Genomic DNA, 72,089 nt, shown 5'->3' on the forward strand with positions numbered 1-72,089 from the left:
CTATCTGTATAAACATGGAAATATCTACACTGCTACCTGTATAAACATGGAAATATCTGCACCGCTATCTGTATGAACATGGAAATATCTACACAGCCATCTGGATAAACATGGAATTATCTACACCGCTATCTGTATGAACATGGAAATAGCTACACCGCTATCTGTTTGAACTTGGAAATATCTACACCGCTATCTGTATGAACATGGATATATCTATACAGCCCTCTGGATAAACATGGATATATCTACACAGCTATCTGTATGAACATGAAAATATCTTCACCGCCATCTGTATGAACATGGACATATCTACACAGCCATCTGGATGAACATGGATATATCTACACCGCTATCTGTATGAACATGGAAATATCTACAACGCTATCTGTGTAAACATGCATACATCTTCACCGCTATCTGTATAAACATGGAAATATCTACACCGCTATCTGTATGAACATGGAAATATCTACACCGCTATCTCTATGAACATGGAAATATCTACACCGATATCTGTATGAACATGGAAATATCTTCACCGCCATCTGTATGAAAATGGATATATCTACACACCCATCTGGATCAACATGGAAATATCAGCACCGCTGTCTGTATGAACATGTAAATATCTACACCGCTATCGGTATGAACATGGATATATCAACACAGCGATCTGGATGAACATGGAAATATCTACACCGCTATCTGTATGAACATGGAAATATCTACACCGCTATCTGTGTAAACATACATACATCTTCACCGCTATCTGTATAAACATGGAAATATCTAAACTGCTATCTGTATGAACAAGGAAATATCTACACCGCTATCAGTTTGAACATGGAAATATCTACACCGCTATCTGCATGAAAATGGAAATATCTACACAGCTATCTGCATATATATGGAAATATCTACAAAGCTATTTCTTTACACATGGAAATAACTACACCGCTATCTCTATAAACATGGAAATATCTACACCGCCATCTGTATGAACATGGAAATATCTGCACCGCCATCTCTATGAACATATAAATATCTACACCGCCATCTGTATTAAGATGGAGATATCTACACCGCTATCTGTATAAACATGGAAATATCTACACCGCTATCTGTATAAACATGGAAATATCTACACCGCTATCTGTATAAACATGGAAATATCTACAACGCTACCTGTATAAACATGGAAATATCAGCACCGCTATCTGTATGAACATGGAAATATCTTCACCGCTATCTCTATGAACATGGAAATGTCTACACCGATCTCTGTATGAACATGGACATATCTTCACCGCCATCTGTATGAACATGGATATATCTACACAGCCATCTGGATGAACATGGAAATATCAGCACCGCTGTCTGTATGAACATGGAAATATCTACACCGCTATCTGTATGAACATGGAAAGATCTACACCGCTATCTGTATGAACCTGGAAAGATCTACACTGCTATCTGTATCAACCTGGATATATCTTCACCGCCATCTGTGTGAACATGGATATATCTACACAGCCATCTGGATGAACATGGATATATCTACACCGCTATCTGTATGAACATGGAAATATCTACTCCGCTATCTGTGTAAACATGCATACATCTTCACCGCTATCTCTATAAACATGGAAATATCTACACCGCTATCTGTATGAACATGGAAATATCTACACCGCTATCTGTTTGAACATGGAAATATCTACACCGCTATCTGCATGAAAATGAAAATATCTACAGAGCTATCTGCATATACTTGGAAATATCTACAAAGCTATTTCTTTACACATGGAAATAACTACACCGCTATCTCTATAAACATGGAAATATCTACACCGCCATCTGTATGAACATGGAAATATCTGCACCCCCATCTGTATGAACATAAAAATATCTACAACACCATCTGTATTAAGATGGAGATATCTACACCGCTATCTGTATAAACATGGAAATATCTACACTGCTATCTGTATAAACATGGAAATATCTACACCGCTATCTGTATAAACATGGAAATATCTACAACGCTACCTCTATAAACATGGAAATATCAGCATCACTATCTCTGTGAACATGGAAATATCTACACAGCCATCTGGATGAACATGGAAGTATCTACACCGCTATCTGTATGAACATGGAAATAGCTACACCGCTATCTGTTTGAACATGGAAATATCTACACCACTAACTGTACGAACATGGAAATATCTACAGCGCTATCTGTATGAAAATGGAAATATCTTCACCGCCATCTGTATGAACATGGATATATCTACACAGCCATCTGGATGAACATGGAAATATCTACACCGCTATATGTATGAACATGGAAATAGCTACACCGCTATCTGTGTGAACATGGAAATATCTACACCGCTATCTGTATGAACATGGAAATATCAACACCGCTATCTGTATGAACATGGAAATATCTTCACCGCCATCTGTATGAACATGGATATCTAAACAGCCATCTGGATGAACATGGAAATATCTACACCGCTATCTGTATGAACATGGAAATATCTACACCGCTATCTGTGTAAACATGCATACATCTTCACCGCTATCTGTATAAACATGGAAATATCTACACCGCTATCTGTATGGACAAGGAGATATCTACACCGCTATCTGTTTGAACATGGAAATACCTACACCGCTATCTGAATGAAAATGGAAATATCTACACAGCTATCTGCATATACATGGAAATATCTACAAAGCTATCTCTTTACACATGGAAATAACTACACCGCTATCCCTATAAATATGGAAATGTCTATACCGCCGTCTGTATAAACATGGAAATATCTGCACCGCCATCTGTATTAACATACAAATATCTACACCGCCATCTGTTTTAAAATGGAGATATCTACACCGCTATCTGTATAAACTTGGAAATATCTATACCGCTATCTGTATAAACATGGAAATATCTACACCGCTATCTGTATAAACATGGAAATATCTACACCGCTACCTGTATAAACTTGGAAATATCAGCACCGCTATCTGTATGAACATGGAAATAACTACACAGCCATCTGGATGAACATGGAAATATTTACAACCCTATCTGTATGAACATGGAAATAGCTACACCCCTATCTGTATGAACATGGAAATATCTACTCCACTATCTGTATGAACATGGAAATATCTACACCGCAATCTGTATGAACATGGAAATATCTTCACCGCCATCTGTATGAACATGGATATATCTACACAGCCATCTGGATGAACATAGAATTATCTACTCCGCTATCTGTATGAACATGGAAATACATACACCGCTATCTGTATGAACATGGAAATATCTACACCGCTATCTGTTTGAACATGGAAATATCTACACCGCTATCTGTATGGACATGGAAATATCTTCACCGCCATCTGTATGAACATGGATATATCTACACAGCCGTCTGGATGAACATGGAAATATCTACACCGCTATCTGTATGAACATGGAAATATCTACACCGCTATCTGTATGAACATGGAAATATCTACACAGCTATCTGTTTGAACATGGAAATATCTACTCCGCTATCTGCATGAAAATTGAAATATCTACAGAGCTATCTGCATATACATGGAAATATCTACAAAGCTATCTCTTTACACATGGAAATAACTACACCGCTATCTCTATAAACATGGAAATATCTATACCGACATCTGTATGAACATGGAAATATCTGCACCGCCATCTGTATTAACATACAAATATCTACACCGCCATCTGTATTAAGATGGAGATATCTACACCGCTATCTGTATAAACTTGGAAATATCTACACCGCTATCTGTATAAACATGGGAATATCTACACCGCTATCTGTATAAACCTGGAAATATCTACACCGTTACCAGTATAAGCATGGAAATATCAGCACCGCTATCTCTATGAACATGGAAATATCTACACAGCCATCTAGATGAACATGGAAATATCTACACCGCTATCGGTTTGAACATGGAAATATCTTCACCGCCATCTGTATGAACATGGATATATCTACACCGCTATCTGTATGAACATGGAAATATCTACACCGCTATCTGTATAAACATGGAAATAGCTACACCTCTATCTGTATGAACATGGAAATATCTACACCGCTATCTGTTTGAACATGGAAATATCTACACCACTAACTGTATGAACATGGAAATATCTACACCGCTATCTGTATGAAAATGGAAATATCTTCACCGCCATCTGTATGAACATGGATATATCTACACAGCCATCTGGATGAACATGGAAATATCTACACCGCTATATGTATGAACATGGAAATAGCTACACCGCTATCTGTATGAACATGGAAATATCTACACCGCTATCTGTATGAACATGGAAATATCTACACCGCTATCTGTATGAACATGGAAATATCTTCACCGCCATCTGTATGAACATGGATATATCTACACAGCCATCTGGATGAACATGGAAATATCTACACCGCTATATGTATGAACATGGAAATAGCTACACCGCTATCTGTATGAACATGGAAATATCTACACTGCTATCTGTATGAACATGGAAATATCTTCACCGCCATCTGTATGAACATGGATATCTAAACAGCCATCTGGATGAACATGGAAATATCTACACCGCTTTCTGTATGAACATGGAAATATCTACACCGCTATCTGTGTAAACATGCATACATCTTCACCGCTATCTGTATAAACATGGAAATATCTACACCGCTATCTTTATGGACAAGGAAATATCTACACCGCTATCTGTGTAATCATGCATACATCTTCACCGCTATCTGTATAAACATGGAAATATCTACACCGCTATCTGTATAAACATGGAAATATCTACACCGCTACCTGTATAAACTTGGAAATATCAGCACCGCTATCTGTATGAACATGGAAATATCTACACAGCCATCTGGATGAACATGGAAATATTCACAACGCTATCTGTATGAACATGGAAATAGCTACACCCCTATCTGTATGAACATGGAAATATCTACTCCACTATCTGTATGAACACGGAAATATCTACACCGCAATCTGTATGAACATGGAAATATCTTCACCGCCATCTGTATGAACATGGATATATCTACAAAGCCATCTGGAAGAACATGGAATTATCTACACCGCTATCTGTATGAACATGGAAATACCTACACCGCTATCTGTATGAACATGGAAATATCTACACCGCTATCTGTTTGAACATGGAAATATCTACACCGCTATCTGTATGGACATGGAAATATCTTCACCGCCATCTGTATGAACATGGATATATCTACACAGCCGCCTGGATGAACATGGAAATATCTACACCGCTATCTGTATGAACATGGGAATATCTACACCGCTTTCTGTATGAACATGGAAATATCTACACAGCTATCTGTTTGAACATGGAAATATCTACTCCGCTATCTGCATGGAAATGGAAATATCTACAGAGCTATCTGCATATACATGGAAATATCTACAAAGCTATTTCTTTACACATGGAAATATCTACACCGCAATCTCTATAAACATGGAAATATCTACTCCGCCATCTGTATGCACATGGAAATATCTGCACCGCCATCTGTATGAACATATAAATATCTACACCGCCATCTGTATTAAGATGGAGATATCTACTCCGCTATCGGTATAAACATGGAAATATCTACACCGCTATCTGTATAAACATGGAAATATCTACACCGCTATCTGTATAAACATGGAAATATCTACACCACTACCTGTATAAACATGGAAGTATCAGCACCGCTATCTGTATGAACATGGAAATATCTACACCGCTATCTCTATGAACATGGAAATATCTACAGCGATATCTGTATGAACATGGAAATATCTTCACCGCCATCTGTATGAACATGGATATATCTACACAGCCATCTGGATGAACATGGAAATATCAGCACCGCTGTCTGTATGAACATGGAAATATCTACACCGCTATCTGTATGAACATGGAATTATCTACACCGCTATCTGTATGAACATGGAAATATCTTCACCACCATCTGTATGAACATGGATATATCTACACAGCCTTTTGGATGAACATTGAAATATCTACACCGCTATCTGTATGAACATGGAAATATCTACACCGCTATCTGTGTAAACATGCATACATCTTCACCGCTATCTGTATAAACATGGAAATATCTACACAGCCATCTGGATGAACATGGAAATATCTACACCGCTATCTGTATGTACATGGAAATAGCTACACCGCTATCTGTATGAACATGGAAATATCTACACCGCTATCTGTATGAACATGGAAATATCTACACCGCTATCTGTATGAACATGGAAATATCTTCACCGCCATCTGTATGAACATGGATATATCTACACAGCCATCTGGATGAACATGGAAATATCTACACCGCTATATGTATGAACATGGAAATATCTACACCGCTATCTGTATGAACATGGTAATATCTACACCGCTATCTGTATGAACATGGAAATATCTTCACCGCCATGTGTATGAGCATGGATATATCTACACAGCCATCTGGATGAACATGGAAATATCTACACCGCTATCTCTATGAACATGGAAATATCTACACCACTATCTGTGTAAACATGCATACATCTTCAACGCTATCTGTATAAACATGGAAATATCTACACCGCTATCTGTATGAACATGGAAATATCTACACCGCTACCTTTGTAAACATGGAAATATCAGCACCGCAATCTGTATGAACATGGAAATATCTACACCGCTATCTGTATGAACATGGAAATATCTACACCACTATATGTATGAACTAGGAAATAGCTACACAGCCATCTGGATGAACATGGAAATATCTACACCGCTATCTGTATGAACATGGAAATATCTACACAGCCTTCTGGATGAACATGGAAATATCTACACCGCTAACTGCATGAACATGGAAATAAATACACTGCTATCTGTATGAATATGGAAATATCTATACCGCTATCTGTATGAACATGGAAATATCTACACCGCTATCTGTATGAACATGGAAATATCTACACCGCCATCTGTATGAACATGAATATATCTACACAGCCATCTGGATGAGCATGGAAATATCTGCACCGCTAGCTGTATGAGCATGGAAATATCTACACAGCTATCTGTATGAACATGGAAATATCTACTCCGCTATCTGTTTGAACATGGAAATATCTACTCCGCTATCTGCATGAAAATGGAAATATCTACACAGCTATCTGCATATACATGGAAATAACTACAAAGCTATCTCTTTACACATGGAAATAACTACACCGCTATCTCTATAAACATGGAAATATCTGCACCGCCATCTGTATGAACATATAAATATCTACACCGCCATCTGTATTAAGATGCAGATATCTACACCGCTATCTGTATAAACTTGGAAATATCTACACCGCTATCTGTATAAACATGGAAATATCAGTACCGCTATCTGTATGAACATATAAATATCTACACCGCCATCTGTATGAACATGGAAATATCTGCACCGCCATCTGCATGAACATATAAATATCTACACCGCCATCTGTATTAAGAAGGAAATATCTACACCGCTATCTTTATAAACCTGGAAATATCTACACCGCTATCTGTATAAACATGGAAATATCTACACCGCTATCTGTGTAAACATGGAAATATCTACACCGCTATCTGTATAAACATGGAAATATCTACATCGCTATCTGTATAAACCTGGAAATATCTACACCGCTACCTGTATAAACATGGAAATATGAGCACCGCAATCTGTATGAACGTGGAAATATCTACACTACAATCTGTATGAACGTGGAAATAGCTACACTGCCGTCTGGATGAACATGGAAATATCTACACCGCTATCTGTATGAACATGGATATATCTACACATCCATCTGGATGAACATGGAAATATCTACACCGCTATCTGTATGAACATGGAAATACATACACCGCTATCTGTATGAACATGGAAATATCTACACCGCTATCTGTATGAACATGGAAATAGCAACACCGCTATCTGTATGAACATGGAAATATCTACACCGCTATCTGTATGAACATGGAAATATCTACACCGCTAACTGTGTAAACATGCATACATCTTCACCGCTATCTGTATAAACATGGAAATATCTACAGCGCTATCTGTATGAACATGGAAATATCTACACCGCTATCTGTTTGAACATGGAAATATCTACACCGCTATCTGCATGAAAATGGAAATATCTACACAGCTATCTGCATATACATGGAAATATCTACAAAGATATCTCTTTACACATGGAAATAACTACACCGCTATCTCTATAAACATGGAAATATCTATACCGACATCTGTATGAACATGGAAATATCTGCACCGCCATCTGTATTAACATACAAATATCTACACCGCCATCTGTATTAAGATGGAGATATCTACACCGCTATCTGTATAAACTTGGAAATATCTACACCGCTATCTGTATAAACATGGGAATATCTACACCGCTATCTGTATAAACCTGGAAATATCTACACCGTTACCTGTATAAGCATGGAAATATCAGCACCGCTATCTGTATGAACATGGAAATATCTACACAGCAATCTAGATGAACATGGAAATATCTACACCGCTATCGGTTTGAACATGGAAATAACTTCACCGCCATCTGTATGAACATGGATATATCTACACAGCCATCTGGATGAACATGGAAATATCTACACCGCTATCTGTATGAACATGGAAATAGCTACACCTCTATCTGTATGAACATGGAAATATCTACACCGCTATCTGTATGAACATGGAAATATCTTCACCGCTATCTGTATGAACCTGGAAAGATCTACACCGCTATCTGTATGAACCTGGATACGTCTTCACCGCCACCTGTGTGAACATGGATATATCTACACAGCCATCTGGATGAACATGGATATATATACACCGCTATCTGTATGAACATGGAAATATCTACACCGCTATCTGTGTAAACATGCATACATCTTCACCGCTATCTCTATAAACATGGAAATATCTACACCGCTATCTGTATGAACATGGAAATATCTACACCGTTATCTGTTTGAACATGGAAATATCTACACCGCTATCTGCACGCAAATGGAAATATCTACACAGCTATCTGCATATACATGGAAATATCTACAAAGCTATTTCTTTACACATGGAAATAACTACTCCGCTATCTCTATAAACATGGAAATATCTACACCGCCATCTGTATGAACATGGAAATATCTGCACCGCCATCTCTATGAACATATAAATATCTACACCGCCATCTGTATTAAGATGGAGATATCTACACCGCTATCTGTATAAACATGAAAATATCTACACCGCTATCTGTATAAACATGGAAATATCTAAACCGCTATCTGTATAAACATGGAAATATCTACACCGATCTCTGTATGAACATATCTTCACCGCCATCTGTATGAACATGGATATATCTACACAGCCATCTGTATGAACATGGAAATATCTACACCGCTATCTGTATGAACATGGAAAGATTTACACCGCTATCTGTATGAACCTGGAAAGATCTACACTGCTATCTGTATGAACCTGGATATATCTTCACCACCATCTGTGTGAACATGGATATATCTACACAGCCATCTGGATGAACATGGATATATCTACACCGCTATCTGTATGAACATGGAAATATCTACTCCGCTATCTGTGTAAACATGCATACATCTTCACCGCTATCTCTATAAAGATGGAAATATCTACACCACTATCTGTATGAACATGGAAATATCTACACCGCTATCTGTTTGAACATGGAAATATCTACACCGCTATCTGCATGAAAATGAAAATATCTACAGAGCTATCTGCATATACATAGAAATATCTACAAAGCTATTTCTTTACACATGGAAATAACTACACCGCTATCTCTATAAACATGGAAATATCTACACCGCCATCTGTATGAACATGGAAATATCTGCACCCCCATCTGTATGAACATATAAATATATACAACGCCATCTGTATTAAGATGGATATATCTACACCGCTATCTGTATAAACATGGAAATATCTACACTGCTATCTGTATAAACATGGAAATATCTACAACGCTATCTCTATAAACATGGAAATATCAGCATCACTATCTCTATGAACATGGAAATATCTACACAGCCATCTGGATGAACATGGAAATATCTACACCGCTATCTGTATGAACATGGAAATAGCTACACCGCTATCTGTTTGAACATGGAAATATCTACACCACTAACTGTATGAACATGGAAATATCTACACCGCTATCTGTATGAAAATGGAAATATCTTCACCGCCATCTGTATGAACATGGATATATCTACACAGCCATCTGGATGAACATGGAAATATCTACACCGCTATATGTATGAACATGGAAATAGCTACACCGCTATCTGTATGAACATGGAAATATCTACACCGCTATCTGTATGAACATGGAAATATCAACACCGCTATCTGTATGAACATGGAAATATCTTCACCGCCATCTGTATGAACATGGATATATCTACTCAGCCATCTGGATGAACATGGAAATATCTACACCGCTATATGTATGAACATGGAAATAGCTACACCGCTATCAGTATGAACATGGAAATATCTACACTGCTGTCTGTATGAACATGGAAATATCTTCACCGCCATCTGTATGAACATGGATATCTACACAGCCATCTGGATGAACATGGAAATATCTACCCCGCTATCTGTATGAACATGGAAATATCTATACCGCTATCTGTGTAAACATGCATACATCTTCACCGCTATCTGTATAAACATGGAAATATCTACACCGCTATCTGTATGGACAAGGAGATATTTACACCGCTATCTGTTTGAACATGGAAATACCTACACCGCTATCTGAATGAAAATGGAAATATCTACACAGCTAGCTGCATATACATGGAAATATCTACAAAGCTATCTCTTTACACATGGAAATAACTACACCGCTATCTCTATAAACATGGAAATGTCTATACCACCGTCTGTATAAACATGGAAATATCAGCACCGCCATCTGTATTAACATACAAATATCTACACCGCCATCTGTATTAAAATGGAGATATCTACACCGCTATCTGTATAAACTTGGAAATATCTATACCGCTATCTGGATAAACATGGAAATATCTACACCGCTATCTGTATAAACATGGAAATATCTACACCGCTACCTGTATAAACTTGGAAATATCAGCACCGCTATCTGTATGAACATGGAAATACCTACACAGCCATCTGGATGAACATGGAAATATTTACAAAGCTATCTGTATGAACATGGAAATAGCTACACCCCTATCTGTATGAACATGGAAATATCTACTCCACTATCTGTATGAACATGGAAATATCTACACCGCAATCTGTATGAACATGGAAATATCTTCACCGCCATCTGTATGAGCATGGATATATCTACACAGCCATCTGGATGAACATGGAATTATCTACACCGCTATCTGTATGAACATGGAAATACCTACACCGCTATCTGTATGAACATGGAAATATCTACACCGCTATCTGTTTGAACATGGAAATATCTACACCACTATCTGTATGGACATGGAAATATCTTCACCGCCATCTGTATGAACATGGATATATCTACAAAGCCATCTGGATGAACATGGAATTATCTACACCGCTATCTGTATGAACATGGAAATACCTACACCGCTATCTGTATGAACATGGAAATATCTACACCGCTATCTGTTTGAACATGGAAATATCTACACCACTATCTGTATGGACATGGAAATATCTTCACCGCCATCTGTATGAACATGGATATATCTACACAGCCGTCTGGATGAACATGGATATATCTACACCGCTATCTGTATGAACATGGAAATATCTACACCGCTATCTGTATGAACATGGAAATATCTACACAGCTATCTGTTTGAACATAGAAATATCTACTCCGCTATCTGCATGAAAATTGAAATATCTACAGAGCTATCTGCATATACATGGAAATATCTACAAAGCTATTTCTTTACACATGGAAATATCTACACCGCAATCTCTATAAACATGGAAATATCTACTCCGCCATCAGTATGAACATGGAAATATCTGCACCGCCATCTGTATGAACATATAAATATCTACACCGCCATCTGTATTAAGATGGAGATATCTACTCCGCTATCTGTATAAACATGGAAATATCTACACCGCTATCTGTATAAACATGGAAATATCTACACCGCTATCTGTATAAACATGGAAATATCTACACCGCTACCTGTATAAACATGGAAATATCAGCACCGCTATCTGTATGAACATGGAAATATGTACACCGCTATCTCTATGAACATGGAAATATCTACAGCGATATCTGTATGAACATGGAAATATCTTCACCGCCATCTGTATGAACATGGATATATCTACACAGCCATCTGGATGAACATGGAAATATCAGCACCGCTGTCTGTATGAACATGGAAATATCTACACCGCTATCTGTATGAACATGGAAGTATCTACACCGCTATCTGTATGAACATGGAAATATCTTCACCGCCATCTGTATGAACATGGATATATCTACACAGCCATTTGGATGAACATGGAAATATGTACACCGCTATCTGTATGAACATGGAAATATCTACACCGCTATCTGTGTAAACATGCATACATCTTCACCGCTATCTGTATAAACATGGAAATATCTTCACCGCCATCTGTATGAACATGGATATATCTACACAGCCATCTGGATGAACATGGAAATATCTACACCGCTATATGTATGAACATGGAAATATCTACACCAATATCTCTATGAACATGGAAATATCTACACCGCTATCTGTATGAACATGGTAATATCTACACCGCTATCTGTATGAACATGGAAATATCTTCACCGCCATGTGTATGAACATGGATATATCTACACAGCCATCTGGATGAACATGGAAATATCTACACCGCTATCTCTATGAACATGGAAATACCTACAACACTATCTGTGTAAACATGCATACACCTTCAACACTATCTGTATAAACATGGAAATATCTACACCGCTATCTGTATGAACATGGAAATATCTAAACCGCTACCTGTATAAACATGGAAATATGAGCACCGCAATCTGTATGAACATGGAAATATCTACACCGCTATCTGTATGAACATGGAAATATCTACACCACTATATGTATGAACTTGGAAATAGCTACACAGCCATCTGGATGAACATGGAAATATCTACACCGCTATCTGTATGAAGATGGATATATCTACACAGCCATCTGGATGAACATGGAAATATCTACACCGCTAACTGCATGAACATGGAAATATATACACCGCTATCTGTATGAATATGGAAATATCTACACCGCTATCTGTATGAACATGGAAATATCTACACCGCTATCTGGATGAACATGGAAATATCTGCACCGCCATCTGTATGAACATGGATATATCTACACACCCATCTGGATGAGCATGGAAATATCTGCACCACTATCTGTATGAGCATGGAAATATGTACACCGCTATCTGTATGAACATGGAAATATCTACACAGCCATCTGTATGAACATGGAAATATCTACACAGCCATTTGGATGAACATGGAAATATCTACACCGCTATCTGTATGAACATGGAAATAACTACAAAGCTATCTCTTCACACATGGAAATAACTACACCGCTATCTCTATAAACATGGAAATATCTGCACCGCCATCTGTATGAACATATAAATATCTACACAGCCATCTGTATTAAGATGCAGATATCTACACCGCTATCTGTATAAACTTGGAAATATCTACACCGCTATCTGTTTGAACATGGAAATATCTACTCCGCTATCTGCATGAAAATGGAAATATCTACACAGCTATCTGCATATACATGGAAATATCTACAAAGCTATCTCTTTACACATGGGAATAACTACACCGCTATCTCTATAAACATGGAAATGTCTATACCGCCGTCTGTATAAACATGGAAATATCTGCACCGCCATATCTATTAACATACAAATATCTACACCGCCATCTGTATTAAAATGGAGATATCTACACCGCTATCTATATAAACTTGGAAATATCTATACCGCTATCTGTATAAACATGGAAATATCTACACCGCTATCTGTATAAACATGGAAATATCTACACCGCTATCTGTATAAACATGGAAATATCTACACCGCTACCTGTATAAACTTGGAAATATCAGCACCGCTATCTGTAGGAACATGGATACATCTACACAGCCATCTGGATGAACATGGAAATATTTACAACGCTATCTGTATGAACATGGAAATAGCTACACCCCTATCTGTATGAACATGGAAATATCTACTCCACTATCTGTATGAACATGGAAATATCTACACCGCAATCTGTATGAACATGGAAATATCTTCACCGCCATCTGTATGAACATGGATATATCTACACAGCCATCTGGATGAAGATGGAATTATCTACACCGCTATCTGTATGAACATGGAAATACCTACACCGCTATCTGTATAAACATGGAAATATCTACACCGCTATCTGTTTGAACATGGAAATATCTACACCGCTATCTGTATGGACATGGAAATATCTTCACCGCCATCTGTATGAACATGGACATATCTACACAGCCGTCTGGATGAACATGGAAATATCTACACCGCTATCTGTATGAACATGGAAATATCTACACCGCTATCTGTATGAACATGGAAATATATACACAGCTATCTGTTTGAACATGGAAATATCTACTCCGCTATCTGCATGAAAATTGAAATATCTACAGAGCTATCTGCATATACATGGAAATATCTACAAAGCTATTTCTTTACACATGGAAATATCTACACCGCAATCTCTATAAACATGGAAATATCTACTCTGCCATCTGTATGAACATGGAAATATCTGCACCGCCATCTGTATGAACATATAAATATCTACACCGCCATCTGTATTAAGATGGAGATATCTACTCCGCTATCTGTATAAACATGGAAATATCTACACCGCTATCTGTATAAACATGGAAATATCTACACCGCTATCTGTATAAACATGGAAATATCTACACCGCTACCTGTATAAACATGGAAATATCAGCACCGCTATCTGTATGAACATGGAAATATGTACACCGCTATCTCTATGAACATGGAAATATCTACAGCGATATCTGTATGAACATGGAAATATCTTCACCGCCATCTGTATGAACATGGATATATCTACACAGCCATCTGGATGAACATGGAAATATCAGCACCGCTGTCTGTATGAACATGGAAATATCTACACCGCTATCTGTATGAACATGGAAGTATCTACACCGCTATCTGTATGAACATGGAAATATCTTCACCGCCATCTGTATGAACATGGATATATCTACACAGCCATTTGGATGAACATGGAAATATGTACACCGCTATCTGTATGAACATGGAAATATCTACACCGCTATCTGTGTAAACATGCATACATCTTCACCGCTATCTGTATAAACATGGAAATATCTTCACCGCCATCTGTATGAACATGGATATATCTACACAGCCATCTGGATGAACATGGAAATATCTACACCGCTATATGTATGAACATGGAAATATCTACACCAATATCTCTATGAACATGGAAATATCTACACCGCTATCTGTATGAACATGGTAATATCTACACCGCTATCTGTATGAACATGGAAATATCTTCACCGCCATGTGTATGAACATGGATATATCTACACAGCCATCTGGATGAACATGGAAATATCTACACCGCTATCTCTATGAACATGGAAATACCTACAACACTATCTGTGTAAACATGCATACACCTTCAACACTATCTGTATAAACATGGAAATATCTACACCGCTATCTGTATGAACATGGAAATATCTAAACCGCTACCTGTATAAACATGGAAATATGAGCACCGCAATCTGTATGAACATGGAAATATCTACACCGCTATCTGTATGAACATGGAAATATCTACACCACTATATGTATGAACTTGGAAATAGCTACACAGCCATCTGGATGAACATGGAAATATCTACACCGCTATCTGTATGAAGATGGATATATCTACACAGCCATCTGGATGAACATGGAAATATCTACACCGCTAACTGCATGAACATGGAAATATATACACCGCTATCTGTATGAATATGGAAATATCTACACCGCTATCTGTATGAACATGGAAATATCTACACCGCTATCTGGATGAACATGGAAATATCTGCACCGCCATCTGTATGAACATGGATATATCTACACACCCATCTGGATGAGCATGGAAATATCTGCACCACTATCTGTATGAGCATGGAAATATGTACACCGCTATCTGTATGAACATGGAAATATCTACACAGCCATCTGTATGAACATGGAAATATCTACACAGCCATTTGGATGAACATGGAAATATCTACACCGCTATCTGTATGAACATGGAAATAACTACAAAGCTATCTCTTCACACATGGAAATAACTACACCGCTATCTCTATAAACATGGAAATATCTGCACCGCCATCTGTATGAACATATAAATATCTACACAGCCATCTGTATTAAGATGCAGATATCTACACCGCTATCTGTATAAACTTGGAAATATCTACACCGCTATCTGTTTGAACATGGAAATATCTACTCCGCTATCTGCATGAAAATGGAAATATCTACACAGCTATCTGCATATACATGGAAATATCTACAAAGCTATCTCTTTACACATGGGAATAACTACACCGCTATCTCTATAAACATGGAAATGTCTATACCGCCGTCTGTATAAACATGGAAATATCTGCACCGCCATATCTATTAACATACAAATATCTACACCGCCATCTGTATTAAAATGGAGATATCTACACCGCTATCTATATAAACTTGGAAATATCTATACCGCTATCTGTATAAACATGGAAATATCTACACCGCTATCTGTATAAACATGGAAATATCTACACCGCTATCTGTATAAACATGGAAATATCTACACCGCTACCTGTATAAACTTGGAAATATCAGCACCGCTATCTGTAGGAACATGGATACATCTACACAGCCATCTGGATGAACATGGAAATATTTACAACGCTATCTGTATGAACATGGAAATAGCTACACCCCTATCTGTATGAACATGGAAATATCTACTCCACTATCTGTATGAACATGGAAATATCTACACCGCAATCTGTATGAACATGGAAATATCTTCACCGCCATCTGTATGAACATGGATATATCTACACAGCCATCTGGATGAAGATGGAATTATCTACACCGCTATCTGTATGAACATGGAAATACCTACACCGCTATCTGTATAAACATGGAAATATCTACACCGCTATCTGTTTGAACATGGAAATATCTACACCGCTATCTGTATGGACATGGAAATATCTTCACCGCCATCTGTATGAACATGGACATATCTACACAGCCGTCTGGATGAACATGGAAATATCTACACCGCTATCTGTATGAACATGGAAATATCTACACCGCTATCTGTATGAACATGGAAATATATACACAGCTATCTGTTTGAACATGGAAATATCTACTCCGCTATCTGCATGAAAATTGAAATATCTACAGAGCTATCTGCATATACATGGAAATATCTACAAAGCTATTTCTTTACACATGGAAATATCTACACCGCAATCTCTATAAACATGGAAATATCTACTCTGCCATCTGTATGAACATGGAAATATCTGCACCGCCATCTGTATGAACATATAAATATCTACACCGCCATCTGTATTAAGATGGAGATATCTACTCCGCTATCTGTATAAACATGGAAATATCTACACCGATATCTGTATAAACATGGAAATATCTACACCGCTATCTGTATAAACATGGAAATATCTACACCGCTACCTGTATAAACATGGAAATATCAGCACCGCTATCTCTATGAACATGGAAATATCTACACCGCTATCTCTATGAACATGGAAATATCTACAGCGATATCTGTATGAACATGGAAATATCTTCACCGCCATCTGTATGAACATGGATATATCTACACAGCCATCTGGATTAACATGGAAATATCAGCACCGCTGTCTGAATGAACATGGAAATATCTACACCGCTATCTGTATGAACATGGAAGTATCTACACCGCTATCTGTATGAACATGGAAATATCTTCACCGCCATCTGTATGAACATGGATATATCTACACAGCCATTTGGATGAACATGGAAATATCTACACCGCTATCTGTATGAACATGGAAATATCTACACAGCTATCTGTGTAAACATGCATACATCTTCACCGCTATCTGTATAAACATGGAAATATCTACACAGCCATCTGGATGAACATGCAAATATCTACACCGCTATCTGTATGTACATGGAAATAGCTACACCGCTATCTGTATGAACATGGAAATAGCTTCACCGCCATCTGTATGAACATGGATATATCTACACAGCCATCTGGATGAACATGGAAATATCTACACCGCTATATGTATGAACATGGAATTATCTACACCGCTATCTCTATGAACATGGAAATATCTACACCGCTATCTGTATGAACATGGTAATATCTACACCGCTATCTGTATGAACATGGAAATATCTTCACCGCCATGTGTATGAACATGGATATATCTACACAGCCATCTGGATGTACATGGAAATATCTATACCTCTATCTCTATGAACATGGAAATATCTACACCACTATCTGTGTAAACATGCATAAACCTTCAACGCTATCTGTATAAACATGGAAATATCTACACCGCTATCTGTATGAACATGGAAATATCTACACCGCTACCTGTATAAACATGGAAATATCAGCACCGCAATCTGTATGAACATGGAAATATGTACAACGCTATCTGTATGAACATGGAAATATCTACACCACTATATGTATGAATTTGGAAATAGCTACACAGCCATCTGGATGAACATGGAAATATCTACACCGCTATCTGTATGAACATGGATATATCTACACAGCCATCTGGATGAACATGGAAATATCTACACCGCTAACTGCATGAACATGGAAATATATACACCGCTATCTGTATGAATATGGAAATATCTACACCGCTATCTGTATGAACATGGAAATATCTACACCGCTATCTGTATGAACATGGAAATATCTACACCGCCATCTGTATGAACATGGATATATCTACACAGCCATCTGGATGAGCATGGAAATATCTGCACCGCTATCTGTATGAGCATGGAAATATCTACACTGCTATCTGTATGAACATGGAAATATCTACACAGCTATCTGTATGAACATGGAAATATCTACACCACTATCTGTTTGAGCATGGAAATATCTACTCCGCTATCTGCACGAAAATGGAAATATCTACACAGCTATCTGCATATACATGGAAATAACTACAAAGCTATCTCTTTACACATGGAAATAACTACACCGCTATCTCTATAAACATGGAAATATCTGCACCGCCATCTGTATGAACATATAAATATCTACACAGCCATCTGTATTAAGATGCAGATATCTACACCACTATCTGTATAAACTTGGAAATATCTACACCGCTATCTGTTTGAACATGGAAATATCTACTCCGCTATCTGCATGAAAATGGAAATATCTACACAGCTATCTGCATATACATGGAAATATCTACAAAGCTATCTCTTTACACATGGAAATAACTACACCGCTATCTCTATAAACATGGAAATGTCTATACCGCCGTCTGTATAAACATGGAAATATCTGCACCGCCATCTCTATTAACATACAAATATCTACACCGCCATCTGTATTAAAATGGAGATATCTACACCGCTATCTGTATAAACTTGGAAATATCTATACCGCTATCTGTATAAACATGGAAATATCTACACCGCTATCTGTATAAACATGGAAATATCTACACCGCTATCTGTATAAACATGGAAATATCTACACCGCTACCTGTATAAACTTGGAAATATCAGCACCGCTATCTGTATGAACATGGATATATCTACACAGCCATCTGGATGAACATGGAAATATTTACAACGCTATCTGTATGAACATGGAGATAGCTACACCCCTATCTGTATGAACATGGAAATATCTACTCCACTATCTGTATGAACATGGAAATATCTACACCGCAATCTGTATGAACATGGAAATATCTTCACCGCCATCTGTATGAACATGGATATATCTACACAGCCATCTGGATGAACATGGAATTATCTACACCGCTATCTGTATGAACATGGAAATACCTACACCGCTATCTGTATAAACATGGAAATATCTACACCGCTATCTGTTTGAACACGGAAATATCTACACCGCTATCTGTATGGACATGGAAATATCTTCACCGCCATCTGTATGAACATGGATATATCTACACAGCCGTCTGGATGAACATGGAAATATCTACACCGCTATCTGTATGAACATGGAAATATCTACACCGCTATCTGTATGAACATGGAAATATATACACAGCTATCTGTTTGAACATGGAAATATCTACTCCGCTATCTGCATGAAAATTGAAATATCTACAGAGCTATCTGCATATACATGGAAATATCTACAAAGCTATTTCTTTACACATGGAAATATCTACACCGCAATCTCTATAAACACGGAAATATCTACTCCGCCATCTGTATGAACATGGAAATATCTGCACCGCCATCTGTATGAACATATAAATATCTACACCGCCATCTGTATTAAGATGGAGATATCTACTCCGCTATCTGTATAAACATGGAAATATCTACACCGCTATCTGTATAAAGATGGAAATATCTACACCGCTATCTGTATAAACATGGAAATATCTACACCGCTACCTGTATAAACATGGAAATATCAGCACCGCTATCTGTATGAACATGGAAATATCTACACCGCTATCTCTATGAACATGGAAATATCTACAGCGATATCTGTATGAACATGGAAATATCTACACCGCCATCTGTATGAACATGGATATATCTACACAGCCATCTGGATTAACATGGAAATATCAGCACCGCTGTCTGTATGAACATGGAAATATCTACACCGCTATCTGTATGAACATGGAAGTATATACACCGCTATCTGTATGAACATGGAAATATCTTCACCGCCATCTGTATGAACATGGATATATCTACACAGCCATTTGGATGAACATGGAAATATCTACACCGCTATCTGTATGAACATGGAAATATCTACACAGCTATCTGTGTAAACATGCATACATCTTCACCGCTATCTGTATAAACATGGAAATATCTACACAGCCATCTGGATGAACATGCAAATATCTACACCGCTATCTGTATGTACATGGAAATAGCTACACCGCTATCTGTATGAACATGGAAATATCTTCACCGCCATCTGTATGAACATGGATATATCTACACAGCCATCTGGATGAACATGGAAATATCTACACCGCTATATGTATGAACATGGAAATATCTACACCGCTATCTCTATGAACATGGAAATATCTACACCGCTATCTGTATGAACATGGTAATATCTACACCGCTATCTGTATGAACATGGAAATATCTTCACCGCCATGTGTATGAACATGGATATATCTACACAGCCATCTGGATGTACATGGAAATATCTACACCGCTATCTCTGTGAACATGGAAATATCTACACCACTATCTGTGTAAACATGCATAAACCTTCAACGCTATCTGTATAAACATGGAAATATCTACACCGCTATCTGTATGAACATGGAAATATCTACACCGCTACCTGTATAAACATGGAAATATCAGCACCGCAATCTGTATGAACATGGAAATATGTACAACGCTATCTGTATGAACATGGAAATATCTACACCACTATATGTATGAATTTGGAAATAGCTACACAGCCATCTGGATGAACATGGAAATATCTACACCGCTATCTGTATGAACATGGATATATCTACACAGCCATCTGGATGAACATGGAAATATCTACACCGCTAACTGCATGAACATGGAAATATATACACCGCTATCTGTATGAATATGGAAATATCTACACCGCTATCTGTATGAACATGGAAATATCTACACCGCTATCTGTATGAACATGGAAATATCTACACCGCCATCTGTATGAACATGGATATATCTACACAGCCATCTGGATGAGCATGGAAATATCTGCACCGCTATCTGTATGAGCATGGAAATATCTACACCGCTATCTGTATGAACATGGAAATATCTACACAGCTATCTGTATGAACATGGAAATATCTACACCACTATCTGTTTGAGCATGGAAATATCTACTTCGCTATCTGCATGAAAATGGAAATATCTACACAGCTATCTGCATATACATGGAAATAACTACAAAGCTATCTCTTTACACATGGAAATAACTACACCGCTATCTCTATAAACATGGAAATATCTGCACCGCCATCTGTATGAACATATAAATATCTACACAGCCATCTGTATTAAGATGCAGATACCTACACCGCTATCTGTATAAACTTGGAAATATCTACACCGCTATCTGTATAAACATGGAAATATCAGTACCGCTATCTGTATGAACATATAAATATCTACACCGCCATCTGTATGAACATGGAAATATCTGCACCGCCATCTGCATGAACATATAAATATCTACACCGCCATCTGTATTAAGAAGGAAATATCTACACCGCTATCTTTATAAACATGGAAATATCTACAACGCTATCTGTATGAACATGGAAATATCTACACCGCTATCTGTATAAACATTTAAATATGTACACCGCTACCTGTATAAACATGGAAGTATCAGCACCGCTATCGGTATGAACATGGCAATATCTACACGGCTATCTGGATGAACATGGAAATACCTACACCGCTATCTGAATGAACATGGAAATATCTACAGCGCTATCTGTGTAAACATGCATACATCTTCACCGCTATCTGCATGAAAATGGAAATATCTTCAAAGCTATCTGCATATACATAGAAATATCTACAAAGCTACCTCTTTACACATGGAAATAAATACACTGCTATCGCTATAAAGATGGAAATATCTACACCGCCATCTGTATGAACATGGAAATATCTGCACACCATCTGTATGAACACACAAATATCTACACCGCCATCTGTATTAAGATGGAGATATCTACACCGCTATCTGTATAAACCTGGAAATATCTACACCGCTATCTGTATAAACATGGAAATATCTACACCGCTATCTGTGTAAACATGGAAATATCTACACCGCTATCTGTATAAACATGGAAATATCTACATCGCTATCTGTATAAACCTGGAAATATCTACACCGCTACCTGTATAAACATGGAAATATCAGCACCAAAATCTGTATGAACATGGAAATATCTACACCGATATCTGTATGAACATGGAAATATCTACACCACTATCTGTATGAACATGGAAATAGCTACACTGCCGTCTGGATGAACATGGAAATATCTACACCGCTATCTGTATGAACATGGATATATCTACACAGCCATCTGGATGAACATGGAAATATCTACACCGCTATCTGTATGAACATGGAAATACATACACCGCTATCTGTATGAACATGGAAATATCTACACCGCTATCTGTATGAACATGGAAATAGCAACACCGCTATCTGTATGAACATGGAAATATCTACACCGCTATCTGTATGAACATGGAAATATCTACACCGCTAACAGTGTAAACATGCATACATCTTCACCGCTATCTGTATAAACATGGAAATATCTACAGCGCTATCTGTATGAACATGGAAATATCAACACCGCTATCTGTTTGAACATGGAAATATCTACACCGCTATCTGCATGAAAATGGAAATATCTACACAGCTATCTGCATATACATGGAAATATCTACAAAGCTACCTCTTTACACATGGAAATAACTACACCGCTATCTCTATAAACATGGAAATATCTATACCGACATCTGTATGAACATGGAAATATCTGCACCGCCATCTGTATTAACATACAAATATCTACACCGCCATCTGTATTAAGATGGAGATATCTACACCGCTATCTGTATAAACATGGAAATATCTACACCGCTATCTGTATAAACATGGGAATATCTACACCGCTATCTGTATAAACCTGGAAATATCTACACCGTTACCTGTAAAAGCATGGAAATATCAGCACCGCTATCTGTATGAACATGGAAATATCTACACAGCCATCTAGATGAACATGGAAATATCTACACCGCTATCTGTATGAACATGGAAATATCTTCACCGCCATCTGTATGAACATGGATAAATCTACACAGCCATCTGGATGAACATGGAAATATCTACACCGCTATCTGTATGAACATGGAAATAGCTACACCTCTATCTGTATGAACATGGAAATATCTTCACCGCTATCTGTATGAACATGGAAATATCTTCACCGCTATCTGTATGAACCTGGAAAGATCTACACCGCTATCTGTATGAACCTGGATATATCTACACCGCCATCTGTGTGAACATGGATATATCTACACAGCCATCTGGATGAACATGGATATATATACACCGCTATCTGTATGAACATGGAAATATCTACACCGCTATCTGTGTAAACATGCATACATCTTCACCGCTATCTCTATAAACATGGAAATATCTACACCGCTATCTGTATGAACATCGAAATATCTACACCGCTATCTGTTTGAACATGGAAATATCTAAACCGCTATCTGCATGCAAATGGAAATATCTACACAGCTGTCTGCATATACATGGAAATATCTACGAAGCTATTTCTTTACACATGGAAATAACTACACCGCTATCTCTATGAACATGGAAATATCTACACCGCCATCTGTATGAACATGGACATACCTTCACCGCCATCTGTATGAACATGGATATATCTACACAGCCATCTGGATGAACATGGAAATATCAGCACCGCTGTCTGTATGAACATGGAAATATCTACACCGCTATCTTTATGAACCTGGAAAGATCTACACCGCTATCTGTATGAACCTGGAAAGATCTACACCGCTATCTGTATGAAGCTGGATATATCTTCACCGCCATCTGTGTGAAAATGGATATATCTACACAGCCATCTGGATGAACATGGATATATCTACACCGCTATCTGTATGAACATGGAAATATCTACTCCGCTCTCTGTGTAAACATGCATACATCTTCACCGCTATCTCTATAAACATGGAAATATCTACACCGCTATCTGTATGAACATGGAAATATCTACACCGCTACCTGTATAAACATGGAAATATCAGCACCGCAATCTGTATGAACATGGAAATATCTACACCGCTATCTGTATGAATATGGAAATATCTACACCACTATATGTATGAACTTGGAAATAGCTACACAGCCATCTGGATGAACATGGAAATATCTACACCGCTATGTGTATGAACATGGATATATCTACACAGCCATCTGGATGAACATGGAAATATCTACACCGCTAACTGCATGAACATGGAAATATATACACCGCTATCTGTATGAATATGGAAATATCTACACCGCTATCTGTATGAACATGGAAATATCTACACCGCTATCTGTATGAACATGGAAATATCTACACCGCCATCTGTATGAACATGGATATATCTACACAGCCATCTGGATGAGCATGGAAATATCTGCACGGCTAGCTGTATGAGCATGGAAATATCTACACCGCTATCTGTATGAACATGGAAATATCTACACAGCTATCTGTATGAACATGGAAATATCTACTCCGCTATCTGTTTGAACATGGAAATATCTACTCCGCTATCTGCATGAAAATGGAAATATCTACACAGCTATCTGCATATACATGGAAATAACTACAAAGCTATCTCTTTACACAAGGAAATAACTACACCGCTATCTCTATAAACATGGAAATATCTGCACCGCCATCTGTATGAACATATAAATATCTACACCGCCATCTGTATTAAGATGCAGATATCTACACCGCTATCTGTATAAACTTGGAAATATCTACACCGCTATCTTTATAAACCTGGAAATATCTACACCGATATCTGTATAAACATGGAAATATCTACACCGCTATCTGTGTAAACATGGAAATATCTACACCGCTATCTGTATAAACATGGAAATATCTACATCGCTATCTGTATAAACCTGGAAATATCTACACCGCTACCTGTATAAACATGGAAATATGAGCACCGCAATCTGTATGAACATGGAAATATCTACACCGATATCTGTATGAACGTGGAAATATCTACACCACTATCTGTATGAACATGGAAATAGCTACACTGCCGTCTGGATGAACATGGAAATTTCTACACCGCTATCTGTATGAACATGGATATATCTACACATCCATCTGGATGAACATGGAAATATCTACACCGCTATCTGTATGAACATGGAAATACATACACCGCTATCTGTATGAACATGGAAATATCTACACCGCTATCTGTATGGACATGGAAATAGCAACACCGCTATCTGTATGAACATGGAAATATCTACACCGCTATCTGTATGAACATGAAAATATCTACACCGCTAACTGTGTAAACATGCATACATCTTCACCGCTATCTGTATAAACATGGAAATATCTACAGCGCTATCTGTATGAACATGGAAATATCTACACCGCTATCTGTTTGAACATGGAAATATCTACACCGCTATCTGCATGAAAATGGAAATATCTACACAGCTATCTGCATATACATGGAAATATCTACAAAGCTATCTCTTTACACATGGAAATAACTACACCGCTATCTCTATAAACATGGAAATATCTATACCGACATCTGTATGAACATGGAAATATCTGCACCGCCATCTGTATTAACATACAAATATCTACACCGCCATCTGTATTAAGATGGAGATATCTACACCGCTATCTGTATAAACTTGGAAATATCTACACCGCTATCTGTATAAACATGGGAATATCTACACCGCTATCTGTATAAACCTGGAAATATCTACACCGTTACCTGTATAAGCATGGAAATATCAGCACCGCTATCTGTATGTACATGAAAATATCTACACAGCAATCTAGATGAACATGGAAATATCTACACCGCTATCGGTTTGAACATGGAAATATCTTCACCGCCATCTGTATGAACATGGATATATCTACACAGCCATCTGGATGAACATGGAAATATCTACACCGCTATCTGTATGAACATGGAAATAGCTACACCTCTATCTGTATGAACATGGAAATATCTACACCGCTATCTGTATGAACATGGAAATATCTTCACCGCTATCTGTATGAACCTGGAAAGATCTACACCGCTATCTGTATGAACCTGGATACGTCTTCACCGCCATCTGTGTGAACATGGATATATCTACACAGCCATCTGGATGAACATGGATATATATACACCGCTATCTGTATGAACATGGAAATATCTACACCGCTATCTGTGTAAACATGCATACATCTTCACCGCTATCTCTATAAACATGGAAATATCTACACCGCTATCTGTATGAACATGGAAATATCTACACCGTTATCTGTTTGAACATGGAAATATCTACACCGCTATCTGCACGCAAATGGAAATATCTACACAGCTATCTGCATATACATGGAAATATCTAAAAAGGTATTTCTTTACACATGGAAATAACTACACCGCTATCTCTATAAACATGGAAATATCTACACCGCCATCTGTATGAACATGGAAATATCTGCACCGCCATCTCTATGAACATATAAATATCTACACCGCCATCTGTATTAAGATGGAGATATCTTCACCGCTATCTGTATAAACATGGAAATATCTACACCGCTATCTGTATAAACATGGAAATATCTACATCGCTATCTGTATAAACATGGAAATATCTACACCGCTACCTGTATAAACATGGAAATATCAGCACCGCTATCTGTATGAACATGGAAATATCTTCACCGCTATCTCTATGAACATGGAAATATCTACACCGATCTCTGTATGAACATGGACATATCTTCACCGCCATCTGTATGAACATGGATATATCTACACAGCCATCTGGATGAACATGGAAATATCAGCACCGCTGTCTGTATGAACATGGAAATATCTACACCGCTATCTGTATGAACATGGAAAGATCTACACCGCTATCTGTATGAACCTGGAAAGGTCTACACTGCTATCTGTATGAACCTGGATATATCTTCACCACCATCTGTGTGAACATGGATATATCTACACAGCCATCTGGATGAACATGGATATATCTACACCGCTATCTGTATGAACATGGAAATATCTACTCCGCTATCTGTGTAAACATGCATACATCTTCACCGCTATCTCTATAAACATGGAAATATCTACACCGCTATCTGTATGAACATGGAAATATCTACACCGCTATCTGTTTGAACATGGAAATATCTACACCGCTATCTGCATGAAAATGAAAATATCTACAGAGCTATCTGTATATACATAGAAATATCTACAAAGCTATTTCTTTACACATGGAAATAACTACACCGCTATCTCTATAAACATGGAAATATCTACACCGCCATCTGTATGAACATGGAAATATCTGGACCCCCATCTGTATGAACATATAAATATCTACAACGCCATCTGTATTAAGATGGATATATCTACACCGCTATCTGTATAAACATGGAAAAATCTACACTGCTATCTGTATAAACATGGAAATATCTACAACGCTACCTCTATAAACATGGAAATATCAGCATCACTATCTCTATGAACATGGAAATATCTACACAGCCATCTGGATGAACATGGAAATATCTACACCGCTATCTGTATGAACGTGGAAATAGCTACACCGCTATCTGTTTGAACATGGAAATATCTACACCACTAACTGTATGAACATGGAAATATCTACACCGCTATCTGTATGAAAATGGAAATATCTTCACCGCCATCTGTATGAACATGGATATATCTACACAGCCATCTGGATGAACATGGAAATATCTACACCGCTATATGTATGAACATGGAAATAGCTACACCGCTATCTGTATGAACATGGAAATATCTACACCGCTATCTGTATGAACATGGAAATATCAACACCGCTATCTGTATGAACATGGAAATATCTTCACCGCCATCTGTATGAACATGGATATATCTACTCAGCCATCTGGATGAACATGGAAATATCTACACCGCTATATGTATGAACATGGAAATAGCTACACCGCTATCTGTGTAAACATGCATACATCTTCACCGCTATCTGTATAAACATGGAAATATCTACACCGCTATCTGTATGGACAAGGAGATATCTACACCGCTATCTGTTTGAACATGGAAATACTTACACCGCTATCTGAATGAAAATGGAAATATCTACACAGCTATCTGCATATACATGGAAATATCTACAAAGCTATCTCTTTACACATGGAAATAACTACACCGCTATCTCTATAAACATGGAAATGTCTATACCGCCGTCTGTATAAACATGGAAATATCTGCACCGCCATCTGTATTAACATACAAATATCTACACCGCCATCTGTATTAACATGGAGATATCTACACCGCTATCTGTATAAACTTGGAAATATCTATACCGCTATCTGTATAAACATGGAAATATCTACACCGCTATCTGTATAAACATGGAAATATCTACACCGCTACCTGTATAAACTTGGAAATATCAGCACCGCTATCTGTATGAACATGGAAATACCTACACAGCCATCTGGATGAACATGGAAATATTTACAAAGCTATCTGTATGAACATGGAAATAGCTACACCCCTATCTGTATGAACATGGAAATATCTACTCCACTATCTGTATGAACATGGAAATATCTACACCGCAATCTGTATGAACATGGAAATATCTTCACCGCCATCTGTATGAACATGGATATATCTACACAGCCATCTGGATGAACATGGAATTATCTACACCGCTATCTGTATGAACATGGAAATACCTACACCGCTATCTGTATGGACATGGAAATATCTTCACCGCCATCTGTATGAACATGGATATATCTACACAGCCGTCTGGATGAACATGGAAATATCTACACCGCTATCTGTATGAACATGGAAATATCTACACAGCTATCTGTATGAACATGGAAATATCTACACAGCTATCTGTTTGAACATGGAAATATCTACTCCGCTATCTGCATGAAAATTGAAATATCTACAGAGCTATCTGCATATACATGGAAATATCTACAAAGCTATTTCTTTACACATGGAAATATCTACACCGCAATCTCTATAAACATGGAAATATCTACTCCGCCATCTGCATGAGCATGGAAATATCTGCACCGCCATCTGTATGAACTTATAAATATCTACACCGCCATCTGTATTAAGATGGAGATATCTACTCCGCTGTCTGTATAAACATGGAAATATCTACACCGCTATCTGTATAAACATGGAAATATCTTCACCGCCATCTGTATGAACATGGAAATAGCTACACCTCTATCTGTATGAACATGGAAATATCTACACCGCTATCTGTATGAACATGGAAATATCTTCACCGCTATCTGTATGAACCTGGAAAGATCTACACCGCTATCTGTATGAACCTGGATACGTCTTCACCGCCATCTGTGTGAACATGGATATATCTACACAGCCATCTGGATGAACATGGATATATATACTCCGCTATCTGTATGAACATGGAAATATCTACACCGCTATCTGTGTAAACATGCATACATCTTCACCGCTATCTCTATAAACATGGAAATATCTACACCGCTATCTGTATGAACATGGAAATATCTACACCGTTATCTGTTTGAACATGGAAATATCTACACCGCTATCTGCACGCAAATGGAAATATCTACACAGCTATCTGCATATACATGGAAATATCTACAAAGCTATTTCTTTACACATGGAAATAACTACACCGCTATCTCTATAAACATGGAAATATCTACACCGCCATCTGTATGAACATGGAAATATCTGCACTGCCATCTCTATGAACATATAAATATCTACACCGCCATCTGTATTAAGATGGAGATATCTACACCGCTATCTGTATAAACATGGAAATATCTACACCGCTATCTGTATAAACATGGAAATATCTACACCGCTATCTGTATAAACATGGAAATATCTACACCGCTACCTGTATAAACATGGAAATATCAGCACCGCTATCTGTATGAACATGGAAATATCTTCACCGCTATCTCTATGAACATGGAAATATCTACACCGATCTCTGTATGAACATGGACATATCTTCACCGCCATCTGTATGAACATGGATATATCTACACAGCCATCTGGATGAACATGGAAATATCAGCACCGCTGTCTGTATGAACATGGAAATATCTACACCGCTATCTGTATGAACATGGAAAGATCTACACCACTATCTGTATGAACCTGGAAAGATCTACACTGCTATCTGTATGAACCTGGATATATCTTCACCACCATCTGTGTGAACATGGATATATCTACACAGCCATCTGGATGAACATGGATATATCTACACCGCTATCTGTATGAACATGGAAATATCTACTCCGCTATCTGTGTAAACATGCATACATCTTCACCGCTATCTCTATAAACATGGAAATATCTACACCGCTATCTGTATGAACATGGAAATATCTACACCGCTATCTGTTTGAACATGGAAATATCTACACCGCTATCTGCATGAAAATGAAAATATCTACAGAGCTATCTGCATATACATAGAAATATCTACAAAGCTATTTCTTTACACATGGAAATAACTACACCGCTATCTCTATAAACATGGAAATATCTACACCGCCATCTGTATGAACATGGAAATATCTGCACCCCCATCTGTATGAACATATAAATATCTACAACGCCATCTGTATTAAGATGGATATATCTACACCGCTATCTGTATAAACATGGAAATATCTACACTGCTATCTGTATAAACATGGAAATATCTACAATGCTACCTCTATAAACATGGAAATATCAGCATCACTATCTCTATGAACATGGAAATATCTACACAGCCATCTGGATGAACATGGAAATATCTACACCGCTATCTGTATGAACATGGAAATAGCTACACCGCTATCTGTTTGAACATGGAAATATCTACACCACTAACTGTATGAACATGGAAATATCTACACCGCTATCTGTATGAAAATGGAAATATCTTCACCGCCATCTGTATGAACATGGATATATCTACACAGCCATCTGGATGAACATGGAAATATCTACACCGCTATATGTATGAACATGGAAATAGCTACACCGCTATCTGTATGAACATGGAAATATCTACACCGCTATCTGTATGAACATGGAAATATCAACACCGCTATCTGTATGAACATGGAAATATCTTCACCGCCATCTGTATGAACATGGATATATCTACTCAGCCATCTGGATGAACATGGAAATATCTACACCGCTATATGTATGAACATGGAAATAGCTACACCGCTATCAGTATGAACATGGAAATATCTACACTGCTGTCTGTATGAACATGGAAATATCTTCACCGCCATCTGTATGAACATGGATATCTAAACAGCCATCTGGATGAACATGGAAATATCTACCCCGCTATCTGTATGAACATGGATATATCTACACCGCTATCTGTGTAAACATGCATACATCTTCACCGCTATCTGTATAAACATGGAAATATCTACACCGCTATCTGTATGGACAAGGAGATATCTACACCGCTATCTGTTTGAAGATGGAAATACCTACACCGCTATCTGAATGAAAATGGAAATATCTACACAGCTATCTGCATATACATGGAAATATCTACAAAGCTATCTCTTTACACATGGAAATAACTCCACCGCTATCTCTATAAACATGGAAATGTCTATACCGCCGTCTGTATAAACATGGAAATATCTGCACCGCCATCCGTATTAACATACAAATATCTACACCGCCATCTGTATTAAAATGGAGATATCTACACCGCTATCTGTATAAACTTGGAAATATCTATACCGCTATCTGTATAAACATGGAAATATCTACACCGCTATCTGTATAAACATGGAAATATCTACACCGCTACCTGTATAAACTTGGAAATATCAGCACCGCTATCTGTATGAACATGGAAATACCTACACAGCCATCTGGATGAACATGGAATTATTTACAAAGCTATCTGTATGAACATGGAAATAGCTACACCCCTATCTGTATGAACATGGAAATATCTACTCCACTATCTGTATGAACATGGAAATATCTACACCGCAATCTGTATGAACATGGAAATATCTTCACCGCCATCTGTATGAACATGGATATATCTACACAGCCATCTGGATGAACATGGAATTATCTACACCGCTATCTGTATGAACATGGAAATACCTACACCGCTATCTGTATGAACATGGAAATATCTACACCGCTATCTGTTTGAACATGGAAATATCTACACCGCTATCTGTATGAACATGGAAATATCTACACAGCTATCTGTTTGAACATGGAAATATCTACTCCGCTATCTGCATGAAAATTGAAATATCTACAGAGCTATCTGCATATACATGGAAATATCTACAAAGCTATTTCTTTACACATGGAAATATCTACACCGCAATCTCTATAAACATGGTTATATCTACTCCGCCATCTGTATGAACATGGAAATATCTGCACCGCCATCTGTATGAACATATAAATATCTACACCGCCATCTGTATTAAGATGGAGATATCTACTCCGCTATCTGTATAAACATGGAAATATCTACACCGCTATCTGTATAAACATGGAAATATCTACACCGCTATCTGTATAAACATGGAAATATCTACACCGCTACCTGTATAAACATGGAAATATCAGCACCGCTATCTGTATGAACATAGAAATATCTACACCGCTATCTCTATGAACATGGAAATATCTACAGCGATATCTGAATGAACATGGAAATATCTTCACCGCCATCTGTATGAACATGGATATATCTATACAGCCCTCTGGATGAACATGGAAATATCAGCACCGCTGTCTGTATGAACATGGAAATATCTACACCGCTATCTGTATGAACATGGAAATATCTAAACCGCTACCTGTATAAACATGGAAATATCAGCACCGCAATCTGTATGAACATGGAAATATCTACACCACTATCTGTATGAACATGGAAATATCTAAACCGCTACCTGTATAAACATGGAAATATCAGCACCGCAATCTGTATGAACATGGAAATATCTTCACCGCCATCTGTATGAACATGGATATCTAAACAGCCATCTGGATGAACATGGAAATATCTACACCGCTATCTGTATGAACATGGAAATATCTACACCGCTATCTGTGTAAACATGCATACATCTTCACCGCTATCTGTATAAACATGGAAATATCTACACCGCTATCTGTATGGACAAGGAGATATCTACACCGCTATCTGTTTGAACATGGAAATACCTACACCGCTATCTGAATGAAAATGGAAATATCTACACAGCTATCTGCATATACATGGAAATATATACAAAGCTATCTCTTTACACATGGAAATAACTACACCGCTATCTCTATAAACATGGAAATGTCTATACCGCCGTCTGTATAAACATGGAAATATCTGCACCGCCATCTGTATTAAGATACAAATATCTACACCGCCACCTGTATTAAAATGGAGATATCTACACCGCTATCTGTATAAACTTGGAAATATCTATACCGCTATCTGTATAAACATGGAGATATCTACACCGCTATCTGTATAAACATGGAAATATCTACACCGCTACCTGTATAAACTTGGAAATATCAGCACCGCTATCTGTATGAACATGGAAATACCTACACAGCCATCTGGATGAACATGGAAATATTTACAACGCTATCTGTATGAACATGGAAATAGCTACACCCCTATCTGTATGAACATGGAAATATCTACTCCACTATCTGTATGAACATGGAAATATCTACACCGCAATCTGTATGAACATGGAAATATCTTCACCGCCATCTGTATGAACATGGATATATCTACACAGCCATCTGGATGAACATGGAATTATCTACACCGCTATCTGTATGAACATGGAAATACCTACACCGCTATCTGTATGAACATGGAAATATCTACACCACTATCTGTTTGAACATGGAAATATCTACACCGCTATCTGTATGGACATGGAAATATCTTCACCGCCATCTGTATGAACATGGATATATCTACACAGCTATCTGTTTGAACATGGAAATATCTACTCCGCTATCTGCATGAAAATTGAAATATCTACAGAGCTATCTGCAAATACATGGAAATATCTACAAAGCTATTTCTTTACACATGGAAATATCTACACCGCAATCTCTATAAACATGGAAATATCTACTCCGCCATCTGTATGAACATGGAAATATCTGCACCGCCATCTGTATGAACATATAAATATCTACACCGCCATCTGTATTAAGATGGAGATATCTACTCCGCTATCTGTATAAACATGGAAATATCTACACCGCTATCTGTATAAACATGGAAATATCTTCACCGCCATCTGTATGAACATGGAAATAGCTACACCTCTATCTGTATGAACATGGAAATATCTACACCGCTATCTGTATGAACATGGAAATATCTTCACCGCTATCTGTATGAACCTGGAAAGATCTACACCGCTATCTGTATGAACCTGGATACGTCTCCACCGCCATCTGTGTGAACATGGATATATCTACACAGCCATCTGGATGAACATGGATATATATACACCGCTATCTGTATGAACATGGAAATATCTACACCTCTATCTGTGTAAACATGCATACATCTTCACCGCTATCTCTATAAACATGGAAATATCTACACCGCTATCTGTATGAACATGGAAATATCTACACCGTTATCTGTTTGAACATGGAAATATCTACACCGCTATCTGCACGCAAATGGAAATATCTACACAGCTATCTGCATATACATGGAAATATCTACAAAGCTATTTCTTTACACATGGAAATAACTAAACCGCTATCTCTATAAACATGGAAATATGTACACCGCCATCTGTATGAACATGGAAATATCTGCACCGCCATCTCTATGAACATATAAATATCTACACCGCCATCTGTATTAAGATGGAGATATCTACACCGCTATCTGTATAAACATGGAAATATCTACACCACTATCTGTATAAACATGGAAATATCTACACCGCTATCTGTATAAACATGGAAATATCTACACCGCTACCTGTATAAACATGGAAATATCAGCACCGCTATCTGTATGAACATGGAAATATCTTCACCGCTATCTCTATGAACATGGAAATATCTACACCGATCTCTGTATGAACATAGACATATCTTCACCGCCATCTGTATGAACATGGATATATCTACACAGCCATCTGGATGAACATGGAAATATCAGCACCGCTGTCTGTATGAACATGGAAATATCTACACCGCTATCTGTATGAACATGGAAAGATCTACACCGCTATCTGTATGAACCTGGAAAGATCTACACCGCTATCTGTATGAACCTGGATATATCTTCACCACCGTCTGTGTGAACATGGATATATCTACACAGCCATCTGGATGAACATGGATATATCTACACCGCTATCTGTATGAACATGGAAATATCTACTCCGCTATCTGTGTAAACATGCATACATCTTCACCGCTATCTCTATAAACATGGAAATATCTACACCGCTATCTGTATGAACATGGAAATATCTACACCGCTATCTGTTTGAACATGGAAATATCTACACCGCTATCTGCATGAAAATGAAAATATCTACAGAGCTATCTGCATATACATAGAAATATCTACAAAGCTATTTCTTTACACATGGAAATAACTACACCGCTATCTCTATAAACATGGAAATATCTACACCGCCATCTGTATGAACATGGAAATATCTGCACCCCCATCTGTATGAACATATAAATATCTACAACACCATCTGTATTAAGATGGATATATCTACACCGCTATCTGTATAAACATGGAAATATCTACACTGCTATCTGTATAAACATGGAAATATCTACAACGCTACCTCTATAAACATGGAAATATCAGCATCACTATCTCTATGAACATGGAAATATCTACACAGCCATCTGTATCAACATGGAAATATCTACACCGCTATCTGTATGAACATGGAAATAGCTACACCGCTATCTGTTTGAACATGGAAATATCTACACCACTAACTGTATGAACATGGAAATATCTACACCGCTATCTGAATGAAAATGGAAATACCTTCACCGCCATCTGTATGAACATGGATATATCTACACAGCCATCTGGATGAACATGGAAATATCTACACCGCTATATGTATGAACATGGAAATAGCTACACCGCTATCTGTATGAACATGGAAATATCAACACCGCTATCTGTATGAACATGGAAATATCTTCACCGCCATCTGTATGAACATGGATATATCTACTCAGCCATCTGGATGAACATGGAAATATCTACACCGCTATATGTATGAACATGGAAATAGCTACACCGCTATCAGTATGAACATGGAAATATCTACACTGCTGTCTGTATGAACATGGAAATATCTTCACCGCCATCTGTATGAACATGGATATCTAAACAGCCATCTGGATGAACATGGAAATATCTACCCCGCTATCTGTATGAACATGGAAATATCTACACCGCCATCTGTATGAACATGGACATATCTTCACTGCCATCTGTATGAACATGGATATATCTACACAGCCATCTGGATGACCATGGAAATATCAGCACCGCTGTCTGTATGAACATGGAAATATCTACACCGCTATCTGTATGAACCTGGAAAGATCTACACCGCTATCTGTATGAACCTGGAAAGATCTACACCGCTATCTGTATGAACCTGGATATATCTTCACCGCCATCTGTGTGAAAATGGATATATCTACACAGCCATCTGGATGAACATGGATATATCTACACCGCTATCTGTATGAACATGGAAATATCTACTCCGCTCTCTGTGTAAACATGCATACATCTTCACCGCTATCTCTATAAACATGGAAATATCTACACCGCTATCTGTATGAACATGGAAATATCTACACCGCTATCTGTTTGAACATGGAAATATCTACACCGCTATCTGCATGAAAATGAAAATATCTACACAGCTATCTGCATATACATGGAAATATCTACAAAGCTATTTCTTTACACATGGAAATAACTACACCGCTATCTCTATAAACATGGAAATGTCTATACCGCCGTCTGTATAAACATGGAAATATCTGCACCGCCGTCTGTATTAACATACAAATATCTACACCGCCATCTGTATTAAAATGGAGATATCTACACCGCTATCTGTATAAACTTGGAAATATCTATACCGCTATCTGTATAAACATGGAAATATCTACACCGCTATCTGTATAAACATGGAAATATCTACACCGCTACCTGTACAAACTTGGAAATATCAGCACCGCTATCTTTATGAACATGGAAATATCTACACAGCCATCTGGATGAACATGGAAATATTTACAACGCTATCTGTATGAACATGGAAATAGCTACACCCCTATCTGTATGAACATGGAAATATCTACACCGCTATCTGAATGAAAATGGAAATACCTTCACCGCCATCTGTATGAACATGGATATATCTACACAGCCATCTGGATGAACATGGAAATATCTACACCGCTATATGTATGAACATGGAAATAGCTACACCGCTATCTGTATGAACATGGAAATATCAACACCGCTATCTGTATGAACATGGAAATATCTTCACCGCCATCTGTATGAACATGGATATATCTACTCAGCCATCTGGATGAACATGGAAATATCTACACCGCTATATGTATGAACATGGAAATAGCTACACCGCTATCAGTATGAACATGGAAATATCTACACTGCTGTCTGTATGAACATGGAAATATCTTCACCGCCATCTGTATGAACATGGATATCTAAACAGCCATCTGGATGAACATGGAAATATCTACCCCGCTATCTGTATGAACATGGAAATATCTACACCGCCATCTGTATGAACATGGACATATCTTCACTGCCATCTGTATGAACATGGATATATCTACACAGCCATCTGGATGAACATGGAAATATCAGCACCGCTGTCTGTATGAACATGGAAATATCTACACCGCTATCTGTATGAACCTGGAAAGATCTACACCGCTATCTGTATGAACCTGGAAAGATCTACACCGCTATCTGTATGAACCTGGATATATCTTCACCGCCATCTGTGTGAAAATGGATATATCTACACAGCCATCTGGATGAACATGGATATATCTACACCGCTATCTGTATGAACATGGAAATATCTACTCCGCTCTCTGTGTAAACATGCATACATCTTCACCGCTATCTCTATAAACATGGAAATATCTACACCGCTATCTGTATGAACATGGAAATATCTACACCGCTATCTGTTTGAACATGGAAATATCTACACCGCTATCTGCATGAAAATGAAAATATCTACACAGCTATCTGCATATACATGGAAATATCTACAAAGCTATTTCTTTACACATGGAAATAACTACACCGCTATCTCTATAAACATGGAAATGTCTATACCGCCGTCTGTATAAACATGGAAATATCTGCACCGCCGTCTGTATTAACATACAAATATCTACACCGCCATCTGTATTAAAATGGAGATATCTACACCGCTATCTGTATAAACTTGGAAATATCTATACCGCTATCTGTATAAACATGGAAATATCTACACCGCTATCTGTATAAACATGGAAATATCTACACCGCTACCAGTACAAACTTGGAAATATCAGCACCGCTATCTTTATGAACATGGAAATATCTACACAGCCATCTGGATGAACATGGAAATATTTACAACGCTATCTGTATGAACATGGAAATAGCTACACCCCTATCTGTATGAACATGGAAATATCTACTCAACTATCAGTATGAACATGGAAATATCTACACCGCAATCTGTATGAACATGGAAATATCTTCACCGCCATCTGTATGAACATGGATATATCTACAAAGCCATCTGGAAATACATGGAATTATCTACACCGCTATCTGTATGAACATGGAAATACCTACACCGCTATCTGTATGAACATGGAAATATCTACACCGCTATCTGTTTGAACATGGAAATATCTACACCGCTATCTGTATGGACATGGAAATACCTTCACCGCCATCTGTAAGAACATGGATATATCTACACAGCCGTCTGGATGAACATGGAAATATCTACACCGCTATCTGTATGAACATGGAAATATCTACACCGCTATCTGTATGAACATGGAAATATATACACAGCTATCTGTTTGAACATGGAAATATCTACTCCGCTATCTGCATGAAAATTGAAATATCTACAGAGCTATCTGCATATACTTGGAAATATCTACAAAGCTATTTCTTTACACATGGAAATATCTACACCGCAATCTCTATAAACATGGAAATATCTACTCCGCCATCTGTATGAACATGGAAATATCTGCACCGCCATCTGTATGAACATATAAATATCTACACCGCCATCTGTATTAAGATGGAGATATCTACTCCGCTATCTGTATAAACATGGAAATATCTACACCGCTATCTGTATAAACATGGAAATATCTACACCGCTATCTGTATAAACATGGAAATATCTACACCGCTACCTGCATAAACATGGAAATATCAGCACCGCTATCTGTATGAACATGGAAATATCTACACCGCTATCTCTATGAACATGGAAATATCTACAGCGATATCTGTATGAACATGGAAATATCTTCACCGCCATCTGTATGAACATGGATATATCTACACAGCCATCTGGATGAACATGGAAATATCAGCACCGCTGTCTGTATGAACATGGAAATATCTACACCGCTATCTGTATGAACATGGAAGTATCTACACCGCTATCTGTATGAACATGGAAATATCTTCACCGCCATCTGTATGAACATGGATATATCTACACAGCCATTTGGATGAACATGGAAATATCTACACCGCTATCTGTATGAACATGGAAATATCTACACCGCTATCTGTGTAAACATGCATACATCTTCACCGCTATCTGTATAAACATGGAAATATCTACACAGCCATCTGGATGAACATGGAAATATCTACACCGCTATCTGTATGTACATGGAAATAGCTACACCGCTATCTGTATGAACATGGAAATATCTACACCGCTATCTGAATGAACATGGAAATATCTACACCGCTATCTGTATGAACATGGAAATATCTTCACCGCCATCTGTATGAACATGGATATATCTACACAGCCATCTGGATGAACATGGAAATATCTACACCGCTATATGTATGAACATGGAAATATCTACACCGCTATCTCTATGAACATAGAAATATCTACACCACTATCTGTATGAACATGGTAATATCTACACCGCTATCTGTATGAACATGGAAATATCTTCACCGCCATGTGTATGAACATGGATATATCTACACAGCCATCTGGATGAACATGGAAATATCTACACCGCTATCTCTATGAACATGGAAATAACTACACCACTATCTGTGTAAACATGCAAACACCTTCAACGCTATCTGTATAAACCTGGAAATATCTACACCGCTATCTGTATGAACATGGAAATATCTACACCGCTACCTGTATTAACATGGAAATATCAGCACAGCAATCTGTATGAACACGGAAATATGTACACCGCTATCTGTATTAACATTGAAATATCTACACCACTATATGTTTGAATTTGGAAATAGCTACAGAGCCATCTGGATGAACATGGAAATATCTACACCGCTATCTGTATGAACATGGATATATCTACACAGCCATCTGGATGAACATGGAAATATCTACACCGCTAACTGCATGAACATGGAAATATATACACCGCTATCTGTATGAATATGGAAATATCTACACCGCTATCTGTATGAACATGGAAATATCTACACCGCTATCTGTATGAACATGGAAATATCTACACCGCCATCTGTATGAACATGGATATATCTACACAGCCATCTGGATGAGCATGGAAATATCTGCACCGCTATCTGTATGAGTATGGAAATATCTACACCGCTATCTGTATGAACATGGAAATATCTACACAGCTATCTGTATGAACATGGAAATATCTACACCACTATCTGTTTGAGCATGGAAATATCTACTCCGCTATCTGCATGAAAATGGAAATATCTACACAGCTATCTGCATATACATGGAAATAACTACAAAGCTATCTCTTTACACATGGAAATAACTACACCGCTATCTCTATAAACATGGAAATATCTGCACCGCCATCTGTATGAACATATAAATATCTACACAGCCATCTGTATTAAGATGCAGGTATCTACACCGCTATCTCTATAAACTTGGAAATATCTACACCGCTATCTGTATAAACATGGAAATATCAGTACCGCTATCTGTATGAACATATAAATATCTACACCGCCATCTGTATGAACATGGAAATATCTGCACCGCCATCTGCATGAACATATAAATATCTACACCGCCATCTGTATTAAGAAGGAAATATCTACACCGCTATCTTTATAAACATGGAAATATCTACAACGCTATCTGTATGAACATGGAAATATCTACACCGCTATCTGTATAAACATGGAAATATGTACACCGCTACCTGTATAAACATGGAAGTATCAGCACCGCTATCGGTATGAACATGGCAATATCTACACGGCTATCTGGATGAACATGGAAATATCTACACCGCTATCTGTATGAACATGGAAATATCTTCACCGCCATCTGTATGAATATGGATATATGTACACAGCCATATGGATGAACATGGAAATATCTGCACCGCTATCTGTATGAGCATGGAAATATCTACACCGCTACCTGTATGAACATGGAAATATCTACAGCGCTATCTGTGTAAACATGCATACATCTTCACCGCTATCTGCATGAAAATGGAAATATCTTCACAGCTGTCTGCATATAGATAGAAATATCTACAAAGCTATCTCTTTACACATGGAAATAAATACACTGCTATCTCTATAAAGATGGAAATATCTACACCGCCATCTGAATGAACATGGAAATATCTGCACACAATCTGTATGAACACACAAATATCTACACCGCCATCTGTATTAAGATGGAGATATCAACACCGCTATCTGTATAAACCTGGAAATATCTACACCGCTATCTGTATAAACATGGAAATATCTACACCGCTATCTGTGTAAACATGGAAATATCTACACCGCTATCTGTATAAACATGGAAATATCTACATCGCTATCTGTATAAACCTGGGAATATCTACACCGCTACCTGTATAAACATGGAAATATCAGCACCGCAATCTGTATGAACATGGAAATATCTACACCGATATCTGTATGAACATGGAAATATCTACACCACTATCTGTATGAACATGGAAATAGCTACACTGCCGTCTGGATGAACATGGAAATATCTACACCGCTATCTGTATGAACATGGATATATCTACACAGCCATCTGGATGAACATGGAAATATCTACACCGCTATCTGTATGAACATGGAAATACATACACCGCTATCTGTATGAACATGGAAATATCTACACCGCTATCTGTATGAACATGGAAATAGCAACACCGCTATCTGTATGAACATGGAAATATCTACACCGCTATCTGTATGAACATGGAAATATCTACACCGCTAACTGTGTAAACATGCATACATCTTCACTGCTATCTTTATAAACATGGAAATATCTACAGCGCTATCTGTATGAACATGGAAATATCTACACCGCTATCTGTTTGAACATGGAAATATCTACACCGCTATCTGCATGAAAATGGAAATATCTACACAGCTATCTGCATATACATGGAAATATCTACAAAGCTATCTCTTTACACATGGAAATAACTACACCGCTATCTCTATAAACATGGAAATATCTATACCGACATCTGTATGAACATGGAAATATCTGCACCGCCATCTGTATTAACATACAAATATCTACACCGCCATCTGTATTAAGATGGAGATATCTACACCGCTATCTGTATAAACATGGAAATATCTACACCGCTGTCTGTATAAATATGGGAATATCTACACCGCTATCTGTATAAACCTGGAAATATCTACACCGTTACCTGTATAAGCATGGAAATATCAGCACCGCTATCTGTATGAACATGGAAATATCTACACAGCCATCTAGATGAACATGGAAATATCTACACCGCTATCTGTATGAACATGGAAATATCTTCACCGCCATCTGTATGAACATGGATATATCTACACAGCCATCTGGATGAACATGGAAATATCTACACCGCTATCCGTATGAACATGGAAATAGCTACACCTCTATCTGTATGAACATGGAAATATCTACACCGTTATCTGTATAAACATGGAAATATGTACACCGCTACCTGTATAAACATGGAAGTATCAGCACCGCTATCGGTATGAACATGGCAATATCTACACGGCTATCTGTATGAACATGGAAATATCTACACCACTATCTGTATGAACATGGAAATAGCTACACTGCCGTCTGTATGAACATGGAAAAATCTACACCGCTATCTGTATGAACATGGATATATCTACACAGCCATCTGTTTGAGCATGGAAATATCTACTCCGCTATCTGCATGAAAATGGAAATATCTACACAGCTATCTGCATATACATGGAAATAACTACAAAGCTATCTCTTTACACATGGAAATAACTACACCGCTATCTCTATAAACATGGAAATATCTGCACCGCCATCTGTATGAACATATAAATATCTACACAGCCATCTGTATTAAGATGCAGGTATCTACACCGCTATCTCTATAAACTTGGAAATATCTACACCGCTATCTGTATAAACATGGAAATATCAGTACCGCTATCTGTATGAACATATAAATATCTACACCGCCCTCTGTATGAACATGGAAATATCTGCACCGCCATCTGCATGAACATATAAATATCTAAACCGCCATCTGTATTAAGAAGGAAATATCTACACCGCTATCTTTATAAACATGGAAATATCTACAACGCTATCTGTATGAACATGGAAATATCTACACCGCTATCTGTATAAACATGGAAATATGTACACCGCTACCTGTATAAACATGGAAGTATCAGCACCGCTATCGGTATGAACATGGCAATATCTACACGGCTATCTGGATGAACATGGAAATATCTACACCGCTATCTGTATGAACATGGAAATATCTTCACCGCCATCTGTATGAATATGGATATATGTACACAGCCATATGGATGAACATGGAAATATCTGCACCGCTATCTGTATGAGCATGGAAATATCTACACCGCTACCTGTATGAACATGGAAATATCTACAGCGCTATCTGTGTAAACATGCATACATCTTCACCGCTATCTGCATGAAAATGGAAATATCTTCACAGCTATCTGCATATACATAGAAATATCTACAAAGCTATCTCTTTACACATGGAAATAAATACACTGCTATCTCTATAAAGATGGAAATATCTACACCGCCATCTGAATGAACATGGAAATATCTGCACACAATCTGTATGAACACACAAATATCTACACCGCCATCTGTATTAAGATGGAGATATCAACACCGCTATCTGTATAAACCTGGAAATATCTACACCGCTATCTGTATAAACATGGAAATATCTACACCGCTATCTGTGTAAACATGGAAATATCTACACCGCTATCTGTATAAACATGGAAATATCTACATCGCTATCTGTATAAACCTGGGAATATCTACACCGCTACCTGTATAAACATGGAAATATCAGCACCGCAATCTGTATGAACATGGAAATATCTACACCGATATCTGTATGAACATGGAAATATCTACACCACTATCTGTATGAACATGGAAATAGCTACACTGCCGTCTGGATGAACATGGAAATATCTACACCGCTATCTGTATGAACATGGATATATCTACACAGCCATCTGGATGAACATGGAAATATCTACACCGCTATCTTTATGAACATGGAAATACATACACCGCTATCTGTATGAACATGGAAATATCTACACCGCTATCTGTATGAACATGGAAATAGCAACACCGCTATCTGTATGAACATGGAAATATCTACACCGCTATCTGTATGAACATGGAAATATCTACACCGCTAACTGTGTAAACATGCATACATCTTCACTGCTATCTTTATAAACATGGAAATATCTACAGCGCTATCTGTATGAACATGGAAATATCTACACCGCTATCTGTTTGAACATGGAAATATCTACACCGCTATCTGCATGAAAATGGAAATATCTACACAGCTATCTGCATATACATGGAAATATCTACAAAGCTATCTCTTTACACATGGAAATAACTACACCGCTATCTCTATAAACATGGAAATATCTATACCGACATCTGTATGAACATGGAAATATCTGCACCGCCATCTGTATTAACATACAAATATCTACACCGCCATCTGTATTAAGATGGAGATATCTACACCGCTATCTGTATAAACATGGAAATATCTACACCGCTGTCTGTATAAATATGGGAATATCTACACCGCTATCTGTATAAACCTGGAAATATCTACACCGTTACCTGTATAAGCATGGAAATATCAGCACCGCTATCTGTATGAACATGGAAATATCTACACAGCCATCTAGATGAACATGGAAATATCTACACCGCTATCTGTATGAACATGGAAATATCTTCACCGCCATCTGTATGAACATGGATATATCTACACAGCCATCTGGATGAACATGGAAATATCTACACCGCTATCCGTATGAACATGGAAATAGCTACACCTCTATCTGTATGAACATGGAAATATCTACACCGTTATCTGTATAAACATGGAAATATGTACACCGCTACCTGTATAAACATGGAAGTATCAGCACCGCTATCGGTATGAACATGGCAATATCTACACGGCTATCTGGATGAACATGGAAATATCTACACCGCTATCTGAATGAACATGGAAATATCTTCACCGCCATCTGTATGAACATGGATATATGTACACAGCCATCTGGATGAACATGGAAATATCTGCACCACTACCTGTATGAACATGGAAATATCTACAGCGCTATCTGTGTAAACATGCATACATCTTCACCGCTATCTGCATGAAAATGGAAATATCTTCAAAGCTATCTGCATATACATAGAAATATCTACAAAGCTATCTCTTTACACATGGAAATAAATACACTGCTATCGCTATAAAGATGGAAATATCTACACCGCCATCTGTATGAACATGGAAATATCTGCACACCATCTGTATGAAAACACAAATATCTACACCGCCATCTGTATTAAGATGGAGATATCTACACCGCTATCTGTATAAACCTGGAAATATCTACACCGCTATCTGTATAACCATGGAAATATCTACACCGCTATCTGTGTAAACATGGAAATATCTACACCGCTATCTGTACAAACATGGAAATATCTACATCGCTATCTGAATAAACCTGGAAATATCTACACCGCTACCTGTATAAACATGGAAATATCAGCACCGCAATATGTATGAACATGGAAATATCTACACCGATATCTGTATGAACATGGAAATATCTACACCACTATCTGTATGAACATGGAAATAGCTACACTGCCGTCTGTATGAACATGGAAATATCTACACCGCTATCTGTATGAACATGGATATATCTACACAGCCATCTGGATGAACATGGAAATATCTACACCGCTATCTGTATGAACATGGAAATACATACACCGCTATCTGTATGAACATGGAAATATCTACACCGCTATCTGTATGAACATGGAAATAGCAACACCGCTATCTGTATGAACATGGAAATATCTACACCGCTATCTGTATGAACATGGAATTATCTACACCGCTATCTGTTTGAACATGGAAATATCTACACCGCTATCTGCATGAAAATGGAAATATCCACAGCTATCTGCATATACATGAAAATATCTACAAAGCTATCTCTTTACACATGGAAATAACTACACCGCTATCTCTATAAACATGGAAATATCTATACCGACATCTGTATGAACATGGAAATATCTGCACCGCCATCTGTATTAACATACAAATATCTACACCGCCATCTGTATTAAGATGGAGATATCTACACCGCTATCTGTAGAAACATGGAAATATCTACACCGCTATCTGTATAAACATGGGAATATCTACACCGCTATCTGTATAAACCTGGAAATATCTACACCGTTACCTGTATAAGCATGGAAATATCAGCACCGCTATCTGTATGAACATGGAAATATCTACACAGCCATCTAGATGAACATGGAAATATCTACACCGCTATCTGTATGAACATGGAAATATCTTCACCGCCATCTGTATGAACATGAATATATCTACACAGCCATCTGGATGAACATGGAAATATCTACACCGCTATCTGTATGAACATAGAAATAGCTACACCTCTATCTGTATGAACATGGAAATATCTTCACCGCTATCTGTATGAACATGGAAATATCTTCACCGCTCTCTGTATGAACCTGGAAAGATCTACACCGCTATCTGTATGAACCTGGATATATCTTCACCGCCATCTGTGTGAACATGGATATATCTACACAGCCATCAGGATGAACATGGATATATATACACCGCTATCTGTATGAACATGGAAATATCTACACCGCTATCTGTGTAAACATGCATACAACTTCACCGCTATCTCTATAAACATGGAAATATCTACACCGCTATCCGTATGAACATCGAAATATCTACACCGCTATCTGTTTGAACATGGAAATATCTACACCGCTATCTGCATGCAAATGGAAATATCTACACAGCTGTCTGCATATACATGGAAATATCTACAAAGCTATTTCTTTGCACATGGAAATAACTACACCGCTATCTCTATAAACATGGAAATATCTACACCGCCATCTGTATGAACATGGACATATCTTCACCGCCATCTGTATGAACATGGATATATCTACACAGCCATCAGGATGAACATGGAAATATCAGCACCGCTGTCTGTATGAACATGGAAATATCTACACCGCTATCTGTATGAACCTGGAAAGATCTACACCGCTATCTGTATGAACCTGGAAAGATCTACACCGCTATCTGTATGAACCTGGATATATCTTCACCGCCAACTGTGTGAACATGGATATATCTACACAGCCATCTGGATGAACATGGATATATCTACACCGCTATCTGTATGAACATGGAAATATCTACTCCGCTCTCTGTGTAAACATGCATACATCTTCACCGCTATCTCTATAAACATGGAAATATCTACACCGCTATCTGTATGAACATGGAAATATCTACACCGCTATCTGTTTGAACATGGAAATATCTACACCGCTATCTGCATGAAAATGAAAATATCTACACAGCTATCTGCATATACATGGAAATATCTACAAAGCTATTTCTTTACACATGGAAATAACTACACCGCTATCTCTATAAACATGGAAATGTCTATACCGCCGTCTGTATAAACATGGAAATATCTGCACCGCCATCTGTATTAACATACAAATATCTACACCGCCATCTGTATTAAAATGGAGATATCTACACCGCTATCTGTATAAACTTGGAAATATCTATACCGCTATCTGTATAAACATGGAAATATCTACACCGCTATCTGTATAAACATGGAAATATCTACACCGCTACCTGTACAAACTTGGAAATATCAGCACCGCTATCTTTATGAACATGGAAATATCTACACAGCCATCTGGATGAACATGGAAATATTTACAACGCTATCTGTATGAATATGGAAATAGCTACACCCCTATCTGTATGAACATGGAAATATCTACTCCACTATCTGTATGAACATGGAAATATCTACACCGCAATCTGTATGAACATGGAAATATCTTCACCGCCATCTGTATGAACATGGATATATCTACAAAGCCATCTGGATGAACTTGGAATTATCTACACCGCTATCTGTATGAACATGGAAATACCTACACCGCTATCTGTATGAACATGGAAATATCTACACCGCTATCTGTTTGAACATGGAAATATCTACACCGCTATCTGTATGGACATGGAAATATCTTCACCGCCATCTGTATGAACATGGATATATCTACACAGCCGTCTGGATGAACATGGAAATCTCTACACCGCTATCTGTATGAACATGGAAATATCTACACCGCTATCTGTATGAACATGGAAATATATACACAGCTATCTGTTTGAACATGGAAATATCTACTCCGCTATCTGCATGAAAATTGAAATATCTACAGAGCTATCTGCATATACATGGAAATATCTACAAAGCTATTTCTTTACACATGGAAATATCTACACCGCAATCTCTATAAACATGGAAATATCTACTCCGCCATCTGTATGAACATGGAAATATCTACACCGCCATCTGTATGAACATATAAATACCTACACCGCCATCTGTATTAAGATGGAGATATCTACTCCGCTATCTGTATAAACATGGAAATAACTACACCGCTATCTGTATAAACATGGAAATATCTACACCGCTATCTGTATAAACATGGAAATATCTACACCGCTACCTGTATAAACATGGAAATATCAGCACCGCTATCTGTATGAACATGGAAATATCTACACCGCTATCTCTATGAACATGGAAATATCTACAGCGATATCTGTATGAACATGGAAATATCTTCACCGCCATCTCTATGAACATGGATATATCTACACAGCCGTCTGGATGAACATGGAAATATCAGCACCGCTGTCTGTATGAACATGGAAATATCTACACCGCTATCAGTATGAACATGGAAGTATCTACACCGCTATCTGTATGAACATGGAAATATCTTCACCGCCATCTGTATGAACATGGATATATCTACACAGCCATTTGGATGAACATGGAAATATCTACACCGCTATCTGTATGAACATGGAAATATCTTCACCGCTATCTGTATGAAGCTGGAAAGATCTACACCGCTATCTGTATGAACCTGGATATATCTTCACCGCCATCTGTGTGAACATGGATATATCTACACAGCCCTCTGGATGAACATGGATATATATACACCGCTATCTGTATGAACATGGAAATATCTACACTGCTATCTGTGTAAAAATGCATACATCTTCACCGCTATCTCTATAAACATGGAAATATCTACACCGCTATCTGTATGAACATGGAAATATCTACACCGCTATCTGTTTGAACATGGAAATATCTACACCGCTATCTGCATGAAAATGAAAATATCTACACAGCTATCTGCATATACATGGAAATATCTACAAAGCTATTTCTTTACACATGGAAATAACTACACCGCTATCTCTATAAACATGGAAATATCTACACCGCCATCTGTATGAACATGGAAATATCTGCACCGCCATCTCTATGAACATATAAATATCTACACCGCCATCTGCATTAAGATGGAGATATCTACACCGCTATCTGTATAAACATGGAAATATCTACACCGCTATCTGTATAAACATGGAAATATCTACACCGCTATCTGTATAAACATGGAAATATCTACAACGCTACCTGTATAAACATGGAAATATCAGTACCGCTATCTGTATGAACATGGAAATATCTTCACCGCTATCTCTATGAACATGGAAATATCTACACCGATCTCTGTATGAACATGGACATACCTTCACCGCCATCTGTATGAACATGGATATATCTACACAGCCATCTGGATGAACATGGAAATATCTACACCGCTATATGTATGAACATGGAAATAGCTACACCGCTATCTGTATGAACATGGAAATATCTACACCGCTATCTGTATGAACATGGAAATATCAACACCGCTATCTGTATGAACATGGAAAAATCTTCACCGCCATCTGTATGAACATGGATATATCTACTCAGCCATCTGGATGAACATGGAAATATCTACACCGCTATATGTATGAACATGGAAATAGCTACACCGCTATCAGTATGAACATGGAAATATCTACACTGCTATCTGTATGAACATGGAAATATCTTCACCGCCATCTGTATGAACATGGATATCTAAACAGCCATCTGGATGAACATGGAAATATCTACACCGCTATCTGTATGAACATGGAAATATCTACACCGCTATCTGTGTAAACATGCATACATCTTCACAGCTATCTGTATAAACATGGAAATATCTACACCGCTTTCTGTATGGACAAGGAAATATCTACACCGCTATATGTTTGAACATGGAAATACCTACACCGCTATCTGAATGAAAATGGAAATATCTACACAGCTATCTGCATATACATGGAAATACCTACAAAGCTATCTCTTTACACATGGAAATAACTACACCGCTATCTCTATAAACATGGAAATGTCTATACCGCCATCTGTATAAACATGGAAATATCTGCACCGCCATCTGTATTAACATACAAATATCTACACCGCCATCTGTATTAAGATGGAGATATCTACACCACTATCTGTATAAACTTGGAAATATCTATACCGCTATCTGTATAAACATGGAAATATCTACACCGCTATCTGTATAAACATGGAAATATCTACACCGCTACCTGTATAAACTTGGAAATATCAGCACCGCTATCTGTATGAACATGGAAATATCTACACAGCCATCTGGATGAACATGGAAATATTTACAACGCTATCTGTATGAACATGGAAATAGCTACACCCCTATCTGTATGAACATGGAAATATCTACTCCACTATCTGTATGAACATGGAAATATCTACACCGCAATCTGTATGAACATGGAAATATCTTCACCGCCATCTGTATGAACATGGATATATCTACACAGCCATCTGGATGAACATGGAATTATCTACACCGCTATCTGTATGAACATGGAAATATCTACACCGCTATCTGTTTGAACATGGAAATATCTACACCGCTATCTGTATGGACATGGAAATATCTTCACCGCCATCTGTATGAACATGGATATATCTACACAGCCGTCTGGATGAACATGGAAATATCTACACCGCTATCTGTATGAACATGGAAATATCTACACCGCTATCTGTATGAACATGGAAATATCTACACAGCTATCTGTTTGAACATGGAAATATCTACTCTGCTATCTGCATGAAAATTGAAATATCTACAGAGCTATCTGCATATACATGGAAATATCTACAAAGCTATTTCTTTACACATGGAAATATCTACACCGCAATCTCTATAAACATGGAAATATCTACTCCGCCATCTGTATGAACATGGAAATATCTGCACCGCCATCTGTATGAACATATAATTATCTACACCGCCATCTGTATTAAGATGGAGATATCTACTCCGCTATCTGTATAAACATGGAAATATCTACACCGCTATCTGTATAAACATGGAAATATCTACACCGATATCTGTATAAACATGGAAATATCTACACCGCTACCTGTATAAACATGGAAATATCAGCACCGCTGTCTGTATGAACATGGAAATATCTACACCGCTATCTCTATGAACATGGAAATATCTACAGCGATATCTGTATGAACATGGAAATATCTTCACCGCCATCTGTATGAACATGGATATATCTACACAGCCATCTGGATGAACATGGAAATATCAGCACCGCTGTCTGTATGAACATGGAAATATCTACACCGCTACCTGTATGAACATGGAAGTATCTACACCGCTATCTGTATGAACATGGAAATATCTTCACCGCCATCTGTATGAACATGGATATACCTACACAGCCATTTGGATGAACATGGAAATATCTACACCGCTATCTGTATGAACATGGAAATATCTACACCGCTATCTTTGTAAACATGCATACATCTTCACCGCTATCTGTATAAACATGGAAATATCTACACAGCCATCTGGATGAACATGGAAATATCTACACCGCTATCTGTATGTACATGGAAATAGCTACACCGCTATCTGTATGAACATGGAAATATCTACACCGCTATCTGTATGAACATGGAAATATCTACACCGCTATCTGTATGAACATGAAATATCTTCACCGCCATCTGTATGAACATGGATATATCTACACAGCGATCTGGATGAACATGGAAATATCTACACCGCTATATGTATGAACATGGAAATATCTACACCGCTATCTGTATGAACATGGAAATATCTACACCGCTATCTGTATGAACATGGTAATATCTACACCGCTATCTGTATGAACATGGAAATATCTTCACCGCCTTCTGTATGAACATGGATATATCTACACAGCCATCTGGATGAACATGGAAATATCTACACCGCTATCTCTATGAACATGGAAATAACTACACCACTATCTGTGTAAACATGCATACATCTTCAACGCTATCTGTATAAACATGGAAATATCTACACCGCTATCTGTATGAACATGGAAATATCTACACCGCTACCTGTATAAACATGGAAATATCAGCACCGCAATCTGTATGAACATGGAAATACCTACACCGCTATCTGTATGAACATGGAAATATCTACACCACTATATGTATGAACTTGGAAATAGCTACACAGCCATCTGGATGAACATGGAAATATCTACACCGCTAACTGCATGAACATGGAAATATATACACCGCTCTCTGTATGAATATGGAAATATCTACACCGCTATCTGTATGAACATGGAAATATCTACACCGCTATCTGTATCAACACGGAAATATCTACACCGCCATCTGTATGAACATGGATATATCTACACAGCCATCTGGATGAGCATGGAAATATCTGCACCGCTATCTGTATGAGCATGGAAATATCTACACTGCTATCTGTATGAACATGGAAATATCTACACAGCTATCTGTATGAACATGGAAATATCTACACCGCTATCTGTTTGAACATGGAAATATCTACTCCGCTATCTGCATGAAAATGGAAATATCTACACAGCTATCTGCATATACATGGAAATAACTACAAAGCTATCTGTTTCCACATGGAAATAACTACACCGCTATCTCTATAAACATGGAAATATCTGCACCGCCATCTGTATGAACACATAAATATCTACACCGCCATCTGTATTAAGAAGGAAATATCTACACCGCTATCTTTATAAACATGGAAATATCTACAACGCTATCTGTATGAACATGGAAATATCTACACCGCTATCTGTATAAACATGGAAATATGTACACCGCTACCTGTATAAACATGGAAGTATCAGCACCGCTATCGGTATGAACATGGCAATATCTACACGGCTATCTGTATGAACATGGAAATATCTACACCGCTATCTGTATGAACATGGAAATATCTTCACCGCCATCTGTATGAACATGGATATATCTACACAGCCATCTGGATGAATATGGAAATATCTACACCGCTACCTGTATGAACATGGAAATATCTACAGCGCTATCTGTGTAAACATGCATACATCTTCACCGCTATCTGCATGAAAATGGAAATATCTTCACAGCTATCTGCATATACATAGAAATATCTACAAAGCTATCTCTTTACACATGGAAATAAATACACTGCTATCTCTATAAAGATGGAAATATCTACACCGCTATCTGTATGAACATGGAAATATCTACACCGCTATCTGTTTGAAAAAGGAAATATCTACACCGCTATCTGAATGAAAATGGAAATATCTACACAGGATATCTGCATATACATGGAAATATCTACAAAGCTATCTCTTTACACATGGAAATAGCTACACCGCTATCTTTGTAAACATGGATATATCTACACCGCCATCTGTATGAACATGGAAATATCTGCACAGCCATCTGTATGAACATATAAATATCTACACCACCATCTGTATTAAGATGGAGATATCTACACAGCTATCTGTATAAACATGGAAATATCTACGCCGCTATCTGTATAAACATGGACATATCTACACCGCTATCTGTATACACATGGAAATATCTACACCGCTACCTGTATAAACATGGAAATATCAGCACCGCTATCTGTATGAACATGGAAATATCTACACAGCCATCTGTATGAACAAGGAAATATCTGCACCGCCATCTGCATGAACATATAAATATCTACACCGCCATCTGTATTAAGAAGGAGATAACTACACCGCTATCTGTATAAACATTGAAATATCTACACCGCTATCTGTATGAACATGGAAATATCTACACCGCTATCTGTATAAACATGGAAATATGTACAACGCTACCTGTATAAACATGGAAGTATCAGCACCGCTATCGGTATGAACATGGCAATATCTACACGGCTATCTGTATGAACATGGAAATATCTACACCGCTACCTGTATGAACATGGAAATATCTACAGCGCTATCTGTGTAAACATGGATACATCTTCACCGCTATCTGCATGAAAATGGAAATATCTACACAGCTATCTGCATATACATGGAAATATCTACAAAGCTATCTCTTTACACATGGAAATAAATACACTGCTATCTCTAGAAACATGGAAATATCTACACCGCCATCTGTATGAACATGGAAATATCTGCACCACCATCTGTATGAACATGCAAATATCTACACCGCCATCTGTATTAAGATGGAGATATCTACACCGCTATCTGTATAAACCTGGAAATATCTACACTGCTATCTGTATAAACATGGACATATCTACACTGCTATCTGTATAAACATGGAAATATCTACACCGCTACCTGTATAAACATGGAAATATCAGCACCGCTATCTGTATGAAAATGGAAATATCTACACAGCCACCTGGACGAACATGGAAATATCTACACCGCTATCTGTATGAACATGGAAATATCTACACCGCTATCTGTATGAACATGGAAATATCTACACCACTACCTGTATGAACATGGAAATATCTACACCGCCATCTGTATGAACATGGAAATATCTTCACCGCCATCTGTATGAACATGGATATATCTACACAGCCATCTGGATGAACATGGAAATATCTACACCGCTATCTGTAAGAACATGGAAATATCTACACCGCTATCTGCATGAACATGGAAATATCTACACCGCTATCTGTATGAACATGGAAATGTCTTCACCGCCATCTGTATGAACATGGATATATCTACACAGCCATCTGGATGAACAAGGAAATATCTACACCGCTATCTGTATGAACATGGAAATATCTACTCCGCTATCTGTGTAAACATGCATACATCTTCACCGCTATCTGTATAAACATGGAAATATCTACACCGCTATCTGTATGAACATGGAAATATCTACACCGCTATCTGCATGGAAATGGAAATATCTACACAGAATATCTGCATATACATGGAAATATCTACAAAGCTATCTCTTTACACATGGAAATAACTACACCGCTATCTCTGTAAAAATGGATATATCTACACCGCCATCTGTATGAACATGGAAATATCTGCACCGCCATCTGTATGAACATACAAATATCTACGGCGTCATCTGTATTAAGATGGAGATATCTACACCGCTATCTGTATAAACATGGAAATATCTACACTGCTATCCATATAAACATGCAAAAATATCTACACCGCTATCTGTATAAACATGGAAATATCTACACCGCTACCTGTATAAACATGGAAATATCAGCACCGCTATCTGTATGAACATGGAAATATCTACACAGCCATCTGGATGAACATGGAAATATCTACACCGCTATCTGTATGAACATGGAAATAGCTACACCGCTATCTGTATGAACATGGAAATATCTACACCGCTATCTGTATGAACATGGAAATATCTACACCGCTATCTGTTTCAACATGGAAATATCTACACCGCTATCTGCATGAAAATGGAAATATCTACACAGCTATCTGCATATACATAGAAATATCTAAAAAGATATCTCTTTACACATGGAAATAACTACACCGCTATCTCTATAATCATGGAAATATCTCTACCGCCATCTGTATGAACATGGAAATATCTGCACCGCCATCTGTATTAACATACAAATATCTACACCGCCATCTGTATTAAGATGGAGATATCTACACCGCTATCTGTATAAACTTGGACATATCTACACCGCTATCTGTATAAACATGGAAATATCTACACCGATATCTGTATAAACATGGAAATATCTACACTGCTACCTTTATAAACATGGAAATATCAGCACCGCTATCTGTATGAACATGGAAATATCTACACAGCCATCTGGATGAACATGGAAATATCTACACCGCTATCTCTATGAACATGGAAATAGCTACACCGCTATCTGTATGAACATGGAAATATCGACACCACTATCTGTAAGAACATGGAAATATCTTCACCGCCATCTGTATGAACATGGATATATCTACACAGCCATCTGGATGAACATGGAAATATCTACACCGCTATATGTATGAACATGGAAATATCTACACCGCTATCTCTATGAACATGGAAATATCTACACCGCTATCTGTATGAACATGGTAATATCTACACCGCTATCTGTATGAACATGGAAATATCTTCACCGCCATGTGTATGAGCATGGATATATCTACACAGCCATCTGGATGAACATGGAAATATCTACACCGCTATCTCTATGAACATGGAAATATCTACACCACTATCTGTGTAAACATGCATACATCTTCAACGCTATCTGTATAAACATGGAAATATCTACACCGCTATCTGTATGAACATGGAAATATCTACACCGCTACCTGTATAAACATGGAAATATCAGCACCGCAATCTGTATGAACATGGAAATATCTACACCGCTATCTGTATGAACATTTTAAATATCTACACCACTATATGTATGAACTTGGAAATAGCTACACAGCCATCTGGATGAACATGGAAATATCTACACCGCTATCTGTATGAACATGGATATATCTACACAGCCATCTGGATGAACATGGAAATATCTACACCGCTAACTGCATGAACATGGAAATATATACACCGCTATCTGTATGAATATGGAAATATCTACACCGCTATCTGTATGAACATGGAAATATCTACACCGCTATCTGTATGAACATGGAAATATCTACACCGCCATCTGTATGAACATGGATATATCTACACAGCCATCTGGATGAGCATGGAAATATCTGCACCGCTATCTGTATGAGCATGGAAATATCTACACCGCTATCTGTATGAACATGGAAATATCTACACAGCTATCTGTATGAACATGGAAATATCTACACCGCTATCTGTATAAACATGGACATATCTACACCGCTATCTGTATACACATGGAAATATCTACACCGCTACCTGTATAAACATGGAAATATCAGCACCGCTATCTGTATGAACATGGAAATATCTACACAGCCATCTGTATGAACAAGGAAATATCTGCACCGCCATCTGCATGAACATATAAATATCTACACCGCCATCTGTATTAAGAAGGAGATAACTACACCGCTATCTGTATAAACATTGAAATATCTACACCGCTATCTGTATGAACATGGAAATATCTACACCGCTATCTGTATAAACATGGAAATATGTACAACGCTACCTGTATAAACATGGAAGTATCAGCACCGCTATCGGTATGAACATGGCAATATCTACACGGCTATCTGTATGAACATGGAAATATCTACACCGCTACCTGTATGAACATGGAAATATCTACAGCGCTATCTGTGTAAACATGGATACATCTTCACCGCTATCTGCATGAAAATGGAAATATCTACACAGCTATCTGCATATACATGGAAATATCTACAAAGCTATCTCTTTACACATGGAAATAAATACACTGCTATCTCTAGAAACATGGAAATATCTACACCGCCATCTGTATGAACATGGAAATATCTGCACCACCATCTGTATGAACATGCAAATATCTACACCGCCATCTGTATTAAGATGGAGATATCTACACCGCTATCTGTATAAACCTGGAAATATCTACACTGCTATCTGTATAAACATGGACATATCTACACTGCTATCTGTATAAACATGGAAATATCTACACCGCTACCTGTATAAACATGGAAATATCAGCACCGCTATCTGTATGAAAATGGAAATATCTACACAGCCACCTGGACGAACATGGAAATATCTACACCGCTATCTGTATGAACATGGAAATATCTACACCGCTATCTGTATGAACATGGAAATATCTACACCACTACCTGTATGAACATGGAAATATCTACACCGCCATCTGTATGAACATGGAAATATCTTCACCGCCATCTGTATGAACATGGATATATCTACACAGCCATCTGGATGAACATGGAAATATCTACACCGCTATCTGTAAGAACATGGAAATATCTACACCGCTATCTGCATGAACATGGAAATATCTACACCGCTATCTGTATGAACATGGAAATGTCTTCACCGCCATCTGTATGAACATGGATATATCTACACAGCCATCTGGATGAACAAGGAAATATCTACACCGCTATCTGTATGAACATGGAAATATCTACTCCGCTATCTGTGTAAACATGCATACATCTTCACCGCTATCTGTATAAACATGGAAATATCTACACCGCTATCTGTATGAACATGGAAATATCTACACCGCTATCTGCATGGAAATGGAAATATCTACACAGAATATCTGCATATACATGGAAATATCTACAAAGCTATCTCTTTACACATGGAAATAACTACACCGCTATCTCTGTAAAAATGGATATATCTACACCGCCATCTGTATGAACATGGAAATATCTGCACCGCCATCTGTATGAACATACAAATATCTACGGCGTCATCTGTATTAAGATGGAGATATCTACACCGCTATCTGTATAAACATGGAAATATCTACACTGCTATCCATATAAACATGCAAAAATATCTACACCGCTATCTGTATAAACATGGAAATATCTACACCGCTACCTGTATAAACATGGAAATATCAGCACCGCTATCTGTATGAACATGGAAATATCTACACAGCCATCTGGATGAACATGGAAATATCTACACCGCTATCTGTATGAACATGGAAATAGCTACACCGCTATCTGTATGAACATGGAAATATCTACACCGCTATCTGTATGAACATGGAAATATCTACACCGCTATCTGTTTCAACATGGAAATATCTACACCGCTATCTGCATGAAAATGGAAATATCTACACAGCTATCTGCATATACATAGAAATATCTAAAAAGATATCTCTTTACACATGGAAATAACTACACCGCTATCTCTATAATCATGGAAATATCTCTACCGCCATCTGTATGAACATGGAAATATCTGCACCGCCATCTGTATTAACATACAAATATCTACACCGCCATCTGTATTAAGATGGAGATATCTACACCGCTATCTGTATAAACTTGGACATATCTACACCGCTATCTGTATAAACATGGAAATATCTACACCGATATCTGTATAAACATGGAAATATCTACACTGCTACCTTTATAAACATGGAAATATCAGCACCGCTATCTGTATGAACATGGAAATATCTACACAGCCATCTGGATGAACATGGAAATATCTACACCGCTATCTCTATGAACATGGAAATAGCTACACCGCTATCTGTATGAACATGGAAATATCGACACCACTATCTGTAAGAACATGGAAATATCTTCACCGCCATCTGTATGAACATGGATATATCTACACAGCCATCTGGATGAACATGGAAATATCTACACCGCTATATGTATGAACATGGAAATATCTACACCGCTATCTCTATGAACATGGAAATATCTACACCGCTATCTGTATGAACATGGTAATATCTACACCGCTATCTGTATGAACATGGAAATATCTTCACCGCCATGTGTATGAGCATGGATATATCTACACAGCCATCTGGATGAACATGGAAATATCTACACCGCTATCTCTATGAACATGGAAATATCTACACCACTATCTGTGTAAACATGCATACATCTTCAACGCTATCTGTATAAACATGGAAATATCTACACCGCTATCTGTATGAACATGGAAATATCTACACCGCTACCTGTATAAACATGGAAATATCAGCACCGCAATCTGTATGAACATGGAAATATCTACACCGCTATCTGTATGAACATTTTAAATATCTACACCACTATATGTATGAACTTGGAAATAGCTACACAGCCATCTGGATGAACATGGAAATATCTACACCGCTATCTGTATGAACATGGATATATCTACACAGCCATCTGGATGAACATGGAAATATCTACACCGCTAACTGCATGAACATGGAAATATATACACCGCTATCTGTATGAATATGGAAATATCTACACCGCTATCTGTATGAACATGGAAATATCTACACCGCTATCTGTATGAACATGGAAATATCTACACCGCCATCTGTATGAACATGGATATATCTACACAGCCATCTGGATGAGCATGGAAATATCTGCACCGCTATCTGTATGAGCATGGAAATATCTACACCGCTATCTGTATGAACATGGAAATATCTACACAGCTATCTGTATGAACATGGAAATATCTACACCGCTATCTGTTTGAACATGGAAATATCTACTCCGCTATCTGCATGAAAAAGGAAATATCTACACAGCTATCTGCATATACATGGAAATAACTACAAAGCTATCTCTTTACACATGGAAATAACTACACCGCTATCTCTGTAAACATGGAAAAATCTGCACCGCCATCTGTATGAACATATAAATATCTACACCGCCATCTGTATTAAGATGCAGATATCTACACCGCTATCTGTATAAACTTGGAAATATCTACACCGCTATCTGTATAAACATGGAAATATCAGTACCGCTATCTGAAAGAACATATAAATATCTACACCGCCATCTGTATGAACATGGAAATATCTGCACCGCCATCTGCATGAACATATAAATATCTGCACCGCCATCTGTATTAAGAAGGAAATATCTACACCGCTATCTTTATAAACCTGGAAATATCTACACCGCTATCTGTATAAACATGGAAATATCTACACCGCTATCTGTGTAAACATGGAAATATCTACACCGCTATCTGTATAAACATGGAAATATCTACATCGCTATCTGTATAAACCTGGAAATATCTACACCGCTACCTGTATAAACATGGAAATATCAGCAACGCAATCTGTATGAACATGGAAATATCTACACCGATATCTGTATGAACATGGAAATATCTACACCACTATCTGTATGAACATGGAACTAGCTACACTGCCGTCTGGATGAACATGGAAATATCTACACCGCTCTCTGTATGAACATGGATATATCTACACAGCCATCTGGATGAACATGGAAATATCTACACCGCTATCTTTATGAACATGGAAATACATACACCGCTATCTGTATGAACATGGAAATATCTACACCGCTATCTGTATGAACATGGAAATAGCAACACCGCTATCTGTATGAACATGGAAATATCTACACCGCTATCTGTATGAACATGGAAATATCTACACCGCTAACTGTGTAAACATGCATTCATCTTCACCGCTATCTGTATATACATGGAAATATCTACAGCGCTATCTGTATGAACATGGAAATATCTACACCGCTATCTGTTTGAACATGGAAATATCTACACCGCTATCTGCATGAAAATGGAAATATCTACACAGCTATCTGCATATACATGGAAATATCTACAAAGCTATCTCTTTACACATGGAAATAACTACACCGCTATCTCTATAAACATGGAAATATCTATACCGACATCTGTATGAACATGGAAATATCTGCACCGCCATCTATATTAATATACAAATATCTTCACCGCCATCTGTATTAAGATGGAGATATCTACACCGCTATCTGTATAAACATGGGAATATCTACACCGCTATCTGTATAAACCTGGAAATATCTACACCGTTACCTGTATAAGCATGGAAATATCAGCACCGCTATCTGTATGAACATGGAAATATCTACACAGCCATCTACATGAACGTGGAAATATCTACACCGCAATCGGTTTGAACATGGAAATATCTTCACCGCCATCTGTATGAACATGGATATATCTACACAGCCATCTGGATGAACATGGAAATATCTACACCACTATCTGTATGAACATGGAAATAGCTACACCTCTATCTGTATGAACATGGAAATATCTACACCGCTATCTGTATGAACATGGAAATATCTTCACCGCTATCTGTATGAACCTGGAAAGATCTACACCGCTATCTGTATGAACCTGGATATATCTTCACCGCCATCTGTGTGAACATGGATATATCTTCACAGCCATCTGGATGAACATGGATATATATACACCGCTATCTGTATGAACATGGAAATATCTACACTGCTACATCTTCACCGCTATCTCTATAAACGTGGAAATATCTACATCGCTATCTCTATAAACGTGGAAATATCTACATCGCTATCTGTATGAACATGGAAATATCTACACCGCTATCTGTTTGAACATGGAAATATCTACACCGCTATCTGCATGCAAATGGAAATATCTACACAGCTATCTGCATATACATGGAAATATCTACAAAGCTATTTCTTTACACATGGAAATAACTACACCGCTATCTCTATAAACATGGAAATATCTACACCGCCATCTGTATGAACATGGAAATATCTGCACCGCCATCTCTATGAACATATAAATATCTACACCGCCATCTGTATTAAGATGGAGATATCTACACCGCTATCTGTATAAACATGGAAATATCTACACCGCTATCTGTATAAACATGGAAATATCTACACCGCTATCTGTATAAACATGGAAATATCTACAACGCTACCTGTATAAACATGGAAATATCAGCACCGCTATCTGTATGAACATGGAAATATCTTCACCGCTATCTCTATGAACATGGAAATATCTACACCGATCTCTGTATGAACATGGACATATCTTCACCGCCATCTGTATGAACATGGATATATCTACACAGCCATCTGGATGAACATGGAAATATCAGCACCGCTGTCTGTATGAACATGGAAATATCTACACCGCTATCTGTATGAACATGGAAAGATCTACACCGCTATCTGTATGAACATGGAAATATCTACTCCGCTATCTGTGTAAACATGCATACATCTTCACCGCTATCTCTATAAACATGGAAATATCTTCACCGCCATCTGTATGAACATGGATATATCTACACAGCCATCTGGATGAACATGGAAATGTCTACACCGCTATATGTATGAACATGGAAATAGCTACACCGCTATCTGTATGAACATGGAAATATCTACACCGCTATCTGTATGAACATGGAAATATCAACACCGCAATCTGTATGAACATGGAAATATCTTCACCGCCATCTGTATGAACATGGATATATCTACTCAGCCATCTGGATGAACATGGAAATATCTACACCGCTATATGTATGAACATGGAAATAGCTACACCGCTATCAGTATGAACATGGAAATATCTACACTGCTATCTGTATGAACATGGAAATATCTTCACCGCCATCTGTATGAACATGGATATCTAAACAGCCATCTGGATGAACATGGAAATATCTACACCGCTATCTGTATGAACATGGAAATATCTATACCGCTATCTGTGTAAACATGCATACATCTTCACCGCTATCTGTATAAACATGGAAATATCTACACCGCTATCTATATGGACAAGGAAATATCTACACCGCTATCTGTTTGAACATGGAAAAACCTACACCGCTATCTGAATGAAAATGGAAATATCTACACAGCTATCTGAATATACATGGAAATATCTACAAAGCTATCTCTTTACACATGGAAATAACTACACCGCTATCTCTATAAACATGGAAATGTCTATACCGCCGTCTGTATAAACATGGAAATATCTGCACCGCCATCTGTATTAACATACAAATATCTACACCGCCATCTGTATTAAAATGGAGATATCTACACCGCTATCTGTATAAAATTGGAAATATGTATACCGCTATCTGTATAAACATGGAAATATCTACACCGCTATCTGTATAAACATGGAAATATCTACACCGCTACCTGTATAAACTTGGAAATATCAGCACCGCTATCTGTATGAACATGGAAATATCTACACAGCCATCTGGATGAACATGGAAATATTTACAACGCTATCTGTATGAACATGGAAATAGCTACACCCCTATCTGTATGAACATGGAAATATATACTCCACTATCTGTATGAACATGGAAATATCTACACCGCAATATGTATGAACATGGAAATATCTTCACCGCCATCTGTATGAACATGGATATATCTACACAGCCATCTGGATGAACATGGAATTATCTACACCGCTATCTGTATGAACATGGAAATACCTACACCGCTATCTGTATGAACATGGAAATATCTACACCGCTATCTGTTTGAACATGGAAATATCTACACCGCTATCTGTATGGACATGGAAATATCTTCACCGCCATCTGTATGAACATGGATATATCTACACAGCCGTCTGGATGAACATGGAAATATCTACACCGCTATCTGTATGAACATGGAAATATCTACACCGCTATCTGTATGAACATGGAAATATCTACACAGCTATCTGTTTGAACATGGAAATATCTACTCCGCTATCTGCATTAAAATTGAAATATCTACAGAGCTATCTGCATATACATGGAAATATCTACAAAGCTATTTCTTTACACATGGAAATATCTACACCGCAATCTCTATAAACATGGAAATATCTACTCCGCCATCTGTATGAACATGGAAATATCTGCACAGCCATCTGTATGAACATATAATTTTCTACACCGCCATCTGTATTAAGATGGAGATATCTACTCCGCTATCTGTATAAACATGGAAATATCTACACCGCTATCTGTATAAACATGGAAATATCTACACCGATATCTGTATAAACATGGAAATATCTACACCGCTACCTGTATAAACATGGAAATATCAGCACCGCTATCTGTATGAACATGGAAATATCTACACCGCTATCTGTATGAACATGGAAATATCTACAGCGATATCTGTATGAACATGGAAATATCTTCACCGCCATCTGTATGAACATGGATATATCTACACAGCCATCTGGATGAACATGGAAATATCAGCACCGCTGTCTGTATGAACATGGAAATATCTACACCGCTACCTGTATGAACATGGAAGTATCTACACCGCTATCTGTATGAACATGGAAATATCTTCACCGCCATCTGTATGAACATGGATATACCTACACAGCCATTTGGATGAACATGGTAATATCTACACCGCTATCTGTATGAACATGGAAATATCTACACCGCTATCTTCGTAAACATGCATACATCTTCACCGCTATCTGTATAAACATGGAAATATCTACACAGCCATCTGGATGAACATGGAAATATCTACACCGCTATCTGTATGTACATGGAAATAGCTACACCGCTATCTGTATGAACATGGAAATATCTACACCGCTATCTCTATGAACATGGAAATATCTACACCGCTATCTGTATGAACATGGAAATATCTTCACCGCCATCTGTATGAACATGGATATATCTACACAGCGATCTGGATGAACATGGAAATATCTACACCGCTATCTGTATGAACATGGAAATATCTACACCGCTATCTGTATGAACATGGAAATATCTACACTGCTATCTGTATGAACATGGTAATATCTACACCGCTATCTGTATGAACATGGAAATATCTTCACCGCCTTCTGTATGAACATGGATATATCTACACAGCCATCTGGATGAACATGGAAATATCTACACCGCTATCTCTATGAACATGGAAATAACTACACCACTATCTGTGTAAACATGCATGCATCTTCAACGCTATCTGTATAAACATGGAAATATCTACACCGTTATCTGTATGAACATGGAAATATCTACACCGCTACCTGTATAAACATGGAAATATCAGCACCGCAATCTGTATGAACATGGAAATATCTACACCGCTATCTGTATGAACATGGAAATATCTACACCACTATATGTATGAACTTGGAAATAGCTACACAGCCATCTGGATGAACATGGAAATATCTACACCGCTATCTGTATGAACATGGATATATCTACACAGCCATCTGGATGAACATGGAAATATCTACACCGCTAACTGCATGAACATGGAAATATATACACCGCTATCTGTATGAATATGGAAATATCTACACCGCTATCTGTATGAACATGGAAATATCTACACCGCTATCTGTATGAACATGGAAATATCTACACCGCCATCTGTATGAACATGGATATATCTACACAGCCATCTGGATGAGCATGGAAATATCTGCACCGCTATCTGTATGAGCATGGAAATATCTACACCGCTATCTGTATGAACATGGAAATATCTACACAGCTATCTGTATGAACATGGAAATATCTACACCGCTATCTGTTTGAACATGGAAATATCTACTCCGCTATCTGCATGAAAAAGGAAATATCTACACAGCTATCTGCATATACATGGAAATAACTACAAAGCTATCTCTTTACACATGGAAATAACTACACCGCTATCTCTGTAAACATGGAAAAATCTGCACCGCCATCTGTATGAACATATAAATATCTACACCGCCATCTGTATTAAGATGCAGATATCTACACCGCTATCTGTATAAACTTGGAAATATCTACACCGCTATCTGTATAAACATGGAAATATCAGTACCGCTATCTGAAAGAACATATAAATATCTACACCGCCATCTGTATGAACATGGAAATATCTGCACCGCCATCTGCATGAACATATAAATATCTACACCGCCATCTGTATTAAGAAGGAAATATCTACACCGCTATCTTTATAAACCTGGAAATATCTACACCGCTATCTGTATAAACATGGAAATATCTACACCGCTATCTGTGTAAACATGGAAATATCTACACCGCTATCTGTATAAACATGGAAATATCTACATCGCTATCTGTATAAACCTGGAAATATCTACACCGCTACCTGTATAAACATGGAAATATCAGCAACGCAATCTGTATGAACATGGAAATATCTACACCGATATCTGTATGAACATGGAAATATCTACACCACTATCTGTATGAACATGGAACTAGCTACACTGCCGTCTGGATGAACATGGAAATATCTACACCGCTCTCTGTATGAACATGGATATATCTACACAGCCATCTGGATGAACATGGAAATATCTACACCGCTATCTTTATGAACATGGAAATACATACACCGCTATCTGTATGAACATGGAAATATCTACACCGCTATCTGTATGAACATGGAAATAGCAACACCGCTATCTGTATGAACATGGAAATATCTACACCGCTATCTGTATGAACATGGAAATATCTACACCGCTAACTGTGTAAACATGCATTCATCTTCACCGCTATCTGTATAAACATGGAAATATCTACAGCGCTATCTGTATGAACATGGAAATATCTACACCGCTATCTGTTTGAACATGGAAATATCTACACCGCTATCTGCATGAAAATGGAAATATCTACACAGCTATCTGCATATACATGGAAATATCTACAAAGCTATCTCTTTACACATGGAAATAACTACACCGCTATCTCTATAAACATGGAAATATCTATACCGACATCTGTATGAACATGGAAATATCTGCACCGCCATCTATATTAATATACAAATATCTTCACCGCCATCTGTATTAAGATGGAGATATCTACACCGCTATCTGTATAAACATGGGAATATCTACACCGCTATCTGTATAAACCTGGAAATATCTACACCGTTACCTGTATAAGCATGGAAATATCAGCACCGCTATCTGTATGAACATGGAAATATCTACACAGCCATCTACATGAACGTGGAAATATCTACACCGCTATCGGTTTGAACATGGAAATATCTTCACCGCCATCTGTATGAACATGGATATATCTACACAGCCATCTGGATGAACATGGAAATATCTACACCGCTATCTGTATGAACATGGAAATAGCTACACCTCTATCTGTATGAACATGGAAATATCTACACCGCTATCTGTATGAACATGGAAATATCTTCACCGCTATCTGTATGAACCTGGAAAGATCTACACCGCTATCTGTATGAACCTGGATATATCTTCACCGCCATCTGTGTGAACATGGATATATCTTCACAGCCATCTGGATGAACATGGATATATATACACCGCTATCTGTATGAACATGGAAATATCTACACTGCTATCTGTGTAAACATGCATACATCTTCACCGCTATCTCTATAAACGTGGAAATATCTACATCGCTATCTGTATGAACATGGAAATATCTACACCGCTATCTGTTTGAACATGGAAATATCTACACCGCTATCTGCATGCAAATGGAAATATCTACACAGCTATCTGCATATACATGGAAATATCTTCAAAGCTATTTCTTTACACATGGAAATAACTACACCGCTATCTCTATAAACATGGAAATATCTACACCGCCATCTGTATGAACATGGAAATATCTGCACCGCCTTCTCTATGAACATATAAATATCTACACCGCCATCTGTATTAAGATGGAGATATCTACACCGCTATCTGTATAAACATGGAAATATCTACACTGCTATCTGTATAAACATGGAAATATCTACACCGCTATCTGTATAAACATGGAAACATCTACAACGCTACCTGTATAAACATGGAAATATCAGCACCGCTATCTGTATGAACATGGAAATATCTTCACCGCTATCTCTATGAACATGGAAATATCTACACCGATCTCTGTATGAACATGGACATATCTTCACCGCCATCTGTATGAACATGGATATATCTACACAGCCATCTGGATGAACATGGAAATATCAGCACCGCTGTCTGTATGAACATGGAAATATCTACACCGCTATCTGTATGAACATGGAAAGATCTACACCGCTATCTGTATGAACATGGAAATATCTACTCCGCTATCTGTGTAAACATGCATACATCTTCACCGCTATCTCTATAAACATGGAAATATCTTCACCGCCATCTGTATGAACATGGATATATCTACACAGCCATCTGGATGAACATGGAAATGTCTACACCGCTATATGTATGAACATGGAAATAGCTACACCGCTATCTGTATGAACATGGAAATATCTACACCGCTATCTGTATGAACATGGAAATATCAACACCGCAATCTGTATGAACATGGAAATATCTTCACCGCCATCTGTATGAACATGGATATATCTACTCAGCCATCTGGATGAACATGGAAATATCTACACCGCTATATGTATGAACATGGAAATAGCTACACCGCTATCAGTATGAACATGGAAATATCTACACTGCTATCTGTATGAACATGGAAATATCTTCACCGC

Source organism: Gorilla gorilla, chromosome 6 (genome assembly GCF_029281585.2).
Source record: "Gorilla gorilla gorilla isolate KB3781 chromosome 6, NHGRI_mGorGor1-v2.1_pri, whole genome shotgun sequence".
NCBI lineage: Eukaryota > Metazoa > Chordata > Mammalia > Primates > Hominidae > Gorilla > Gorilla gorilla.